Source organism: Dendrobium catenatum, unplaced genomic scaffold, assembly GCF_001605985.2.
Source record: "Dendrobium catenatum unplaced genomic scaffold, ASM160598v2 fragScaff_scaffold_621, whole genome shotgun sequence".
NCBI classification, from domain to species: Eukaryota; Viridiplantae; Streptophyta; class Magnoliopsida; order Asparagales; family Orchidaceae; genus Dendrobium; species Dendrobium catenatum.
Genome location: NW_021319083.1, coordinates 23,297,834 through 23,369,922, shown reverse-complemented (window position 1 = coordinate 23,369,922; position 72,089 = coordinate 23,297,834). Strand labels below are relative to the sequence as shown.

The 72,089-nt window shown below is 36.2% G+C and overlaps 1 protein-coding gene across 1 annotated transcript; it reads left to right on the top strand.

The window, feature by feature from the left end:
- The first annotated feature begins 27,307 nt into the window (after nt 1-27,307).
- Nucleotides 27,308-66,777, top strand: LOC110112357 (probable glutamate carboxypeptidase LAMP1). The gene is made up of 8 exons (XM_020844552.2): nt 27,308-28,313; nt 28,434-28,501; nt 33,672-33,753; nt 65,191-65,283; nt 65,380-65,532; nt 65,693-65,758; nt 65,945-66,032; nt 66,650-66,777. The coding sequence occupies exons 1-8, from the start codon at nt 27,342-27,344 to the stop codon at nt 66,760-66,762; spliced, it is 1,635 nt and encodes a 544-aa protein (XP_020700211.1). The 5' UTR covers nt 27,308-27,341; the 3' UTR covers nt 66,763-66,777.
- The last annotated feature ends 5,312 nt before the right edge of the window (nt 66,778-72,089 follow it).

Below are 72,089 nucleotides of genomic sequence, written 5' to 3'. Positions count from 1 at the left end.
TGCTAGAATAGCATCTGATCATTGCCCGGTTATCCTAAAAATATTTGAGCCAGTTGAGAAGAAAAAGAAGATTTTAAAGTTTGAGAATGTATGGTGTACTTTCATGCTTCTTCAAGTATTATTTAAAAAGTTTAAAGAAAATCCTTTATGGGAGATGAAATGCAAATTTTAAATATTAAATGCAAAAGAACCTTGAAGGAGTTGTTCTTTTGGAGCAAAGCTAAAATGAAATATTTCTTACTTCTTAAGGAAGTGTTGAAAAAAGAGATTTTGAATATTCAAGAAGAGGAGGCGGTAGAAGGTGGGTTAAGTGAAGAAAAGTTGGAATCATTGATAAGAAAGGTGGGAGAACTTAATGTTCATCTTGGTAGATTAAATAATTGGTGGAGGAAAAGAGCCAAGGTAAAGTGGATAGAAGAAGGGGATTCAAATTCTAAATAATTTCATGCATTTCCAAATGCAAGGAGAAACAGCAATTGGATCAACCATGATAAAGAAGCTAATGGGATCTTGGTGGATGACCCGAAGGAGATTGAAGACATTTTTCTGAAATTTTTCAAATCAAAATGGAGGAGTAGGGAATGTTCCCTACTGAGTTGGCCGGCTGATGCTAGTGTGTTGGATGATGATGATAAAACATCTCTGAATGCAGATTTTAACAATTTAGAAATTCTGAATGTAATAAAAAATTTGGGAGAGAATGTAGCACTAGGTTATGATGGTATAACCTTTTCTTTCTTCAAATTTTATTGGAATATAGTGGGAGAAGATGTATGCAAGGCAATAAATAAATTCCTTTCTTCGGGCAAGCTCTGTGAAGAATGGAAAGCGACATTGGTTGTGCTGATTCCAAAGGTCAAAAATCTAGTATCTCCTTCAGGATATAGACCAATAAGCCTTTGCAACTCCATTTACAAAATTGCAACTAAAGTACTATTGAATAGGATGCTGTTCATAATTCATAAAGTGATTTCAGAAGAACAAGTTTCATTTGTCAAAGGGAGAACAATTTTAGACCATTTACTCTTGGCTCAAGAAGTTTGTAACAAAATCAGGTGGTCTAAAGCTAGAGAAGGTTATTTGGCCATCAAGATAGACATGGAACAAGCATATGACATCATGTGTTGGGAGACTTTGAAGCAAATGTTGATTATATTGGGTTTTCCAAATAAATTCTCAGATTTATTGATGGAATGTGTGAAGAACCCGGTGTTCTCTATAATGATCAATGGGAGCATCTCTACTTGGATAACGAGAAAATCTGGATTTTGGCAAGGATGCCCTCTATCTCCCTTATTATTTATTATTTGTTCACAATTATTATCTAACTCTTTCTTGGATAGAAGCTTGGATATTTGTGTTAAAGTATCACAAAATGCAAGGAAGATTTCTTACCTATTATATGCAGACGACATTCTTCTCTTCTCGGATGCAAAAATGAAGAACATCAATGTATTAAAGAGGTTGATTCATAACTATTGGTATTGGACCGGTCAGAAGGTAAATCTCCAAAAATCCTCTATTTTAATGCGGAAGAATATAGGGAGAAGAAAGAAGAAACGGATTGCTAAAATACTCAACATGAAAGTACATGATGAAATGGAGAATTTGGGTATTAAATTAGCTTTGAGGAGATTGATAAAAATAGATTTTCAAAATCTATTGGATAAAGCTTCTAAAAAACTCTATGTTTGGGGTAATAGATTTATCTCAATGGCGGGAAGAATAACATTATTAAAGAATGTTTTTCTTACTCTTCCCTTATTTTCTTCTTCTCACACCATTGTTCCTTTGAGCATTTTAAAAGAGTTTGACAAGGCAAGTAGAAATTATTTGTGGAATAAACATGATGGGTCACATGGATTTCATTATATGGCATGGGATACTTTATGCAAACCTAAAGAATAAGGAGGCTTGGGTCTTTTTTCAGCCGTCTCTAGAGTGGGTTCTCTTAGAGCAAGATTTGCTTGGAACCTACTTGATAGTCCAAACTCTTTGCTCAATAGAAATATCAGGGATAAGTATGGTTCCTGCTGGTGGATGAATGAGGGGAGAAAATGTTCTTCAAATACGTGGAAAATTTTGATGAATGGATGGAGTTCTCCTAAGGGGATCTTAAGATGGAACATAGCCAATGGATCATTGATTGATATTCAAAAGGATGTATAGATACTTGATAAAAGCCTTGATAGATGGCCGACATTTGTAACCAATTGGGAAGAGGATAATATAAATCTCAACTCTTTTATAGTTAATGGAACTTGGGATGTGCCAAAAATTTCCCATTTTTTTGGGGAAGAACTCATAAATCTGATCACTAAAGTTGATATTCTACAGAATTTGGAGGAAGACATGTTGGATCTTAAACTCAAGTTATCTGGCAAAACGGTCTTTGGTCTTTCCTATGCAGCCAAATTTTCTGATATGATGCAAGTAGAAAGGTATCATTGGTTTTTCAAACTGAAGCTTAATCCGAGGGTTGAAATGTTTGTATGGAGATTATGTATGAATGCAATTCCAACTTCATATTTTCTATTTTCTAGAAGATTAGGTTATTCTAACCTTTGCCCAAGAGGTTGTATAGAAGTGGAGAATATTGATCATTGCATCGCAACTTGTCCGAAACTGCTAAAGGTTATTAGACTACTGAATTCATTGGGATTTCCTATTCCTTGCTTCAGATCTTTCCTGGAGTGCTGGAACAAACTAAAGGATAAAGCGGTAAGAGATACTTTCTTGCCTATAATTTACTTTATTTTGCTTTTTCATTCATGGCTGAATAGGAATAAAGAAAAACATGGAAATGTGGAAGAAAGTAATGTCACTATTGCCTCTAAAGTCATAAGTTTTATGGCTTCTTCTCATAAAGGCAATACCATATTGGGCAACTGGGGTACTAATCAGTTTTCTAGACTGATAAATTTTTGGTACCCTCCTCCACCCAATTGGTTGAAAATAAATATTGATGGATACTTACACAAGTCTAGCAAAGATAGAATTGGAGGAGTTATAAGATATTGCAAAGGCAGATTTCTGATGGCTTTTGGATGTGGATTTGTTCATTGGGACAGCGCTCAGGTTGAGCTATTGGCTTTTAAATCCTTGAGAAAATTTATTCAAAATGGATGCTTGAGGCAAATGGTATCATTATAGAGGGAGATAACTTAAATGTTATCAAATTTCTCCATAATTTGTACAGCTCACCGAAGAAGAGGAGAAATGATCAAATAAATGAAGACCTTCTTTTCATGAAGAATTTCAGCAATGTTATTTTTAGATTTGTGAATAGAAATTTTAATAAGTTAGATAATTATTGTGCTAACTTAGCTTGTGAATACAACTTCTTATGGGATGTAATTAGTGATAATAATATTCCTCCTTCATTTGTTCTTTTATTGAAGGAGGAATGTGATAGTTTGCTTTGATGTATTAGTTTCTTTCTAGGAATCTTAATGCAATTTTGCATTTCTTCAAAAAAAAAAAATAATGCATACATAAGTATCTAATAAGCCATCCAGCTCATCCCTATAACTGCTGATGCTACTTGCTGGAAACTACTTAACGAACTCATGGGTCCACCTACATAAGCATAGAAAAGAAAATTAATTTATGTTAACTAAGGCAAAATGAAATAAATTAAAAATTAATGCCTGATAAAATAGAATACATATATCCAACACTAAGGCCATCCAAGCTAACATGTTGCAGGACATGAAGTGTAGAATGTCTGACATTTAGTCGCTCCCAACACCAAATCTGAAGCAAATTAATACATCCTTCAATATTTTCCCTCTTTTCTTTGTTCCTTTAGCAAGTTCTCTATATAAGTGAGCTAGTATAATTTCCCCTGAAAATACGTGCTGAATAAATCCAAGTCTTCTAGTAATGGCAGGAGCCTCAAATAAATATCACAACTGAAAGTGTCTGGCAAAAGGTAAGATCCATCAAGAAGAGAATGTATGCTCAAATATGCAGCCAAAAATCAAGCTCAATCAAGGCTAGATATGAATCCTTGTAGAAGGTACAACATAGCCATTTCAATGGTAAGCATGTTTTAGCTTGTGTATGTTCCATCCTGAACTTTGAAGAGACCCATGGATTGAATGGATTATAATACACAACATCCTGCAGCGGGTGTTGGCCTGGTAGATCATCATAATAATCAGGCAAAGTCAGCTATATTCTTCCAGCACCTGTAACACTTTTGCCAACCAACGTTGGGCCATCTATATGAAGACACAATATTAGAGCAACATCCCATAATTTAATGCTCATCTCACCTATAGGAAAGTGAAATGAGTTTGTCTATGGGGACTAATGCTCCACCAAAGCTGGCAGTAGATTATGATCTTTCCTGATGTATTGTAGCTAACTCACATAATCCAATCCTAACATCTAAATTCCTTCCATAAATCTCAGATAATTTATTGGCCAGTCGTGTACCATAAGTAGTTATGAGGTAGCTTGTAAAACTATTCTCTGTATGTTTGAAAGATTGAAAGTAAAAAAAAAAAAAAAACACTACATGAATATAGGATGTACTTAATATTTTAAGATAGATCCCATACTTCATATGGATGGGCAACTCTAAGTGATCCATGTAGTGAGGCAATGGTGGGATGTAGGTCAACCAACAAAGCTTGCTGAGCTTCAACCCCCTGTGCCACTGCTTGTTTTATTATCCACTTATGTATAGTTCGTTGATATTCTACCATTAGAACTGCAAGTTGAATAAAAAAGGTTTGTTAGTTGCCAATGTATATGATAGAGGAAAAACATTAAAGATTGAAAATTTTAATTTGTGTAAGTCAAACAGATGGCAAAATGGAATACAAAGATTCATTTTCAACATAAATAAACCAATTATTCCCATATTGAAGTTTCAAAAATTCCAAAATATTCAAAATATAATACACAAATTTGTGTGTATATAATGTCTTACAATTTTACAAAATATTTTTTAAAAACTTACTTTATTCCTCATAAAATTACTAATAAAATTCTATAATTCAAGTGTTAAATAATTAAAAAAAACAACAATTGGAGAAGTACCACAATTAAATATATTGCAAATTATATATTTTTATGTTAACATAAAACCACATTTCAATCAATGAAGAGAAAATATTAATGCATCATATATGAAAAATAAATTGAGCATTTAACTTTATATGGAAAACTCTAATAACCACGACAAATTATTGCATTTACTTTGAGAAATGACGAATGCAAATATTTCAGAGACTAAAAAATTTAAAATAAATAAAATAATTTTTAAATTAATTTCTATCTAATCTGTGTAATGATAATTTAACATTTCTTTTCTAAGTTCTAATGTTCATGAATAGATAGAGTTATTATTTTCATTTTAAAAAAATAATAGTGAGTGATTGAATTCAAAAATTGAGTAATTATATTTATGAGTTTAATAAGCCAATTTTAAAGGATGATAATCAAATATACGATTATGTTTAATCAATAATAATCATATTCTTAAAAACTATGATTTCATCAATATTATAAAAATTTATTATTAGGTAATTAAACTTTGATTATGATATATTTCAAAATTCTTCTACATTTTATTTAAAAAAGAAATACATAAATATTAATTAATTATCATATTGCACTCATCTAGCAATAAATTTACACATTTAAACTTAATGAACAATCTAATTGAATAGTAGTAACACAATTAAATCAAACCAACTAAATAAAACGAATGAAGTCAACATAGAAATCTCAAATCACTTGAACAATACAATGAAGTTCAACATCCAACAAACTAGTGTGGACAATATATTACGAAACTCTAATAGTACAACCAAACTGTAGTGCACTTTTTCCCTAAATATATTTTACAACATGACTAAAACATGACATAACTAGACCTTCATGAGTACATCAACATAATTGCAACATAAGTACCTGGTCATTATTTTTATGAACAATTTGCACAGTGTGTAGGGCAAGTTGCTTTTGTTTACCCAATTATATGTTAGTAACTATAAAACCCTACTACTTTGCTACCTTGGTTCATTCATTGCGTTTATGTATCATGCCGACTTGGACTTGCCAAAACTCTTTCTAAAGATTGTTGGGCTTAAGGGGTACAAACCAATTGCAGGAACATGAATTGGCCAGTACTGCTTATCTGGTATTGTGTGAAATGCATCTGAATAATTCATATTAAAGTTATTCATCGTGTAGTGCTCAGAAACATAATCCATATGACTTAGCCTTACCGATGCAGTAGAGTTAATTACATAGGCAAATGGCATATGATATATAACACTCCTTATACAACTACACAGACTATTTGCACCTAGGGTAATGTCCACACGATAAGATCTAGATTACGTATTGAACACTTAAAACTCACGCATGTTAATCTATGTAGGTTCTAGAATTCTTCTAGCATCATTCTTAAGTTTTTGCAAGTTCGCCTGCACTTGTGGGAAGAAGATGTTGTTACTTTGGTGTTCTTCAATAGATATCATTTCTAGTTAAAATATCCGAACAACATTATAACAAATTATTATAATGAGATCCTGCACTAGTAACCCAAACTCACCCTTTAATATGCCACTAAATACTTCAACTGCATTAGTTTTCACAATTCTTAAGTTTTTGCAAGTTCTGGCTTTATTTTGATTATGCCTACCATGTTTTGATTGAATATTTCAGGATCATCAGTATTACCTACTGTATACATCTTCTAGCATAGAAACATGTCATCAGCAACTCCCATTTATCAGATAGATTTCTTAAAATTCTCACGCAGGTGTCTAAGATAGTGACAGTGTGCTGCACTTAGGAATATGTCCCTATAGCCACAGATCAAGCTAGCATGCTGATTAGATATGGCATAAAGATCACTTTAACTCCCAATAGATAAGACTAAATTATGAAGCACACTAAGAAATAAAATCTAAGACTAATTTCACTCTAACTCCATAATATTGAAAGCTAATGGGAAATGGTCATTATTTGCATCAAGGACAACAACAATGAGTAATGTTCTCCAATATTTACCTAGTAATAAAGTCCCATCAAGGTTTAGGATAGGACAGAAAAATCCCGAACCATTGATAGATGGGTGGAAAGCCCAAAATAACCTCTGGAATCTATGTGTAATGGAGGATTAGATTTTATAAATTGTTCATGGCATAGCTGCAATAATAGCTTTAATGGATAAATTCAATGATTGATAAGAGTCCTCCCAACTATCAAACATTGCCTTAATAGCCTTTTGACATGCATCCCATGCATTCATGCATAAAACTTTAATTTTGAACTTTTGCCTTGACTCTTCTAATTATCTCTCTCAGTTTTATATCCATTTCCTTCCTTATGGTAGTAATAATGAAAAAGTTAATGAATTGTAAGTTATATTGTCTATTACCCACTTAAACAATAGGATTCATACATCTATATTTCCCTTGGATGGTAGCTATTTTCCATACCCCACACAAAAGCTTGCTTAGGCTAGCATGCTTACCAATGACACTTAGCCGTCAAATTATCATGTTGTCTACATAAAATGGTGAATTTCTATCTCTTTGAGGAAACCACCAAAAATTGAACATTATTTCCTATGGACTAACCTTGTACGGAAAATTTTAGTTCTGATTTTTGTCGAAAGCATATATTCTCTACTAATTCATTTAGAATGATAAATTCATTATTCAGTATGCAAAAAAAGTATTACTGTCAGATGCAACCTCTGCATTCCACTGATGGGTACTCCAAGGAATCTCAGCATAGTCATTATTAGCTATCATGCCCTTCTCTCTATTTCTAGTCTTTACATAATAACCATGAATAATCTCATTATTAATAATTAGATCATGAACCATATCATCAAATTCTTCATCCACATCATCACTTGAACCACTACTCATTATCTCATACCCTTCACCAATTTTAAGAGTTGATGATCTCACATCACTGACTTTAAAAATATAAGAAGAATAGTAACGTGTTAAAGGACTAGGTAAATTAATTTTGTATGAGTTTTGGTTGGATCTATTTTGTACTTGCATAATATTAAATAATGAGTAATAATAAATTAGTACAAGTAACATAATTAACACTTTATTCAACTAGTAACATACTGAACGTTTACATTTGGCATTACCAAGGGCCTTTCCGTGAAATCTTGAATCTCTTCTCTATGGTCAAGTGCAAATGAATCTCAAATTTAAGATGAAAGATCTATGTCAAAATTACTATATACTAGAATTTTCTCAACCTCCTCAAATAGAATCAAAACATTAGCAACAACTAATGACGATGCAAATTTATAAGCTTCATCATCCTCATCCTTTTAGGCGATGAATTGGTTCCCCAATGGAAAATGACCCACAACGGTTGTAGTGAATTTTGATGGATCATACTTGAGTGCTCTAAGAACCCTATCCTTTAATTGCTTCAAAGTTGACTTCTATGGAACTTGTAAGGGGCGATAGTTATCACAAGTATATATAGGCAAAAAATTTCCATCTAAAGTTAACTTTCCTTTGTATAACAACATAAAAGATCAAGGTCAAGCACTCATTTTAAATATCTAAATTTACAAATGAATAATGGGAATGCTAAATTTGTTTTATCGGGACAAACATTAAATTAAATTCATCTCAAGAAGGTCAACTATTTTGTCACAAAATTAAGAATTTCATCATATAGTTATAACTTTTAAAAAATAGTTAAAAACTATAATTAATTTATGTTTTTTCAATAAAATATTATGGGCAAAAGGTTAGTAAAAACAACTCACATAATTTGGTTATATAACTACATAATTTTAAAAAATACTATTTGAAAACTAATTTTTAAGAAGTTTGCTATTTGTAAACAAAGTTATATAAATACATTATTTTAGACAATCGTTAAGATCATTTTACCTGCAATAAAACTCATATGTTTTTTACATTTTTATGATCATTATTACATGGGGAGTCTATTTTAATTTGTCTTTATTTGGAGAAATTATTTGGTGCAGAATCTAAACATAGCGCTACATCCGAACTCCAATTAAAATTAGACATATGTATTTTTTTATTTGTATATTATCTTTGCTTTATGTCTTGATTGCCCGACCAACCCGACTAACCCACTTTTTTTTTTACTTTTTAAACGTCGGGGTATAGGGTTTGCACCTCATTTTAAGAAAAAATATGTGAAAGCTCCCAAATCAAAATTTTTAGGACTTCTGATTCCTACTCAGAAAGAAAAAAACATATGAACTCTGCAATATTACCAGAGATTGAATGTTATGGAATAGCTGATGGTTTCAACTTATCGATAAATTCTAACCTCGTTGTCATAGGTTGTTCTAAAGGTTTCTAATGTTGTGTAGAAATAAGGACTTAAATACTAACTTTGGAAACTTTGCAATATGCTATTGTGCTTTTTCGATGAATTTGTTTATTTGTTCTTGTTTCACTTGCACTACATTCACTGAACTTTTATTATCCTGCTAATGTGTGCTTGATGCGCTTTTGCTAATAATGAACGATTGCTATGATATTGTTCTAATTTTTATGTTATCACTTCGCTTTTGAAATATGGTACTTTTGGTAAATTTTCACTTCGCTTTTTTCCTAATTTTACACTCCGTGTTTAATGTGATTATGTTGCACTTTTGATGTGCTTTCATTGTATTTTTATTGCACTTTGACTACCTTTTTTATATGTCTTCATTGTGCTTTTGTTACACTTTTGCTAAGTTTTTGATGAGCTTTTTTCTCTTTATAGGTTGCGTATAAAGATGAGAAAGAAGCATATGATGCTTACTGCACTTATGCCCATAATAGTGGCTTTAGGGTGTGTAAGGATCATCATATTTACTGGATAAATTCTAAAAAATTAAAATCCAAGGGCTTTTTTATATTCAAAATCTAGTTTAAAGAAGGGATTCGATCTAAATTTCCAAAATAAATATATAAAATAAGAGACCAAAATGGGTTGTCCATCTTTGGTCAGGTTTGTAGGTGATGAAGCTAAAAATTGGATTGTGAAAAAAATTATTGAATCCCACAATCATGAACTGGCTAGGACAGAAGACCAGCACATTTTGAAATCATGTAGGAATATTGATGATGAGAAAGCTTAGTTCTAAAATGAAAGACCGAAGCTGGGATTAGAACCGTTTATGCATTCTACTACCTCGTAGGAGAAGTTAGAGGTATCAAAAATGTTGGATTCTCTAAGAAGGATGGATACAACTTCATTAAAAAGGGAAAAGAGCAAAGATTAAATTTTGGGACACTAATTCTTGATTAAATTATTTCAAGATCATCAAGTTGATGACAACATGTTTGCATGAGACGTCCAAATTGATGAGTTTGATAGATTGTTAAATTTTTCTTAGGTTGATGGGATGGGTAGGTTTGATTATGTCTATTTTGGAGAAGTGATAATTTTTTATACTAGCTATAAGCAACATAAATATAATTTAGTTTATGCCCCTTTGTCAATGTAAATAATCATTGGCAGAATAATTTATTAGGGGTGGCCTTTTTGTCAAAACATGGTTATTTAGAACATATGTATGAATAATGGGCGAAAAACATCCAATAACAATATTTATTAATTAGGACTAGGAAATGGTTAGGGCCATTGAAGTTGCACTGCCCCATACTCGTTAGAGACTATGCCACTATTGGGTTTTTCAATAGCAACAACAAAGTCAGAGGAATCTTCTATAGATGTTTGATCAAGTGTGACTGTGGGGAGGAGTTTTAAAAAATATGGGCCAAAATGATCATAGAAGGGAACCTCCAACACTATGATTGGTTGGAAGATCTTTATCAGATAAGAAATAAGTGTTCAGCATCATTCAATAATGACTATTTTATCATTGGAATTTTATCAACGCAGCATAGAAAGTCTACTAATAATGTATGTCATGGCATTTCTAAGCCAACAAAGTCTATAACTAATTGTTTTCTTTGCTTAGAAAAGATGATGATGACTTGGCATCAGAATGTATAAACTGAGGACTACAAATGCAGCTAATCTAAAATAGTACCTATAATAAAAAGAAGCTCAATACTAAAGCAAGCTGCTTAATTTTACTCAAGAAAATTAAATTAATTTTTTTAGGAAGAATTTTTATAGTGTGTGGGTGGAATGAGTATAGACTTTTTCTTAAGTAATTCTTCAAAGTTTTTAGTTAAGTACATAGATAATAATAACCAATCTAGATATTAGGTTGTTCATTTTAATACAATGGAATGTAGCATTCAATGCACCTATAAGAAGTTTGAAATAATGGGGTTGTTGTGTTCTCACTGTATGAGGGTTTTAAGGCAGATTGATATTATGAAAATCCCTGAGAGGTACAAAATGCTGTGATGGTCATATAAGCAGCTTGATATATATATATATGTGTGTGTGTGTGTGTGTGTGTGTGTGTGTGTGTGTGTGTGTGTGTGTGTGTCACTTGGGCATACGTAAAGGAAAGAATACCTCTGAATCTAGTAGTGGATTCATATTTAGAAATCATGTTAGCAGATTTGACTATTAAATAAGCACAAGATCTCAAGGGAATGAGGAGGCTGAGCAGTACATGTTGGCAGCAATGAAAGTCATGGCTAAAAATATAAACTTTGTTCTTGATGGAAAGATAAAAAATCATAAGTTTGCTGGAAATATACAGGGTGATAGCAGTGCAAAATTGAAAGATCCACTAAAGTGTAGTCCTAAAGGCATCTCTAATATAAGATTGAAGGGCTACTATGAAAAGAAGAAGCCTAAGAGTAAGATTTAACATCCTCACTATTTTATTCAAATTAATTTTTTTTACTGTGCTTTTATTGTGCTTTTACTGCACTTTTACTATGCTTTTGTTGTTCTTTAATGCACTTTTGTTGCATCTTAAGCATCTAAAGTGCACCTTTTACTTCTTTTTACTTAATTTAGAAAATACTTTTCTTAGAAATTTTATTTTTATCTATTATTTAGCTGACCCTATTTTTTTGCAGCAGAGAAACCTGCATTGAATGAAAAAACAACAAAAATGAAAAATCTTTCTTCAATAGAGATTAACTTTCTAAGAATGCCTGAATGCTTCAGTGAGGAATTCATTATAGGGGTAGCAACCAGAGAGCCAGGGCCTGAGTACACAAGAATGATGATGGATTTCATCTCTTCATATTTGCAATTAATTTTTTATTTTAAATTAACTAATGATTTAGATGTTTTAAACTCAATGCTTATGCTTAATGATTATACCAAAAAATAGCTAAAGTGCTGCACTTTTGATTCATTTTTTATGCGCTTTGGCTGCACCATCACCGCCATTTAACTACACTTAAGTATTTTGTAACATTTTAAACTCTGTTTGTATTAACAAAAAAATGATATTATAATAAGGGCATTGTAAAAGTGCAGCACTTTAGGCCTCCTTTTCATGGTATTTTGTTACGCTATCACTACACTTTAGCTGTGCTTAAATTGTTAACTAAATTTAATATCTTATTTATTATGCACTATTATTATGCTTTTGTTGTGCTATCACCATATTTTTGCTACGCTTTTGCTGTACTTTACGGCATTTTTTGTTGCGCATGTATATACAAAATAAAATGATTGCAAAAAAATTCACCTATACATTATAATTAAAGAATATAAAATGTACATGATTAATCATTCAAGTACAATTAGATACAAAAATTAATATTTCTTTGTTGAAAGGAAGAGAGCGTATGCAAATTCAGCCATAAACATTGGCATTTCTTCTTGCCAATTTTTATATTTTGTTCAATTTACTTTCCTTTGGATAATTACATTTTTTCATATATTTATACACAAACATTCCACAATCAACATTTTTCTTCTAGGTTGGAAGTCTATGGACACATTCTAAATTCTATGTTGTTATATTACTTTCAAAGGATTCCTTCGTATCATCATGTCTCTTTTATTTGAAAAAAAAATAAAGAACAAATATTAATTCACTTGCTATATCAAGAGAAGAATTGACTAATTATTATGCTCTAATATATGGCTTGTTGACAAATTTGCTTATTTTGTAGATTGGGTAAGGAATCATAAAATTTCTAAAGTTTTTTCCTTAAGCCTGGCTATAAGAAGGTTCCAACGCTTATTGTAGATAATAGGTAAAATTAGAAGATTTCATTCCTTCGCTGAATTCTCATTGATTTCATGGATGAATAAGTTCACAGTCTATTTATAATCCTTGTATACCTGTAAGAAATAAATAAGGATAACACTAATGCTAAAGAAAAACATATAATGAAGAAATTATATATTACATTAATACTAACCATATGCATTGGAGAGATGTATAAGTAAGGTTGACACATATCATTATAAACTTATTCTTTTAAGATAACAACAATGCAAATGCTTCAACATAATCATTATATAAGTAATTATTAGTAACCAGATCATTAATAATAGCTATTGTCATCACAATATTACCATAAAAAAATATACCATCATCCCTGTTGTGAACTGTATTCAAGCACTGTAATTTTGATGATAACAAACATTATTATGTCTATTATTACTTTCTCTTATTTTTGTGATATTTTGTTTTGTGTTTTTGCATACTAACATTTTAAGAAATTATTTCACTGTTCACTTGAAATTCTGATCAGCCCAAGGCTAGGTAGACTATAGTTATAGTCAGTTTTCATTTTATTATACATTTTCTCTTTTCTTGAGTCATATCATTTAATTGGGTGGATGACTTGCTTAGTAACCTAGCACACACACAGTGGGAGATATAAAAATGTTTTTGAGAGAATTATTTTCTTAGGTAATTTGTATTATACGAAACTAGTTTTGTATTATATGAAGTATTTTGTATTGTACGATTTTAATTTGTACTGTACAAACTGTTGTGCTCTATCAAAACCTTATATTCCAAAGGTTAAGAAAGATACTATTTATGTATTGATTGTATAGTACGATTTCGATCGTACTGTATACCTTAATTAAAATCTTTCTTATTTAATCTCGCTATATCAGGTAATCAAATTATGGACAATTAATGTAATTGATCATACTATATGAAATAGTTCATACTGTATGATTAGTCGTGTACAAAATTAGTATCCCTTTGATTGTACTAGATGAAATCCATGATTTTTCTACTAATCGTACTGTACGATGTCCACAATGTTAGACGATCACCCATATATGAAGTTGGCCATCCCAAGGATCATCCCAAATGAACAGAAGGAATTTCTATATATTGTACCGTACGATGTTTGACCGTACTGTACGATGTATTGTGAAAATTGAAAATTTTTTCTAAACGATCTTGCTAGATGAGTTTGAATTAAATTGATCATATTGTATGATACATTTATCGTACTATGCAAACAGAAGTCAGATAGCTTGAAATTTAGGGTTTTTTCAAGCCCGCTATTTAAGTGTTTCAGATATTATTTTGATATATCTTTTGTTGCTTAGTCTCTTGAGAGAGAGCTTGAGGGTGAGAAGAAGAGGATCTTAAAGAGAGAAGAGAGGGAGATTTTGTGAGGGGGTTCACAAGGTTGCTCCAAACAAGAATCTTGAATAGTACCTACAAGTATCTGCCTTAAATCTCTATGGATCTAGAGAAGAAGTTCTTCAACAAAGATCATGGTTATCTAACCTTCACCTGGAGGGTGAAAAAATATGTTGTGGTTCTCTGACCATCACAAGAAGGATTAAAATAGAGTTGAGGTTCCTTGCCTGTAAAAGTGTCTTTGTTCTCCACCACATCGGGGAGGTGAAACAGCATTTGTTCAGGCTTCTCCACCCTATTGTGGGAGCAAAAGGAGAGTCACTTTTGTTTAATGAAATACTTGGAGAGGGAGTCTCAAAGAAGTGGATGTAAGTCATGTTGACCGAACCACTATAAATTTTGGTTTGTTCTTTATATATATATATATATATTGCATTATAATTTCTGCACTTTTTTGTGATTTGATCTGTGTTTGAAATATCTGATTTTTGTTATTAAAAAACTACTTCTAATTTTGCATCTATGGGTTTTAAATTATCATTTGTTCAATAACATTTTTAAATAACCAATTCAACCCCCTCTTGATTAGCCTTGGGACTAGTTCTTTAGGGTTTCAAAACCCTCACAAACATTCAAGTGGTATCAGAGCAGGATTCATAAATTAAGTTTTAGAAAACTTTTGAAAAAAAATAAATGGCTAACTTTAAAAATAGAAACACTAGGGAAAGATGCTCAATTACTAGACCACCTCTTTTTGATAATATTCTTTTTTATTTTTTTGGAAAACTCACATGTCCACCTTTTACAATCAATTGATTATCACATGTAAATGCTTGTTCATGATAGTTATTCTACACCTTTTCATTTAGTAAATAATTTTAAAACTGAATTTTTTTTTCTGAATGGATAGTGATGATAAAAATTTAGCCCAATTGAATGCTAAATGTTTAAACTATTTTTTTCTGTGCTTTAAAATTTGATGATTACATGTGTGTATGTACTTGCACAACTGAAAAAAAAAATTGGGATAGACTTTGCATAACCTACAAAGGAACAACTGAAGTGAAGTAATCTAGGTTAAATATTCTGCTCCATGATTATGAACTCTTTCAAATGAAACATAGTGAAATTATATCCAAAATGTATACTAGGTTCACACAAATTTTGACATCCTTGCATACTTTAGGTAGAGAATTATCAAATTATGAAAAAGACAATAAGATCTTATGATGTCTACCTAGTTCATATGATGCCAAAATAACTGCTACTTTAGAATGTAAGGATTTTAATGTTTATTCTATTGACAACTTACTTAGATTTATAGTTTCTTATGAATAAAGCATAATCCAAAGGCAATTTGATGCAGGAGAAAGAAAGAAAGAGAAAACGATTATCTTAAAGGCTAATGATCCAGACAATTCCTTCGATAGAGGAGATAAGAAATTGAATTGATGACTTGAGAGTTCAGAAGCTTTCTAAGGAGAAAGCAAAAGAATCATCAGCAATGGAGCAAAGGTAAGAATTATAGAAATTCTAAAGCTTCTAATGATATTGTCTATTACAAATGCAGGAAGCCAAGGCAAGTTAAAATTTATTGCCCAAATCTCAAAGGTCACCAAAGCAAGGAGAAAGTTAAAGAAAAAGCAAAGTACTATAAAGGTAAGCAAAGACCTTAGAAAGCCTTTTGAGCTAACTACACTTCAAATTCATCTAAAATAGAAGCAGAAGAGGTAGTGAAAAATTAGTGCTTAATGGCAAACATCTATCTTGATTAGTCTGATAAAGATAAGGTACATCAACTTTTATATGATGAATTACTTGTTATTTTAGAAGAGATTCATGATTCTTACATGAAACTTAAAAAGCACTCTAGCTTGAAAACTAAATGCTCAATTCTACAAAAAAAAAAGTAAAATGTTTAGAAAAGATGGTTCAGATGTTGATAAGAATCATATGGCTTTGTTTGACGAGTTTGATGAATTAAATAAGAAATATTCTACTTTATTTGAAACACATAAGTCTTTGAAAGCATTTCATCTTGATTCAAAAAAGTCATTTAAAGAGTTAGAAGTGTTGAATCTTAATTAGGTTGTTAAAACTAAGCTAATGTCCCAAGGCTAACCAAGAGGGGGGGGGGGGTTGAATTGGTAGTTCTAAAAATTACTCTTGGATTTTAAATTTAAAAACCTTTTAATATTCCTAGCAAGTTAAATAAAGTTAGAAAATAACTTTTCAACCACAGAATAAAAACTTGCAGTAAAGAAAATGCAGAAATTTAATTGACACAATGATTTATAGTGGTTCAGTCTAACACGACCTATATCCACTCCTTGAAGACTCCCTCTTCAGGTATTATACTATTACCAAAAGTGTCTCTCCTTTTACCCCCACAGCAAGGCAGAGAAGCCTTTACAAAACTCTCTTCAATCAATCCATGATGCAGTTGAGAACCGTCGTTATTTTATACTCTCCAAGTGTCGATAGAGAACCGTTGCCTATTCACTCTCCAAGTGTCAGCAGAGAACCATCGTCTATTCACACTCTCCAAGTGTTGGCAGATAACCGGATCTTCTTCAAAGATCTTCTCAAGAGCAATCTAGAAAGACAAGAGGAAGAGTGAAAAACACAAATCATACTAAGATCCTTACCTTTGTGTAACCTTGTGAATCCTTCACACACCACTTGCAAGAAATCTCTCTCAAACACTCTCTCACAGTCTCTCTTCCTATTTCCCTTGAAAAATCATGAAGACGATTCTTTTTCACGTCATATTTAGTGGACTTTTTATACTCAAGACACGAAAAACTATCCAAAAAACTAAGAATTTCAATTTTGAGTGTACACAATCGTATAGTACAATCATATTTCGTATGTACGAAAAGTTCAAAAAATGTTGTGTACGAACCTATTGTGAATCGGTACGAAATTAATTCATACCCGATCATCATCCGGTACAAACCAACTTCATCTTGGATGAACAGTATAAAAATTTTCAAATTTTGTCTGAACGAAACATCATGACGAAATGGGACCTCACATTTTTGTACTCTGGAAGGCATGTATGAACTGGGTTCGTACAGTATGATCCATACTTAGAAAAAATCTTTTTGAGCGAGAACAGACCCGAGACATTCATACTCGTGAAAGCATGTAATAATTAGGATCATCCCATACGATCCATAGTTAGAAAAAAAAAAATATTTTTGTGTGAGAATGGACCCGAGACATTCGTACTCATGAAAGCATGTACGAACTGTGATCGTCTCGTATGATCCATACATAGAAAAAATATTTTTGTATGAGAACGGACCTGAGATGTTAATACTCGTGAAAGTATGTATGAACTGTGATCATACAGTACGATTTATACTTAGAAAAACTTTCATTTCTTTTTTTTTTTTGACTGCTTGTCGTGGAAAATAATTGAACAAATCGTCCCATACGAAGTGAAATCGTACAGTACAATTAGTTTTAAGAAATTAAGTTTTAATCTCTCCCCCTGTGTGTGTGTACAGTTACTCAATTACAATCACACTCCCTTAGACTCAAGAAAATGAGAAATACATACTCCATATACGATAAACTTTTAAACTGATCTGATTTGAAGTCTTCAACAATCTTTGTACGATTTCCCTGAAACATTAGTACACAAAAATAGTAAAGCAGTGCATCCAAAATATGTTAGGTGAAATAATAATTAGAACAATAGTATTTGGAATCATCAAAAAATAAATATGTTGCAAGAATATCAACAATAAAGAACTAAGTTGTAACAATCTCAATAAGAAGCATGTGTTAACATTTTATATCTTGGTGAGCACTCTTTAAAAATTGAAATACCTGCTCTTGAAAGTTCTAATGAAATATTGTTAGAAAAATTAAAGGCTTTTCAAAATAAAACTATTTATAAGCACTCACGATGTCATGCATCTCATAAACCTAGGAATAGAATCATAATTATCATAAGTTTTTTTTTTTTTTTGAAAGAAATGTTAAATGTATTAATGAATAAAAAAAGCTATTACAAACTACTAAGAGATAGAAAAGCTATCACACTCCTCCTTTAATAAAATAATAAATAAAGGAGGAACCTTATTGCTACTAAGATCTTTCCAAAGAAAATCACCATTTAATGCAAAAGTAGCACAAAAATGGGCTAACTTATTACAATTTCTATTAACCAAATGGAATAAAATGTTACTGAAACCATCCAAGAATGAGAGATCTTCAAGTTCTTCATTATGTACAATCTGGCTTCCTTTATTCACAGATTTTTGCAAATACTTGATGATGTTGATATTATCTCCTTCAATAATAATCCCCTTTGCATCCAACATCCATTCAAAGAAGATTTTCCTCAATGAACGAGAAGCAATTAGCTCCAATAAACCACTATCCCAATGAATGCAATTGATTCCAAAGGCAAGTAAGAATCTCCCTTTTGAATATCTAAAAACTCCACTATTCCCACCATTATTGGATCTTATTAAAGCAGCATCAAGATTAACCTTAATCCATTCTGGTGGAGGAGGATGCCAATGAGAAAACAGCCTATTCGGCTGGTTAGCGCCCCAGTGATCCACAAACATATTAGAATTTTAAATTGATGCAAAGTTAATAGCATTAGAGGCTATATAGATTAAACTCAGCTCTTGCTTTCTATATTTAATCAAATTTCTACTTTTTCATGAGAAATATACTAACGAGCAATATAAATTTGCAATGAGTTTATTGACCACAACTAGCCATCCCAATTGATTTTTACAATCATTGGATGAGGAGAAAATAAGAACTGAAAATCCCCACTCCTTTAGAACGTCTATAACTTGATGCAACTTTAAGTAATGAACCATAACATGATCAGAATTTTCCAGTTCATTACAACCTCTAGGACATAAACAATGGCCCAGCAATCTTTGGTACATCAAAAATCCATTTATAGGGATTGTATCATTGAAGAGATGCCACCAAAACATTCAACTCTAGGATTCAGTTGAAGTTTTTTCAGCCAGTTTCCATAATCCACTAACATGATCTCCATATCATACGAAAGAGAAGCTAATGCAGTTATGCTCTTACCCTAGAATTTATGCTTCAACACCAAGCTATCCTCGTTTTGATTAGGAAAAATATCAATTTGTAGAATAAGATCCACTAGTTCCTCCCCAAAGAAGATATTTAGAAGATCCTTCTTCCAAATACCATCTATTATAAAGTTACCAAGAGACGGAAAATCAAAGTTTCCTACTGGAATAAAAGTAGACCATCTCTCTAGACATCTATCTAGAATCCAAACTTCTTTGAGAATGTCTATCGATTTACCTGATGCAATCTTCCATTTATTGATCAAAAGAAGAGAATTAGCTCCATTAGCAATGATCTTCCAAGTAGTAGACTTATTGCCTTTGCATTTGTCTTCCCAAAACTTAGTATCATACTTTTCCAACAAAGCCTTATTAAGCAAAGAATATTCTTTCTTTAAGAAATTCCAGGCAAATTTTTCTCTAAGAGGTCCTGTCATAGATACCACCGAATGTATGCCTTGTCTTCCATTCTTCCAGTTTTTGCAAATGTTCTCCCAAGAAATATAGTGTAAGCCATAAAGTCCTCCTTATCTATCCCAAATAAAGCTCCTAGAAGCTTTGTCCAGTTCTTTAAGAATACTAGTTGGAACAATTGAATGAGTAGTCACAAAAACCGGTAATGAAGACATGACTGATTTAACTAATACAATTATTCCATCTAAAGAAATCATCTGATTGCCCCAAACATTAAGTTTCGAAGCAGCCTTCTCAAGGATATAATTGAAGTCTGAATCAACCAATCTTCTCAATGCCATCATAATGCCATTATAAGTCATTTCATTCATAGTTTTGAAGCCCCATAGCTTTGAAATAGCTTTCTTCCTCTTCCTTTTAATAGATTTCCCAAAAGGAATTATAGATTTCTGTTCATTAATTGACTGTCTAGTTCGGCTGCAAAAAGTTGAAACAATTCTTCTGAATTTCCTCATACAGCTCATTCTAGGATGGGAGAACAAAGGATATCGTCTGCATACAAAAGATGAGATACTCTAGGAGCATTTGCAGAAATTTTAATCCCCAAATTCCTTCCTCTATGCCATAAGTCATTTGTCAAAATTTGAGAACAAAGAATAAACAAATAGGGAGAAAGTGGACGACCTTGTCTAAATCCACTATTTTCTCTAATCCCCTTCGAATATTAACCATTAATCATGATAAAAAGTTTTGGATACTCCACACATTCCATAATTAGATTAGAAAATCTTATAGGAAATCCCATGCTTTTCAACAACAATCTCAAGGTTTCCCAAACCATACTATCATAGGCTTGCTCCATATCAAGCTTGATAACCACCCATCCTTTCTTAGATTTAGAAAATATGAGCTTATTAAACAATTCATGAGCTAAAAGTATATGATTAGATAGGGATCTACCTCTTAAAAAAGCAGTTTGGACCTCATAAATTAGCCCACCAACAACCTTCAACAGTCTATTCAATAGCATTTTGGCAATAATTTTATTCAGAGTACCACAAATACTGATAGGACGGAAACCTGATGGAGTAATTGGATTCAACAACTTAGGAATGAGAACCACCAGAGACTCTTTCCACTTAGAACAAAGCTGCCCTGTCACAAAGAAATGATGACATCATGCCAAACGTCATTCCCTGTTATGTACCAATAGTTTTTTAAAAATTAATATGTAATACCATCTAGACCGGGGGAGATGTTTGTCCCACTGTAATAACATATTCCAATTCAAAATATGAGAACTCGTCTCTTAATAGTTTACAATCCAGTCTAGAGAGAGTCTTCAATACAGGAGGCCAACCATTCAAGTTACAGCACCTACTCTTCCATTTATTGCTAAAGAAATTCATCAAGATTTCTCCAATTTCAGCCTACTTCTCTACCAAAATCCCATCTTCATTCTTCAGTTGATAAATAGAGTTTCCCAATCTTCTACTGTTAGCAAAAGAATGAAAAAACTTAGAATTCATATCATTCTTCTGGATCTACTTCAACTTTGATCTTTGTTTCCACCATGTGCTTAAACGAGTCAAATTCACATTGAATTCATGAATTTTAGTTCTTAACAGCAGCAGTTTTTCATAGGAAAGACCATGCCCATAGGATTCTTCCAGCTACAGATTTGCAATCTCCTTCTTTAAATTATCTTGGATTTCCTGGAAAATCTTCAGTTTTGCTTTGCTACAATAATGAAGAGCTCTCAAAGCCCTCTTACATTTAAAATTTATGCCATTCATTGCATTCCCATTAACAAGTTTGTTCTAAGCCTTTAGAACGATTGCTTTTGACGCCAGGAAAGAAGCCCAAACATCTTCATACTTAAGAAATTTATTTTGTTGCAATTTATCATTGAAAATTCTAAGAATTAAGGGACAGTGATCGGATGCAATCCTGACCAAATGTCTTACCACATCAGTTTGAACTTCATTCACTGCTTTATTGTTCAAAAGACACCTATCTAGCCTTTCAAGGATACGAGCATTCCCACTTTTGTTGTTGCACCATGTAAACTTTGGTCCCACCATTCCAACATCATGAAGATAATTTCTAGATATAAAGGCAGAAATTCCTTGCGGGCCTTGAGAAAATGAAAACTTCTTTCCACCCCTCTTCTCTTCTTGTGAAAGTACACAATTGAAGTCCCCTCCCACAACCAGAGGGATCTCTTTGTCACAATTTATTTCTAATATTTCCCACAACCTCCTTCTTAAATGTGGGTTCTTATTGTTATAAACTGTAAACACAGTCCACTTGCCTTTATTATGAATACTTAACTCCCCAATTACACATTAAGGTGAAGCATCTAGTAAAGAAAACTTTGCCATATTAGCTTTCCATAATACAATAATACCTCCAGAAGCACCCTCTGAAGGATATAGGAAAAAATCTCATTCATCACCCAACAACTTATTAACTTCATATCTCTCAAAGGAAGAGATCTTGGTTTCAACCACCCCAACAAAAAATACATCCCAATCTTTCACAAATTCCTTTAAATAAAGGGAGGGTTCCCTCTTGTTAGCCCCCCTATAATTCCAGAAAGCTAAAGAAGTCATTTGGATAAAGGGGGGGCGAAGGGACCCCCACTTTTACCTTTAATATTACCCTCATATTTTTTGGATCTGGAAGAATTGGTCCAAGGCCCCAAGTGCTTAAGTTCTTTTAGTAGCTTTGGTTTTTGAGATCCAGGAATAATATAACCCAAGCCTGAACTACCCACTTCTTTTGGAATAACATCACTTTTGCAAACCCCCTCTTCCCCATTGGAACATATCACCATCAATTAACAAAGGAGACCCTATTAATGAATCAATCCTTGCAACATTAATTTCATCCCAACAAAATAGTGGATGATTTGGCAATCTTACCCACACAGAAGATGTTAAACCCTTTAGGGAAGTTGTAGAAAATTTAGGACTCCACTTGTCTAGCCCAATAATATGACCATTTACGAACCATGGTCCTCCTGAAATGACTTTCTCCATAGACTCTTGTGAAAAAAGGACCATAGCATCCACCCTGAGCCAAGAATTGTTACATGGAATTTCTAGAATTGAGACCATTGACATCTCAATTCTGCCGCTATAATTTGTACTGAAATAGCTAACCTAAAAACTTTAACCACAATGGATTTTTGAAGCTTCTCAAAATTCTCCAACATCTTTGGTTGAAATAATTTGACAACCTTTCCATCATGAGACAAGAAAGATTCTCCCATTGACATATTCACCGTGATATGAGAACGTTTAATCCAAGGATTTTATACGTTCTTAATAGGAAATTAATTTAACCCTTCAGACTCCGTTTGAACATTCTCTCGAACATCTGAAGTGCTTTCTCCCATCATCTGAACAGAAGGGTCTCCCTTTGTTAAATTCCACTATTTCCAAACCGGTTCAAAAAGATGTTCATACCAGAAGATGAAGATTCAAAGTCTTTTGAAATAACATTCAAATTTGATGAAGGGGTTACCACATTTGAGTCCAGAACCACATGCTTTCCCTTACCGATATCTGGTGAAGAAATTTTGATACGTTCAGTGCAGTTTTCTCTGATCACCAACAGACCATTGAAAGGTCTTGAATTGAATCCAAACTCCGATTTAGAAGATTTTTTATTCAACAATGATCTATCCATATTCAGGTTTGCTGACGTCCGGCCACCTAAAGAGGTCGCCGCCTGGCTAACCATCATCGCCGACGTTGCATCCAACGCAACAAAAATTCAAAATTTTGAATTTTCTCTTTCTAGAAAATGAGTCTCTCTCTCTCTCTCTCTCTAAAAAATTATATAACTATCATAAGTTAGTTAAACCTTTCCCTGATGTTAGCTTTTATTCATGTGGCATGTTAGGACACATTAGCCACATTGCACCATTCATCGTAGAATGCACTTAGTGTGGAGAACAAAGCTATATCAAACATAGTATGACATGCATTATAATGATTTATCAAAATTTAAGAAGGGACCCAAACTTAATTGGGCTCCTAAATATGTTCTTCCATGAACTTTGGATTTGAGGACTCTAAAAAAAAAAAACCCAGTGGGAGCATGTGGTTTTTGAGCTTGATATTGTTGCCCTATCACTTGAAATCAGCCATTCATGATCTTCTCAATATATGCATTTTTGTCTTATGATTTTTCATAATTTTAATTTTATTTTATATTCTTGTTCTTTTGGTTTTGTTGTTTATTCTTTATGATTATGTCGTGATCATGACACAAACCATATTACTGAACCTCACTGTCTGTTTTGCAAAACAAAATTTTTTTAATCCTCAATTGTATTGTACGAACCACATTTGTATTGTACAAAATGAACAACATTGCTTTAATTACAACCCTTGCCTTGATGAATGATCTAGATTGCTTATATCATTGACCATCATATTGTATGAACAAGTCTTCATACAATACACTCCATATGTCAACTCCATTTGGGATGAATTGAATTCAATTTGGTATGACATTTTTTTATCGATCGTACCATACAAACACCAATTCATACTGTACGAACCTTATGGTCAAAAGTCAAACAGCTTGACTCCTCAGGATAAGATCCATGTCACTAATCACCCCATACAAAATTTTGATTGTACTATACAATTAGACATAACTTTTTGATGGATCGTATGGAAAAAATAATTGTATACGATCATCCAATACGATCCCATAATCATATGATATGATATGTTAAAATTCTATTTAAACAACCAACCACATTCAAATTTTTCACACCACTCTTCAAATCCTCTCTTATTGTATTCAAATCTTTGCAATGGCCAGCATAAAATGTAGTCGATAAACCCACGGGGCTTCCACATCTCAGAACCCTACAGACGATTATTTTCTTGATAGCTTCTAATGAACTTTCCAACATAAGTTACAAGGAAGCAAATATCATGCCTTCCAGACTTCTGAATCAGCAAGCTCTTAACTTCTCAACAATGAACCTCTCCAACTCTACTGCACTTCAATTTCTTATAACTTTTGCCCATCCCTTCCATTCTGAAATACTTTATGAATTTCTAGCAAACCTTGGGATTAGTGGAGATGCTACGATTATAACTTATTTAGTGTGTTATCAGAATGTTGAAATTACTAAGGAGAATATAGGAATTCACCTTCAACTAAACACCAAGGAAAATTGACCCCTTGCCATAGCCTTCAGATCTGATTTTGATTGGAGTGTTGTAAACTTGTTGCTTAGAAATGCTACTCTAAACTTCCATTAACCCTTAGTATAAAGTCTAAATAAAAATGACAGGGTTATCTAACATGTTCTCATAACATATATTATCCTTAAAACTGGAGACTGGATAAATATGACTCCCCAACTATCAATTGTTACCTACTTCATCATGTCAAACATTCAAATGGATGAAGCTAAAATGCTAATTGACTACATCCAAAACCTCACTTCCATTCGACTTCCAGCCACTAGGAGAAAGCAAAACATTGCCTTAGGAGAAAGCAAAACATTGCCTTAGGACATGTGATTGGATATATTATTTATAGATAGTAAAATATGAGAATTCTTCTATATTACTAGCTATAGAAATGAGTCTTCTTGGGGTTTTAAGGTTGTTGTGAGAAAAAAATAAATTAGAGACAAAAAATATTATAAAAAGTTTATAACATAGCTTTTTGATCAATTGATCTGTTTAGTTCTGTCATCTCAATTTTAATTTCAGTTGATAAAACTCCAATAAGTGCCTCGTTCTGCCACATGATCTCAACATCTCTGTTTGGAAAACCTATGAACAGTATATGGTTTTAAAATCAAATCTATAAAAATGTAGATGGATACATTGAAGAATGTAGAAAATTTGTTTTTAAAATCAAATCTGTAAGCAGAGCCATCTCATCAATAGTGAATTTAAGCAAATGACCTTTGATGATGAAGCCTTGTTTAGAAATATTCTCGTATTTTATTAGCTAATATAAGAGAGATATATTTTGCTAGAATTATGGGAACATCAATAACTGATAGATGTTAAGTGTCCTCAAAGTGTCCTCAACATCTTTGTGAATTATTTTACAAAATGTGTTGCAAATATTTCTGAAGGTTGAAAAGTAGCAACGAGAAGTAACTGAACGACAATAAAGAGGCATCTGCAAAAAAAAAAAAATAAAACAGTGAATAAGATGGAAACTAAAAGAAAAGGTAAGCGTATTAAAAGCACAATTAAAGCTCATCGACAGCATAGGGATAGTGCAGAAGAAAGTGAAAGATGAAAATAACTATTTACATAATCAATATAGTAAATGATGTCATAAATGCAAAAACACAGTAAAACTACACATAAAACGCAAGAAAAATAAGGAAAAAAATAACAAAAAAGTATTAATATACAGTAAAATCACAACAAAGGTGCAATATTTTTTACTTGTTTTTAAAAGCAAAGTAGACGAACTTCTGCTACGCCCGATTGGTTCTTGAGAATGAAAATGCCGAAGGTTTGAAAAAAACAACTTCTCGAGTACCGAACGAGAGGAGAGAGAGAGTGAAACATTAAAAATGTTGGGTGAAAAGTTAAAAACCCCATTTCACGTCTTTTGAACTCCTGCATTCAAATTTTTAGGGTCGATCGGGCTGACAAGACATTAAGAAAATGTAATACACAAAAAAATACACGTGGAGGACCCACTTGTCTAATTTTAATTGGTGTCCGGACGTAATGCAACGTCCGGTCTCCGCACCAAATAATATCTCCCTCACTTGTGATATCATATTCACTCATTTCATTTTTCAAATTAAAAAAAATATTTCTCACTTTTACCATATTCATTTCAACTTTCCTCACAAAATGCAAATATAGAACATAACAACACTATTTCATTCTACAATAATACATTGTGCATTTCTTTTTTCATTTCAAATCTAAACTTCCATTATGAAAATTAATGAATGAATAAAAAAAAACATATAAACTTACCTTCACGCAACGAGAGGCGAAGCCGGTCAGTCGGGATCGGGAGATACGAACGCATGAATGAAAAAAAATCGGGCATCATATAGGCTTTTTTTAAAAAATTCGAGATAGTATCTTATCGCTGGTTCATCGATATTCACCTGATTTTCACCTGCATAGCTAATTGCCCATTAAACGGACGATTATGCCTAATTTTAATTTTTTAAAACTGTGCATAATCACCTAATTATATTACTAATCACGCTTACTCAAAAAATTTTCCCTGTTTCAAATTAGTTGATCTGAGCTCGAACGAACCCGGATAGCCGCGTCATAAATAACTCGAACTCTTCCTCGACCTGACCAGACCAGACCAGACCGATGAAGAACCAAAGCCAACCGCGTCTCTTTTACAGAATCGCCCCGGTACCTGCCGGCGGCGCCATCATCGTCACCTTCCTCCTCCTATTCACTATCTATCCACGCTCCACATCCACGTACCACTCTCTCTTCCTCTCCCTCTCTTCCAACGAGACTGCCGCGCGCCACCTCTTCGCCCTCACCCGCCGCCCCCACGTCGCCGGATCCGACGCCAACTCCGTAGCCGCCGCCTACGTCCTCAACACCCTCTCTTCCGCTTCCATTCCTTCTCACATCACCTCCTATAACGTCCTCCTCTCTTACCCCATCCATCGCTCACTTTCCCTTTCCACAAATTCCTCCGCCCCCGCCATTCCCTTCGATCTCATCCAGGAAATCTACCCTGACGATCCCTACGCCGCTGTGGCTGCCGATATCCTCCCGACCTTCCACGCCTACGCCCACTCGGGCACCGCCGCAGGGCTCGTGGTCTACGCCAACTACGGCCGAGTCGAAGACTTTGCTGCTCTGAAAGAATCCGCGGTTAATGTATCCGGAAACGTTGTAATCGCCCGCTACGGAGAGATTTATAGAGGGGATATCGTGAGGAATGCGCAGCTCGCGGGGGCGATAGCTGCAATTGTGTATAGTGATGCTAAAGACTATGGCGGGGGCATTGGCGGGAAGTGGTTTCCAAATGATCGGTGGATGCCGCCCAGTGGGGTGCAAGTGGGAAGTACATATCGAGGGCTTGGGGATCCGACAACGCCGGGGTGGGCCAGCGTCGGCGATTGTGAGAGGATAGGGATTGAAGAAGTGGTGGCGACCGGATTGATGCCGGGGATCCCATCCTTGCCGTTATCTTCGAGGGATGGTGAGGCTATATTGAGGACGATTAGAGGAAAGGTGGCGGCGGATGATTGGCAAGGTGGAGAAGGAGCGCCGGTGTATCGGCTGGGGCCGGGACCAGGTTTTGTGCATCTTACATACTTGGTGAGCATTGAAGTTAATTAAGGTTTTTATTTATTTATTTATTTTTGGTTCATTTTTTCTCTGTTATACATATCGCGAATTGAGGATTTCTGATATCTCCTTGTGCTATTATTGCTTCTGGGGAATGAAACTTTAATGATGATCCAGAATGTTATAGGTGTGATAGAAGGGAGGGAAGAGCCAGACCGGTAAGTTTATTCACTTGTTGTCTTATGTAATGTTCGTTCTGTTATTATCAAGGGTGAAGTCTTGTGCTTAAAATAGCATTTGAAGAAGTTGAATGCTATGCAGTGTGGCAAGAAATAGTGAGAAAACGGGAAGGGGAGGAGGTAGAAAATTTTCATTAGAGAAGCTGGAGTTACATTCTTCATACACTCTACTGATATAGCACTTCGGTTTATACTAGGAGTATATGGGTTTGTTACAAGGTGCGAGTGATTATGATCTAGTGACCCAAGTTGTTTATGGTAGTTTGACGTGAATGCTCCTGATATATGCAGAGAGGGTGAAGAGGGGGAGTCTCTGCTATATTATAGAGTTAATGGAAGGTAGAATTGTTGCTGGTTGTGTTTTCTTATCAGCATCTCGCTTGCTGGTTGTGTTTTGTTATCAGCATCTCGCAAATTGATGGGTAATAAATGGAGTGTTAGTTTGTCTCGCAAAGTGAAGTCCTTCGAATTTGATTGTGCTTTGTTGTAAATATCATCTTCTTGATCTTGTGTTGATATGTGATGCACTATGATAGCCTTGGATTTGATGTAATATCTACTGAAGTGACATTCAATTTTTATATGCTTGGTGCGAGTGCGAATAATCAAGTTGTTGGCTAATGCTAGAGCTAAGACATTGTCACATAATAGAGGGGTGGGTAAGCTAGTCTAAATGTCAAAGTGATGTAGGCGGGGGGGGGGGGGCGACTATGATGAGCTGCAGTTTTCTTCTTCTAAATCCAACTCATTAGTTGTATTATCCAATTTGTTAATTCCCTTCTTCCCTCCCCTCTCTACTGGCCTTTCAGTTCCTCCGCCTGACTCCCCTTCCTGTGGCTGCCTTTCCTCTCCTCTGTGGCTGCCTGTTCCGGTTCCCTGTGGGCCCTTTAGGTGCTGCTCCTGGACCGCCTACTGGCCTTCTATTTTACACCTCTTGGATGGTTCAGCTGGAGTATTTTTGGGCTGTTTGGCTGCCTCTTTTCAGCTATAAATATGTGATGTTTTATTTAAAAAAAAAAGAGAGTTTTTGAAATAATTTTTGGAGCCAAAACCTGTGGGTTTTCTTCTTGGGAAAGCTTGCTAGCTTGTTCCATTTTTCTCTTCCTCTCTTCGATTTCGTCTTGGGCTTCTTATCTCTTTTTTCTCTCCACAAGTTCCATTCCACTTGTATCTTTCTTCTTGAGCTATTGGAGGTGTTGGTTGGCCGTTTTGGTAGCATTTGCTGAAGGAGTTTTGGTGGACGTTGGCCCAAGTAGCTGTGGTGGACCCTTGGGTTGCATGCCCATAAGCACTCTTTTATATTGCCTACTATTTTCGTTGCATGTGAGGTGACCGCTAGTAGGTTATTCTGAGGGTAGTTGTTTTTATTTTTAATTTAGTTTTCATTTTTTTGGCTTTCGTTTGTTTGATGTTGTCATTCTAAGTTTTGAATCGAGAAAGGTTCTACTTGTCCTGGTGTTCTCCCCTTGTGGCTTTTTCTATCTAGTTGTCTGCATCAAGTTTTGTATCAGAGCCTAGGTTAGGATATTCCTAGTTGTTTGTATCTTTTTAAGTATTTAGGAAAATGGAAAAACGTAATGAAATTGATCCTGAGGTTGGAGAAGTAAGCCATTGCTCTTGAAGAAGATATTCCTATGGACAGATGGATTCCGTCGCAAAGAAGTTCAATCGATCCAATTCAAAACGAATTATACAAACTTCAGATGAAGATGCATGTGTGTATGGAAAAATACGTGAAGAAAAAGAGACTTTTGCAAGACCAATCCAAGCAAGAAAGAGAAATGATCATGAAAAAATATGTGCCCTTAATTCAAGACTTAGATGCGGATCCTTCGTCTCGTCGGGGAAAATCTAAAGCATCCTCATCAAGAGATGAGCACTTTCAACCTGGGAAGAATCTGATGTAAGCAAAGGAGGGGGGGGGGGGCATTTAATGAGTTGCAGTTTTCTTCTTCTAAAATCAGCTCATTAGTGTGTATTTAATGCCAAATTTGATTCATTCCCCTCTTCTTCCCACCCCTCTCTGCTAGCCTTTCAGTTCCTCCGCCTGGCTGCCTTTCCTCTCCATGTGGCTGCCTGTTCCGGTTCCCTGTGGGCGCCTGTTCCTGTCTCTCGTGGTTGCCTGTTTCGATTCCCTATGGGCCCTTCGGGTGTTGCTCCTGGACCACCTGCTGGCCTTCTGTTTTCCCTTTCCTGGATGGTTCGGATGAAGTATTTTTGGGCTGTTTGAGAGCCTCTTTTCAGGTCTAAATATGTGATTTTTTATTTAAAAAAAAAGAGAGTTTATGAAATAATTTTTGGAGCCAAAACCTTTGGGTTTTCTTCTTGGGAAAGCTTGCAAGCTTGTCCATTTCTCTCTTCCTCTCTTCAATTTCGTCTTGGTCTTCTTATCTCTTTCTTCTCTCCACAAGTTTCACTCCACTTGTATCTTTCTTCTTGAGCTATTGGAGGTGTTGGTTGGCCGATTTGGTAGCATTTTTCGGAGGAGTTTTGGTGGACGTTGGCTCAAGTAGCTATGGTGGACCCTTGGTTTGCATGCTCTTAAGCACATCTTTTATATTGTCTACTATTTTCGTTGCATGTGAGGTGACCACTAGTTAGTTGTTCTGCAGGTAGCTATTCTTATTTTCAATTTAGTTTTCGCTAGTTTGGCTTTCGTTTGTTTTGAAGTTTGTTTGATGTTGGCATTCTATGTTTTGAATCGAGAAAGGTTCTACTTGTCCTGGTGTTCTCCCTTATGACTTTTTCTATCTAGTTGTCTGCATCACGAAGACTTGAATTAGCTGTTGGAGCCTGATGATGTATGTAGTTTTAGTGACTTAACCACAATATTTTACCTCGGTGGAGGAGCGAGTCTATATGGATAGTTTCTTTTTGCACCAGGGTATGACAATAGGTTCAAGGAATCCGTAATATCCAGTAGTTGATTTGTGATTGGCAATATCTGCAACCCAATTGGAGTTTGAGAATGCCTATAACTATATTTCATTGGTTCGAATAGGTAGCCAAACATGAAGAGTCTGTTTGATGTACTTAAGTATTCTTCTAAACAATGTTTAAAATTATGTAATCGGGTATTGAGGAATTTTTCGTTCGTGTGGCGAGGCGTAAGCCTCAAGGCGTTTTGAGGTGTAAGCCTCAAAATCAAAAGATTGTGTAAATATAAAATGATAAATTTTGTATATACTAATGAGTAAATAATATATAAAACATAAAAATGCACAAGATATGAAGTGAAATCAAAATATCCCAATAATAAGATAATATGAAATATAGTTCAACTCAAACTCTAACTTTTCCAAATCACAGTATTCTTTTCATTAACTTATAATTTCAAAAATAAATAGCAATGACATATCACATAAGAACTCATATGTCATCAGCACTGTCATCATTAAGGGGGTCTTCATTTGAATCATCATTATGATGAATTGCTCTCTCCCCTTCCTCCTCTAGAGTCCAATGTCTCCCAATCAGGTCCTTCCTCAATATCAATTATCTTCCCGTTCCCTTAATATTTTTGAACAATCTCAAAATGAATAATAGTGTAATACATTAATAAAAATTTATGAAAAATATATTATTCATATACCTTTTTTGATTTGTTCTGGAGTTGTGGTGGATGTAGATGCGTTAAGACCATCAAAGAATTTAAATCTTCATCTTCTAATTCAGACGGTATCATTTCAACTTCATCATCTACAAACCATTCATCATCAGATGTCACATCCTCACAAAGCAAAGGATCTTCATCGTCCATTAATCCTTTTTTTTTCTTCAATTTCCTATCTCTGAGTCTCCTATTGTACATAATGTACACTAGTGAATTCATCCTCAATTTCGACAAGCAATTTCTCCTCTTTGTATGTACTTGGTTGTAGGTACTCCAATTTCTTTCATAGCTACATGAAGAATATGTCAAGCCCAAAACTTACACAGCAAAACGGTGTAATTATGGAGTCCCATCGATAAATTGAATCCAACACTCAACTAATATTTATATAAGAGAGTTTAATTAGTGCGAAAAAAATAACTTTTAAATAAATGTTTAAAACATTAAATAAAATTACCTGGAGATCGTTTGACAATTGTATCATTTGCTTGTTATAATCCAAAAAGGCCTTCTTTATTCCTAAAAGGTACTAATTGTATGTCAGCATTTGATCTTTCAGTTGCATCACTTATTAGCCGATCCATGCAATGATACAATCCCAACTTTATTTCAGGGTTTGTAAACTTGTTCTCTGCATATTGATACTGAGGGTAGGTAATAGCCTGTATGCAAGTACCGGTGAATCTGTAGCTCCCATCTATCATCAATAATATTTCAAATTTCCCTAAAGCTATCATCTCTGCCTCCTAATTTGGAGCCAATCATTTTTTTGACTTCATCTATGACATTGTAGATGAAACCCATTGCAGGCTTCTTCTCACCATCCACCATCTTTAAAACTTGAACCAAATGTCTAGTAGTTGTAATGGTATATAAGATACTTTGCCAAAATCTATCATTCAAAACAATCTTTCTAATCTCTTTTCCCTCAGTCTTCTTCGCCTAAGCAAAACTCAACCACTGTATAGATGTGAACATAGCCTCCAAAGGTTGTCTTACTTCCAGCATGCTCTCTAAGGTCAAGTAAGCAGTGGAAAACTATAACACACCTTTATTGATTATGGATGAAAAAAAAAAAACTCCTAAAACTTAAGAGAGAAAACCAAGATAAAAATAAGATCTCGGTAAAAAAAGTAATAACATATAGCTTAGTACTTAAGTTAAGCTTAATTGGATATCATGTATCAATCAAGAAAAGAAAGAAACAAGAAGAAAGGTAGAAAGAAAGAAATAACTAAATGATTTTAATTAACTGATTTGAATTAGAAAGTTTTTGCATGAGGAACTCACCACCTAAGCATTGTCATTTTTATGGAATTTTCAAGCACCTTATTAACATAAATTACCCTAGGAAGACTTTCCATCCATTTACGTAATAAATTCTTAGTCATTAGATATAGATGGTTATGCATAATGATTAAGAATTAATTCATTTTATATTAATGATATATTTTTTATCACTTGTTTTTTGAAATTGCACAAAAATTCTTTTTACAATAATAATTATATAGTGGAATGCTTATATTTTTATTATAGGTATGTAGTTCTTGGAAATCATCGAGATGCATGGACATTTGGGGCAGTCGACCCAAATAGTGGAACAAGTGCTTTGCTGGAGGTAATATGACATCCTCATGTAGGATACTTCATTTATGATTAACTCATTGACCTGATTAAATAATATTATCAAGTGCTATAGTATATAGCTTTGAATTACTTTTTTTAAAGAAAATTATATGTAGGTCTATTAGGTTTACAAAATTATTTATAATATATCAGATGAATTCATTATTATCGTTTTTCCTTCGAATAAAAATTATCAAAAGCACTCTTCTTTTTCTTCTTCTTCATCACTGTGCTTTATTGCTTTGTGTGGCAAATGTCACCGTCCTTAAAGCATTTGAGTGTAAGAGCTTGGTGCATGTTGAACATCATCATAGACCATGAACTTAACATGACCTATATGCTGCCAAACTAAATACAAATAAAGAAGCTTTTCGTTGACTGATATTCAGGGTAGCATCTAGGTTGTGTTTTGAGCCTTGAACTAAGGCACAATGAGACCTTGACCCAACAATATAAGAGTTGAGCTATGTAAAGTGATGTCCATAAGGAGATTATTATGGTTGCATTGTTTGGTGAAAGAAAATTGAGAGTTGCTCAATGTGGTGCTCTCAATGAGATAGTATTGTAGGTGCTAACATTGTTGGAGCAAGAGTTAAGCCAAAACATTTCTTCAATCAAGGGTAAATCATGGTAGCTCTTCTCAGCTACTCAACCATCTTCAATGTGTCGGAAATAAAGAATTATCATTGGCAAGGAAATAAAGAATTATGTGAGATATGAGGGCTAGGTGGGGTTAAAAGGAAAATAGACTAACGAAAATGATTAAACCATCACGCTTCGTCACCAATTGAGAACCTTTGGAAGGAACATTAAATTGCATCTAAGAAATTTCTCCCAAGTAAAATGTGGATTCAAACATGATTTACTTTAATCATGGGGTCGAGTTTTTATAGGGGAAGGCGCTTATGATTAATTAATTGAATCCCATTTATGATGCTACAATAAAATTATAGATCCAGAGTTAAGTTATTTGGTAAAACCTCTAGAGAGAGATGCCATGCTCAGACCAAACTCAAGACCATAATGGTCTTGCCATAAACACCTTAGGGAAACTTGTACTCCACAGCCTCTTGCGATATTTACATTGGAATCATAGAACTATTAAGGATACCTTCCTTGAGATAATGGGAATAAAGAAGCTGAGATAGGAATCATACTACCATTAAGAATAGCTTCCCTTAGATATTGGGGACACACGAGCTAAGTTATTTGGGTCTTAAACTCCACAACCTCTGATCAGAAATATGCCCATACTAAACGCATGATACTGATAGGAAACACTTGAGTTCCCAAGTGTTTCTTACCAAAATTGAAGTTGATCCGATGGAAACTGCTGTCCACAGCAGAAATACCGCAGAAATCTGCTGTTTACAGCAGAAAAACAACAAAACGACAAGGAAATCTGATAGAAAACTCAAAGAAAAGCTTGTATTCCACTAGTCGATGAATAAAATAGCAAGATACAATTGATCCTTAATTCGAGAGGAGGATCGATCTCTCCCAAATCTCTAGACGCCGCTAGAGCTCAAAGAAGCCTAAATCTAAGAGATCTCAAATTTCAGCCAAATTCAAGATGCCCAAACCCTAGGAAAACTAACTATTTAATGCATACAAATCAAAAGGAAATCCCTAAACAGTCCCTACATTCAAATTTCCCTCTTAAAACCCTCAAAAAAGCTTCCTAAAAAGCTCCCGTGGATCATGCGTGCGTGCGGCGCTTCCGCCCAGGCGAAACCAGTCGCCTGTTTTGCGACTCGGCCGGTCCCGTGCGGACCGGCTGGACCGGTCCACTGGACCGGTCTAACAATACTCCCCTCCCAAAGATCCACCTTGTCCGCAAGGTGGAAAGACGACACCCTCCATTCATTCTTCATCACAAACAGTAAGAACTTGAAGAGTTCGGTCCTTACACCTGTGCCCCGGCGTATACCTCTCGTCACATCTGAAACAAAGCCCTTTTGCCCTCTTCTCCTGTAATTCTGTCTCAGTGAGATTCTTGAGGTTATCCCCACTCCCCCCTCCTATTGGCTTCTCCCTGGTGATCTCATTATTGTTGACTGATGCAGGCCCCTTTTGTGCTAAAAGAGTGGTCGTAGTCTTGTAAGAGCCTCCTGAGCTGCTGCTCCTAGCTCCCTTCTCCAGATTATTCTGATTTTCTACCAGCTGTGCCAACTTCATTGCCTCCTCCAAGTCACTAGGCATCAGAACTTTAACTGCCACTCGGATCTCTGCCTTCAACCCCTTCATGAAGTTCCCCTCCAATACGCTATCTGATAATCGCTCCACCCTACTAGCCAGGTGCTCGAACCGATCACGGTAGTCTTCTACTGATCCCTCCTGCACCAGAGCAAAGAACTGCTCATAGAAATCTCCTCCCCGGTTGGTTTGGAAACGTTCTATTATGCAGTTTTTGAATTCCCTCCAGTTCCTGATAGGCTCCCTCCTGTCACGCCACTGATACCATGCCAGAGCCTTTCCTTCCAGACACAATCCTGCCGCCGTCAGCTTCTCATCCTCTGTCAACCCATTGACCGCAAAGTAACGCTCCACCTTGTAGATCCAGCCATGGCCGTCTTCCCCCTCGAAAACGGGCATCTTCAATTTCCTCACCTTGGGATCTCCCCGGTATCCTCCATAGCCTCCCATTCCCCTCAGAGGAGGCGTTCCCCAATTGTCCCGATCGTCCCTCCGACGAATATACTCTAACCCCTCTTCATACTCACCTCTCCTCCCTTCAACCTCATCACCTCGACGCTGAATACCTTCAAATTCAGCACCTCGACGATGACGTTCCTCCCTTCTTCCTTCAAAATCCCCCCTCGACGCTGAATTCTTTCGAATTCAGCACCTTGGCGATGAGATCCCTCTCTCCTCCCACCAAAATCACCCTCCCTTCTGTCATATCCCATACTCATCTCTTCCCTCGAAAGAGGCTCTAGAGGAGGCCTGTCGTTCTCTTCCTTTAGGATCTCCACCTCCAAATTTCTCCCCCCTGCGAGGGGTTCGGATTTCCTCCCATGCCATGACCGTCGGCGGTCTCTCTTACTTCCGATGTCGCCGGATTGGTTTTCATCTCAAGTAGTTTCTTCAACATTTCCTCCATTGCGGTGAACTTCCCCTCCAACCTTTCATTGTTGGAGGTGATTTGATTTTGAAGGTTGAAGAATCTTTCCTCCAAATCGGCTTTCAATTGGCCGACTTCGCCTTCCAAGATGTCAACCTTCTTTCCGGCCATCTTTCTTCCCAATGGATCTAAAAAATATCACTTCCGGAAGCCAAAAGCTCGCTGAAAAATCAGGATTTCAGCCGCCTAAGGTCCCAAAAACGATGCTCTGATACCAATTTGATAGGAAACACTTGAGTTCCCAAGTGTTTCTCACCAAAACTGATGTTGATCCGATGAAAACTGCTGTCCAGAGCAGAAATACAGCAGAAATCTGCTGTTTACAGCAGAAAAACAGCAAAATGACAAGGAAATCTGAGAGAAAACTCAAAGAAAAGCTTGTATTCCACTAGTCGATGAATAAAATAGCAAGATACAATTGATCCTCAATTCGAGAGGAGGATTGATCTCTCCCAAATCTCTAGACGCCGCTAGAGCCCAAAGAAGCCTAAATCTAAGAGATCTCAAATTTTTTCAGCCAAATTCAAGATGCCCAAACCCTAGAAAAACAAACTATTTAATGCATACAAATCAAAAGGAAATCCCTAAACAGTCCCTACATTCAAATTTCCCTCTTAAAACCCTCAAAAAAGCTTCCTAAAAAGCTCCCGTGGATCATGCGTGCGTGCGGCACTTCCGCCCAGGCGAAACCAGTCGCCTGTTTTGCGACTCGGCCGGTCCCGTGCGGACCGGCTGGACCGGTCCACTGGACCAGTCTAACAGATACTTAAAGGGTATTTGCCTTAACATATAACAAACACCTTAGAGGAACATATACTCCATTACTACTAGAGCGAGCTAGCTAAATTTGACTCATGGTACTTGGGAAAGTTTATGAGCCTTGAACTCATAATGAATCTTAGACTTTACGTGGTTTATGTAGGGATATTCTTCCACCTATTAGGAAATATGCTTACCACAAGCTCATTTTCCTTGGGATAATAGCTGGTAGAGTTGTGTCAATCAATATGATGGAATTGGATAAATCTTCTTTTTTTTTGTGCTTTTAAAAGTTTGTGCTATTGCCTGATTTATTTATTTTCATTTTAAGCCTAGAATAGTAAGCTCCACATCCTTCTTTGTGTAGTTCACCTATAACCTTGTGGGCTTCCTCCTTTTCAACATAGTGTAACTATATTTGATTGAACGAGTGTCAATTCAAAGTATAATTCACATATATAAATGTGAGAGTTTTCCTTCTAATTTGGGAGGTAAATGAATAGTTATCTAGGGGTTTTCCATATATATGTAATATATAAGAGTTGTCTCCAATCAACCTCTTTATTAGCCATCTTTGTTGATAATGCATTTTTGACCCTGGAAATTCATTTATGAGAATGATTGAGATGTAATAGTGAAAGATCTTTCAATTTTGAATTATAACTATCACGAGCTTTTTGAGATTTGTTAACGCTTTTGCAAATTTTGATAATGCATCTGCTTTGTTATTTCCATAGTAAGTTATTCTGATGATAATAACGTTTCAAATGCACTGAAGCAAATTCATAATTTTGTTGATGGTAGGATCGTAGGAGAGAATGTCTGACTTGAGGACTACTTAAGTGCCCTCTAGTGGGTTAATAAAGAGCTGCAAATCTCTTGGAGCTCTGATTCACTTAATTATCATATTCATGAGCAATAATCAAAGAATCATACTCTTTTTTTAGTATTTTTCTTCATAGTTTGTATGAGTAGTGTAATATACCTAAGAGATATAGATATAAGCCTGCCCCTAGCATTAAGAAGCTGAAAATTTTCAGGGTGTGTACCTAAATATCACGAAGACATGGTTCATTAAGAACCTGAAAATTTTCATAGTATATACCTAAATATCACATGCTCAGAAAAGAAAAATCTAAATCCTAGCATGCATAGGGGCTGTGCACCTAAGTGTATGATGGTTGCGTGGTATGTCACACTGCAAGTGATGTTTTATTTTATTGTGGAATTAAGATGTTTAATTTTAATCCCAGGGTGGTTCCACTTCAAGTTGTTTCTGACTTAAAATTTTTATTTTATTTTTAAGGTTTCATATTTAGGAGAGTTATGAAGAACCTATAGAGCAACCATTACTTGCTTTGAGCCAAACTTGTTACTCATAGAATCTTAAGATCCAATGATATAGACGTTTCATCTTTTGGGGCAGAATGATTTACCACTGCATCAAAAGAAACCTAAGTATTTTGTTTAAGTATTTTTTTGAGTTCTCTTTGTATTTGGATAAGAGAAAAATATTTATCTAAAAGACTAAGGTAAATATACCTATGGATTTGGCTTAAGACTGAAATTCACCGAATTAGGTAAAATGAATTTCAATAGAAAGAGGCTCCTAAAGAGAAATCTAGAAGCTTGCATTTCAATAATCATGAAAAGATGATAATTTGAAACTCAATGTTTAGGTCTAAGTAGAGTCATCATCAACTTGATTAGGGATCAAATAGATGAAGATGATGAAATACTTGAGCTTTCGAGATAAAGCTAGAAGGGATCCTATAACTTTTAGGCTAAGGGTTGAATGAGAATCCCTACAACTTTGTGGTTGAGGGAGGATATGATAAAACCTATAGTATTTAGGCTAAGGATTGGAGGGTTCTCTTCAACTTTTGGGTGGTCAAATGAGAAATGAGCTAATACTTATTCATTGGACTAAGCTTAGGAGTTTCTATAACTTTTGAAGTTAAGGAAGGAAAGGAAGATATTCAACCTATAGCTTTTGTAATAAAGGTTGGAAAGTTCCCTTTAGCTTTAGAGCTAAGGAAGAACAAATAAAACTCATAGCTTCTAGTATAATGAATTGGAGGATTCCTATAGTTTGTGAGCTAAAGGAGGAATGAGAAATCTCTCTAACTTTTAGATGCATATAGATTGGATGATTTATGATATTTGGGACTACAAATCATAAAGGAGTCGTTGAAATTTTGTGTTCAATGAGGGGTGTTTGGTTTACTTAATGTGAATAAAACAAACACATTTGGCAAAAACGAGGATGATGTATAGTTTTGGACTACAAATCATAAGAAGCTATTTAGATTTTTGAGTGTCTGAAGGGAGGTTTTCATTCACCCAACTTCGGTTAGGAGAATGAAAGGAGCTCGGATTTTGATTTCTATGAGGTGAGATTATTTGTTGATTTTGACTCAACAAGTAAATTAGTTGGATGTAGTTTGGATCCCTAAGGTTAGCTAAACTCTTTAAAAATCATGTGATAACCTCTATGTGAGTTTAGGAAAGCACTACACAAGGGATTAGAAAACTTCCTATGACTTTTAGGGTAAGGAAAGTTGAGATTTTTCTATTACTTTTAGATCATAGAAAAGAGAGGCAATATGCAACTTAGGGGTTATAAATCAAGAATGGATCATTGAATTTTGCCTTCAAGGATATGGATTTAGTTTAATTAACATGGGTTAAGTAGATGTGGGTATTTTTACAATTTTTAGGTTCGTAAAAAGTAGGAGGAAAAATTCAAATTAGGGGTTGCAAATCAATGAAAGTTTCTTTGAACTTTTGACAGTCAAAGAAAGATGCTTGTTCACCTAATTTGTGTCGGGAGAATGAAAGAACTAGTATTTGAGTCCTAGGTCAAAGGAGTCATTTGTTGATTTTGGTTTCAACAAATGGATTACTCAAGATTTGATCCTAAGATTCATGCAATGATATTTTTGAAGTCTTCAAAAGCTTTAAAACATCATGCTTGAGGGTTTACGATACTTGAAAAGGAGCTCCTAATTTTATTTTAAGTGTTTTAAACTATGTTGAATTGGAGAGATTCATTCCTATAACGTCTAAGAGATTTTAAATTCAATTTGATGTGATCAAATAATCTTAGAAGTGCATGTAGGTGATTTGCATTTTAGAGGATCACTCATTATAGGGGTGTCAATTCGGGTCAACGGGTCGGGTTCGGGTTGAACCTTGAACTGACCCGACACTATTTGGGTCAACCCGAACCCGACCCTCTATTAAAAACGGGTCAGGTTTCTAGACCTGAACCCGACCCGATTCGGGTTCGGGTCAACCTGACCCGACATGAATGACCCGGTGTTGACCCAAAATTGCTAGTTTTCGGGTCAAAATCAAATCAATTTTCGATTTTCGGGTCAAAAACGTGTAAAAAATGAGTCAATCTCGGGTTTTCGGGTAAAATATAAGTTTTCGTGTCACTTTCGGGTCAATTTCGGGTTGATGGATCAACCCGAACCTGACCCAATTTTAAAACAGGTTGATTTGTTGAACCTGAACCCGACCCGTTTTGGGTTCGGGTTGACCCAAACCCGGAATTTTCCGTGTCGGGTTCGGGTCGTGTTTCTGGTCGTGTCAAAAATTGACACCCCTAACTCATTATCATCCTTAATCATTTAAATTTATAGATACAAAGCATAGTTAAATAATTTGAAAACATGTAATGTTGATTTGTGGGTCCTTAAAGACCTACATCTTTGCCAAATTTGCTTCACAAATTAAATGAGCATAATTTATAATCTTTCAAGAATTTTTGAAATGTGAGAATCCTAAAGAAATTGGACTACAACATATTTTTTTAGATTAATTTTGACATAATCTAAACCCTAACCATCATGCAATTTTGTTTAGTCAATTATGTAGCCACCAAATTAAATGCAATGACTATAAAGTGTAGGTTTTGTTGTAGTTGATAGGTAGGGAAGCAAAATGAGTGCCAATACATACATTTGGTGGTTGTTGAACACAAGTCTAACAACCGTATGCTCATCAGACCCTCACATGAGAGAAAACAAGTGGAAATCATTGGATTTCTACTTTTTTGCATATAGGATAACTGGTATAGAATTATTTTGGCCTTAGAAAAATGAAAAGTGGAGGTTTTCTAAGGACCTAATGGCTCAAGAGTGAAACAACATTCATAAGGCTTGAAGACCTAAGGATTTTCTAAGTTTAGGGGTATTACCTCGTCGAAGCAAGTGTTCGATGCTAGTAGACGTTCCCTCGCCTTGAAAAGACGAGATAACTGAAGGATGAGGAGCGATCTTGCTATCCAAATCGTCTCAGATGTTGCCTACGCTGTCACGAGCTTGTTGAAATTGATGTAGAAGGAAGGATGAGGAACTTCATTGTACTTAAAACTTCTTTGCTTTGTTTTTGAACCACGACAGGAAAGAAAACAACCCTATATTGAGAAGGATCGGGCTAATAAATGTCTTCAACTCCAAGAAATGGAGTCTACTGTAGCTTCCTCTTATCCTATCACATGCAAAAACCCAAGACTCGACCCATATCATGCAAGCGGAAAGCTCCAGCTGCTCGCTTCCATCTAGACTAGATGCACGTGTGAGATACCTTCTATACTCAAATGTCTGGTTAGTTTCGGTTGCAAGCACAGAAAACCCTAATCGCATGCCTCCCTCGCCCAATTCTCTCTTTCGCTCTATCAATCTCCCTAAACGTGGGAACCAGAGGCTCCCAACAAACTCTCCTAAACTTTATTCAGTTCATTGGTCGGCACGCATGAAGAGGTTGGAACTCTCTCTCGCACTCGGCTCTTCCGGACAAACAAAAAACCCTTAGATGAAGAATCCCTGTCACTCTTTGCCTTTGTCCTGCACGCAAGGAAGAAGAAAAATTAAACCAAGGCTCTGCCGCTTGATCCCTACTGTAGCCACTCATATCCACTTCAAATCGAGGAGGCTGTGCAATTGGAAAAGAAGGCCAATGACGCATATTTTGAATTTTAAGGCAATCTTAGCTGTTTAATTCAATAGCTTATTTTGAAAAGTCAAATTGATAAATTGAGAGATTGAGCTGAATTTGAGTTCGATTTGGATCAATTTGAGTAGATCTGGGTCAATTTGATTTAACTTGGGTTTAATTGGACTCAATTTAGATCCGATTTGAGTCGATTTAGGTTCGACGAGGCTTAGTTGAATTGATCTACTTTAATCAAACCCAATCGGGTCCAATTTGACTCGATCTGAGTTGAGTAGACACAAAAATTATGTCAACAGAGGGGTAATTAATTATAAGGGTTTGCGCATATGAGAAACTATAACTTAGATCTTTAAGTTCTCCTATTATAAAGCTGAAATCTCTAAGTAGTTTTCTTTAAACTAATCTTCCTTCTAAAAATTTATCTTGAAACTGAATTTTGTAAAGCTTTTCTCAAATCATGCTGGGAGGTTGGGGTGCCAAATTTTTAGATTTGACATTCTAACTAAGTCATTGTGATAGATTTAATAGACTTGTAATAGGTAGGTGTCAAGGCTTAATGATTTTATGTTTAATCCTAATTAAATTAGCTAATAGATCATATAATTAAGTTATATTTAATTTCGAAGCGACCAAAGAAAAGCTAAGGACAACAAAATTTAGAAATTTAAATTAAATATCCAAACCTTGAATAATCAATCATATGCTATAGTTTATACATTTTAAAAATAAATATTATTTTTTTATATTGAATATAATATAATGAAATGCATGGTAGTCTATGAAATATCATATTTATCATATGAGAAAATGTATCATAGTTTCTTAGATATTATTTTTTAAATGATATTTTAAAATTTATCTAAATAATATATGCTAAAATGTATGCAATGCAAGCTAGAGACTATTTATAATTAAAATTGAATTATTAAGACATTAGGATTAGTATTAAAAATTAGGCTTAAAACCCTTTTAATATTGAATCAAATTAATTTATCTCTATTTATTAAATATAATACATATATATATATATATATATATATTGCAATCTAGGATTCCTAGTCTGTTATTTTGATGATGACGAACATTATTGATTGAACTGTTATTTTTCTCATTGAATATTTTAGATATTTCTTCTGTCTGTGAGTACTAAGATTGCAGGTAAGACATACACTGCTCAAGGCTACTAAAAGCTCACGAATTGGTGTAATAGGAATGTCAAGTAAATAAAATCTGTAATTTTATTTTTCTTTATTTTCTATTTCTTGAGTCTGGCCGCATAAGAGTGTATACAATTGAGTGATTATACACATACAGGGGAAGAGATAAATTTTAAAAGTTAAAATTTTTGTACTAATCATACTGTGCGAGTTGCAATCGTACTATATGATTAGTATAGAAAGAATGGGCTTAACGACTACTTGAACAATTAGTTTATGTGAACTAATCGTACTGTATGATCTGAATCGTACTATACGATTCGTTACAATTGAAAACCCTAGCCGCCTGATGAATTAAGATATCACATTTTGATTTTTGAACTTATCGTACTGTAAGAATATTTAAAATCTTACTTAAATTAACCCCCGTAATTAGTCAATCAAATCATGGTTTAATTAATGATAGCATATCGTACTGTACGATATCCAGAGACAAAATTTGATCATCCAAAAGATCATATCAAACAAAACAACGATTTTTGAACTAATCATACTGTACGATATTCGTATCGTACTGTACAATATTTATATCGGTCTAGATGACCTACTTGAAATCAACTAACCGTACTATACGATGATTACAATACGGGACGACTTATAGAGATGATTTCTAATCGTTTTGTACGAATAAGAGAGAAAAACTTACATATCGTACTGGACGATCTTTGGATCATATTGTACAATGTGTTCGAAAAGTGGAATAGTTCGTCTGAACAACTGTTTATATTGTACTGGACGGGCCTAGTTTTGAATTAATCGTACTATACGAACTAAAATTGTGCTGTAAGAACAGTGATGACTAACTTGAATTTTTAGGGTTTTTTGAAGCCTAATACTTAAAGAAAGCTTAAAGATTCTCTTTGTAATGGTGAGAGGATTGTGTGACTGCTGAAGGGACTCCGAGATAGAAGCTTTTGAGAAATCTAGGGTTTGAGAGGAAGGAGAAGGTGAAGTTGGGCGTGAGGGAGGAGTGTGATGGGATCCAATGGGGTGTAGGGTCAATGTTTAGATTGAACTTGCTTGTTCTAGGTTTGAGACTTTAGCCAATTGGTCTAAGTTTGACCAGGGCCAATTAACTAAAGTTTGGGCTTAGCATCAGCCAATTGAACTAACCTAAATTGATCGAGAGAGTCCATTAAGATTTAAAGAAATAGGAAGATTTAGCAAGATCTAAAGAGAAGCATAATATTAAATTAAGTGTTCCTGAGATGAGGATGCTCAGGTGGACGAGTGGATTTACTCTTAGAGACATGATACGAAACAAACATATTCGTGAAATGGTTGGAGTAGCTCTAGTGAAAGATAAGATTAGAGAGAGTCACCTTAGATGGTTTGGTCATATAAAATGGTGCCTTCCGATGACCTTGTTAGGAGAGTAGATGTATTAGATATGGTCTATGTTTAGAAAGGCTAAGGTAGACTTAAAAAGACCTTACTAGAAATTATTAGAAATGACCTTTCTTCATTAGATTTAAATGAGAATTTGACTCTTAACTTGGCACAATTGAGAAAAAGGATTCATGTAGCCGATCCCACGTAGTGGATAAAGGCTTGATTTTGTTGTTGTTGTTGTATGGTTCACTTATAGCCTTATGGTCTAGCTTAAAATTCATTAATAAGTTAGGTTGAGCTGCTTTGACCCTCTTATACCCAAGTTTAACTAGATGGTTTCTAAGTAAATTTAATTGGATTTAGGGTGATGAATAAAAATTCTACAATAACCTTAAAATGTTTTGGTCAAGTCAATCTAAACCCAATGTTATCAAAACAATGAAAAGATGTGTGCCACTAGGTCAATTATGATTTTTATTTAACCATCTTGACCTATAAGGCTAAACACCGGACAAGGTCATGCCTATTTAAGTATTCTCTAGACTATCCTATTAATGCCAAATTCATTATATGATTGTCTAAATATTGGATTATGAAATAGCTAACTATAGGTTTTTGGTTGAACTAGGTTAGGTTGGGCCTAAATTTAAACTTTGTTTGATAAGGTAGGTCTTCATTGATACTTTTAGTGTCAGCTAATCATGGTCAGGGCTTTTTTTCTTCTGTCAGTCCTTTGAGGGCTCTTGGCGCATTGAGATTAACCAAGTACATGAGTTAGTTGAGCCTTGAGTGTATTTTGCCAAAGTAAGTGTATTTGGTACGTGGCCAAATTAAGCCAAGATAGTGTTTATTTTACCTAGGTTTAAGATAGTGTTTATGTTACCTAGGTTTATATATGCTACTTCGGTGAACAAATCTATACAAGCATTTGTTGGGTGTTAGTTGAATTTAAAAGTAATTCCAGTAACCGTTTAAAGGATCCAAAGGTTGTGCGACTCAGGGGGAGTTGGTCTTGCATTAATAGGGGGGGTTTTCTCTTCATATTAACTTTAGCCATTTATTAATTTTTTTTTTCATTGAGATAATATAGACCCGATATCTAAGTGGCGGTGGCTGATGCAAATATCTATCATTTGTAAGGACCGGTAAATGGGATCTACAGAGGCACAACATGTGATTACATGTATAATCATAATATAGTTGTGCAGTCTTTACCTATGGGGAAAGATAATTGTATCATGATTTATGGACTTGTGGGTTTAATTGAATCATGATTTATGGACTTGTTGGCTTGGTGCCTATTCTTATATGGGAGAAAACCACTTGTGCAACTTGATTTGGCTGAAGTGTATGTATCTAGCAGACTTGCTGGCTTAACATCTTTATCACCAACCGTAGTGACGAATATAATCATTTTCAACAGATGTCTGTAGTGATGTATATAATCCTTTTCAATAGATGTGATAAAAAGGACCATCCTAGCCCTCAATTATATTATAAAAATATGTTAACCAAACCACTATTGTATTCGTTATAACCTTCCAAATCTCAATACATATATTATTTTGACAAAAAGTTTTATTTTATGCATCTTCTTCAAAGCTAAACTCTACATTAGTTTTTTAATATGCATTATATATCACTATTTTGTTTAGTTGACTTCTCCACGTATGCCAAAAATCCCAGCACAAATTAAAAAAAAAATGAAAAAAAATTGTTGCATACCTTGTATCTGTTGAGATCCCAGATATCTGGTTGAACGTTCTGCGATTGCTTCGATCAAGTCCTTGAAACCTCGATGTAAATCCCGTGCCAGGTCTCGATTGTCATCGCGGCTCTCTTCTCATGCTCCTTCCCATTAAAACACGAAGAGAGCGATGCTCTTCTATTCCGTCTCCCATTCACGCAACCTCACGACCTCCGACCTGCTCTAGCCCTAACCTCATTTGATTGGAACCATACTCGACGTCCAAATCTGCTACACAAAAGCTGCCGCAAAAACCCTCTTTCCTCTGTCCACAAACTCCTCTCTCCAGCCGACGTCTAGCCCTCCTCTCACTACAGAGCATCGAATACCCTATACAGCTGCAAGCCAATCCAAATCGCCCCTTAGCCTTCCCAAACCCGTCCGCAAATCCTCCAGCCCGTCTACAACTTCCAATCCACTCTCCAACTAAAGACCTCCGACACCAGGCCAACCTAGCCTCAACTCCCCTATCTCGATCCCGTCATCTTCCATAGCTGACCGATCCGATCTTACTCCCCTTTCTTCTCGCGTGATTCCCCACACGACCGTCTACATTCGTCTGATCTCTACAGCTGCCCTCTCTATCAGATTCCCAACAACCTTCCTCTTAAAGCTCCAATCTATTGGCCCATATCTACACTCACAACCCAAAGCCCACTTTACTAAAGCCAACACACCTTAAAACAAGCCTTACAACCCAAATAGCCCAACACTCCAATAGGCCTCAACCCAAAAATCCGAAGGGTGAGTTTTGATCATTAATATTGGTTATTGTTGTCTTTTAATGCAATTGATGTCATTATTATTATTGTTAAATAAAAAAGAAAAGAGAATTCATAAAAGAGAAAATAAAAAAAAAAGAGAGAAAAGAAAGGAGAGATATTTGCACATCATTGTCGTCGCCTCGCCTCCGGCATCACTGGTCCATGCGCAGGTATAGGTATAACTTCCCTAAAACCCAAAAATCAAGCTCTCAACGTTTGTGGCGAGCCGGCGGACCACCCTACGTGTTCTTGTAGCACGATGGGAGGGAACCCGGTGTGACGCTTGTGATGAGGCGAATAAGCATCGAAGCATTCACGTAACGTGACGAGGACGAAATTAAGTACCCTTAAGCTTTCTCGTAGCGTGGCGAGAGAAAGAAAATTGCTCACTTTCAAACAGGTACCCCGTACCCCGAAGACCCTTAAGTGTTATCGTAGTGTGACGGAGATTTAAGACATACGACAGCTTGCCAGTCAACAATACATGGAGAAGGCCCGACTCTCGAATTTCTCCTAAACGGGGGAGATGTCAGAAGGCTACCGAAATTTGAATCGAACATGGGACTTAATTGAAGGATGAACTGAACATTGAATTTGATTTGGACCACATGGAACTGAATATCTAAACCGGACCACATGGGACTTGAACTTTATTGAACAACATGAAACTAGATCTAAATTAAAGTGCAAGGAACCAAATTTTATTCAAATAACAGAGCATTGGACTCCAATTTGATAAATGCATAATAGAAATGTGAACACCAAATGCTAAACAAGAATTTAAAATATTCAAATAAGCGTCAACCAACAAATAGGGAACTCGTGGCATACGAAGAACAATATGCATACATGGAAATGCAATCGCCTGCACACTATCATAACACGAACATGACGCTTGCATAAGTACAACAGTTCATTTGCACAAGCAGGAAGACTTGTGAGGACATAACACCTTTTGTAGACAATGAAGGGAGACAAAATTATTGCAATAAATCTTATAGTATGTTCTTGAATAAGAACACCGAAGATCATACACAACGGATATAACTTAAGTGTAAACAAATACACTAAACCCCCGTAAATGACGACAATCAACACGTATGAAGAGATGGATGATGAGGAATATAGCTTAATCAACAATCAATAACAACATGCAAAGGAATGCATCGATCTAAATGCAAATGATGACAGAGAATATGCTGCAGTCACTTACGAACTATCGCAGAAGGTCTATAACATTCACAATGAATATGTCATATCCAGAAGTGTAAAATAAATATAGCATGTCCATAAAAGAAAAGCAAGATGGCTATAAAGGATATAATCTCCTATCTACCAATATCAGTCAACTTGCAAATGGACATATAGTAACTTGCCTACGAGCAGATGTGGAAGAGTTACAACAAATACTATTTCTTGCAAACAACATTAGAAGGTCTACATCCTCTGTGACTTGCCTGTATATGATAGCAAAAGGCCCATAATATGCACAACACATCTTCTACAAGCAATAATAACATATTTGCAATACATACGAGTTCCTACGAGTTACTGTAGGAAACTTCTTATTCACATAGTAATCTACCTACGAGCAATAGTTGGATCCTCAATAAGTATCACATATCACCTACAAATGATGTTACTTAATTCATTATGTCTGTACTTGAAGGAAAGGCATGATAGTTGCAATAAGCATAATCCTGTTCATGAATGAGGTATGGGTATTGTGCAGTAAATACAGTAACGTCCCTACAAGTGGCGCAGATCAAAACAAATCTAATAGCTCTCAATGAATCCTAAAAAGCACTATACAAGCAAATACAATAGCTTGTCAGTCAACAATACATGGAGAAATTGACGATAAATGTAATTCAACTTGCATTCAATATCAATATATGAACATGCCTGTTAAACCCTGCAATCAATATAGATAGAAGGCGACCTAGCATATTGCTAAACAATGCCAGATCACCGGATCCGCAACACTCACACAAGCAAATAGAAAGTGTGTACAAGCTCTCAAACAGAGCGCCGCGTACATTTGATCATCAGCTGCCCGCACAACTGGTCAATATAAAATATTTCAAAAATGCCTTTGCACATACGCCACAATATGTATATAACACAAATACAGAAGTGCACATGCAAGCACATAAGTTGTACACATACAATAGTATACACCCGTATGGGCTTGATGAGCGTGTTATGGGAACACACGTAATGTCTGAGGCTATAATGCGCCGACACTTCTCCTCAAAGAGGCGTGCAGTGTCCGACACCGTGTCCGACACTCCTCCGACACGTGTCGGACACTCTGAAAACGTGTCCGATTAAAAAATATTAAATGCAAATTGGATACGCGTATCTTCAATATTTTATGAATTCTTTTAAACATAATTTCTTGTATTTTGTGGGATTTAAACTAAATTTCTTATTTCCTATCAACAACACCAAATCAACGTCCGCACTTAATTCCCAATCATCGAATATTCTCATTTTCATTTTTTTTTGGCATTGAAGATATTTTCATCTCCTATCTCGGTGACTGATAAATGACATCGACGCCTGACTCTCGACGTTTGAAAAATTAATTGTTGTTTTTTGAAACTTACCAAAAAAAGCTAATATACATGCTCGGTACCGCTCGGTATCGCTAGGTACATGCTTGGTACTGCTAGGTACCGCTCAACATTGTTTAAAATTGCGTATTCAGATATTGAGGCGTTTATCATTTGTTAGGCGAGGCGTAAGCCTCAAAATCAAAAGATTGCGTAAACATAAAATGATAAATTTTTTATAAACTAATAAGTGAATAATATAAAATATAAAAAAGCATAAGATATGAAGTGAAATCAAAATATCTCAATAATAAGACAACATGAAATATAGTTCAACTCAAAATTCTATCTTTCCTAAATCCCAATATTCTTTTCATTAACATATAATTCCAATTTTCAAAAATAAATAGCAATGACATATCACATAAGAACTCATAAGTCATCAACACTGTCATCACTAAGGGGTTCTTCATTTGAATCATCATTATGATGAACTACTCTCTTCCCTTCCTCCTCTCCTATAAAATCCAATGTCGAGTATTTACTTCAAGATTTATGTAAGTTTTAATATATATAGCGTGAGGCGTAAGCCTTATGCCAGTGAGGCGAGGCAGGTCTCAACCAAGTTGAGGCGCAAGCCTCATAAAAAATACTCAAGGCGTAAGCATTGAGGCATTTTTTTACTGGAATTGCACAAAGATGGGCCTTAAGGCGAGCCTCATATTGCGCAATTTTAAGCCATGCCGCTCAATACAAGCTCGGTACTGCTAGGTACATCGATACCTCTAGGTACATGCTCAGTACCGCTAGGTACATGCTCGGTACCGCTCGGTATCTTTCCATATAAATAACTTATGAACCTTAAAAATAAGCAGAACTTCAAGTATCATCCTCTTCATATTGTGAGAGAAATTGGAGCGCATACTCATTTATTCAATCAATGAAGAGGAATACAATAACTTCACAACGAGCTGAAGATTTAGTTTATGTGCATACAAATCTTCGTCTTCTATCAAAGAAAACCCCACTTTATATGACATGTGATAACAAGATGTGGGATGTTGGTGGAGATGGGTTTGACTGCCCTGATGATATGAGATTATTGGAGGTTGCAAATCTTTCTCTAGATGAACCAGAGGTGGAAACAATGATATTCAATTATGATGATATTGAAGGCCAAAGATCAACCTCTGAATCTAATTCTATCATTCCCTCTATTGAGTAGTTGGACCTTCATGTTGTACTAAATGATTTTTTGCTTATATTTTTATAGTTGTACTAAACATTTTGTACTAAACATCTTTATGTTATAAGCTAAACAAGTTATCATGAAATTGATTTATTATTGCTTGTCATTTTTTTCATATAATATCACTTATAATTTCTATATATATATATTTAAAATTTATTATGTCGTGTCCACGCCGCACCCGTGTCCTATATTTTAAAAAAATATCTGTCCCGTGTCTGTGCCGTGTCGACGTGTCCGTGTCGGTGCATCATAGGTCTGAGGATACTTCGTGGGTGTAGAAATGAACTTACATATGAGTCCGATCTTTGTATGTGAATGGATAGTAGTATTCACGGCTCGAACCGTAAAAAATATACAGTTGTGATATAAACCGGTATAATATATATATATATATAATATATATATATATATATATATATATATATATATTTATATATATTACTAGGTTATACACATAGTATATATAGCGCGGTATGTCTTGGTACTAGTTGGTTCATATTAGGCCTTCAACATCTATCAAACAAATGGTCACTTCTAAAGAAATAAAACCTACATTAAACCCAATCTTTTGTTTGCGGGCGAAAAAAGTTTTCATCGCTAAAATGACAAATATACGAATTATTTAAAACCCTGATGATGACCGTATTTAAAGAATATCTCAACTAGAGCGATTAATTTCAAATTTTCAAAATACCACCCAATGGCCTATGAAAATAAAAAATTAAAAAAAAAAAAAATCAAAATCCAGAGAATTTAAAATTGAAATAAACCATCAAAATGCTTTAAAAAACACATCCATCATCTACAATAGTTTGCTGGATGGACAAATTCAAATATCACTTCAGCTTACAAAGAACTATTATCTAGTCGAGAATATAACTATGATTCATTCTCAAACAATTTCTTGCTAGTAAGAACGTGACATGTGTCCTTTACCCGGCAACTTTGCGGCCAACTGGCACTGTAGGTAAACAGTTATGACTGGGGCCCTTTGAACCTGTTGGTTTACCGTCAAGTGACACCACTAAATTATGGTCATAGCCAGAGCCCATAAACTCTCCACTAATATTAAATTTTTGTGATATGAATCAATATGATATAATCGATAGAGCACAAAATCATTTGTCAGCTAAGGTTGATTCAGCATTGTCCCCTTAGACAAATATTATGTTACGCCGGTTCAGGCTGAATCGGCCCAGCCGGCCAATGGGCCGGCTCAGCACGTGTACAAGAGGCGGAAGTAGTCCGCCTCCCCCTTTGTTTTTCTGCACCTTGGGTGGATCCCACCCAGCCAAGGAATTTCAAAGTGGAAAAGGGTTGGGCGGCTAAGGCTTTGGGAGAGAAAATTGATTAGGAAACCTTTTGTATTAAAGTGCATGAGAGGATTAAGGAGAGATTGGTTTTGATTGATTGGAAATTAGGATTCTTGGTGTTGGGCTTTAGACATCTCTTGTCTAGAGATTTGGGAGAGACGATTCTCCTCTCGAATTGAGGATCTTTTCTATCTTGCTTTATGTTTGTTTTCGTTTGCTTTCTATAAGACCTACCGTGTGATTGTTCTTTCACGACGTTTTCTACGTTTTTTTCGCTGTTTTACCGAATTTTGGTTAGGTTTGCTTGCAAACTCAAGTAGATCTGATAGGATTACTTGCAAGCTCAAGTATTTCCTATCAAATTGGTATCATAGCAAGTCGTGCGACCGCTGGAGGGCTGATTTCGGTAAATTTCAGCGGTGATTCTTTGCCTGGAAGGAAGGAAGATTGCTGTTTTTGGAGCTCCAATTCCATTTTTTGTGATTTTACAAACTCCGGATTGTGGCGGCGGCCAAAAAAGTGGATCTCTGGAGGAAATGCTTGAAGGAGAGATGAATCAAATCAAAACGACGGTGGAGGAAATGATTTCCTCCATGGAAGGACAAGTCGCCGATCTCCAGGACATGATGAAGAAGATGCTAGAAATTCAAAACCAAATGGCGACTTCCGTGGCAAAGGAGGGGAAGGAAACAAGTACGAATTCTGAAATTCGTAGGGAGGAAAATGAGGTGGAAATCATGGAAGGAGAAAGAAGAAGACCCCATATGGAGCCTGTCCAGAGGGAAGAAAGAGGGGGTGGATATGGGGAACGCCAGGAGGGATACTATGGTCGATGAGGTGCTGATTTTGAAGACAAAAGGGGGGATTTCGAAGGGGGTTTGGGCTATATGGCAGAGCAAGGGAAGACCAGGAAACATGGGGTGGACCTAGCACTTTGGAGAGGGGAAACTATGGAAACATCATGGGGAATGGTGGCGACCAGAAGATGAGAAAGTTGAAAATGCCCATATTCGAAAAAGAAGATGCGTATGGGTGGATTTACAAAGTGCAGCGATACTTCGCCGTCAATGGGATGACGGAGGAGAAGCTGACAACAACGGAAGTGTGCTTGTAAGGAAAAGCCCTGTCGTGGTATCAGTGAAGAGACCAGAGGAGGCCTATTAGGAACTAGACGGAATTCAAGGACTACTTAATATAACGTTTCAAAACTGACCGGAGAGGAGATTTCTATGAGCAGTTCTTTGCTCTGACGTAGGAGGGATTAGTAGCAGACTATCGAGAGCGATTTGAGCACCTTGCTAGCAGGGTGGAGTGACTCTCAGATACAGTATTAAAAATTTTATGAAGGGGTTGAAGGCGGAGATCCGAGCAGTAGTGAAGGTTCTGATGCCCCGTGACTTGGGGGAGGCCATGAAGTTGGCCTAACTGGTGGAAAATCAGAGGAATCTGGAGAGAGGAGCCAGGAGTAACAACACATGGGGGACTTACAGGATGACGACCACCCATCTAACACCTAAAGGTCCTACAATAGGAGTGTCGAGAGGCCACCAAGGAGAAGACAATGGCTGATGGAGAAAAAAGATGGAGGAGAAGAGGGCTAAGGGATTGTGCTTCAGGTGCGATGAAAAGTATACGCCAGGGCATCAGTGTAAGGACCGAACTCTTCAGGTTCTCACCATCTGTGGTGATGAGGAAACTGAGGAAGGTGAGGAGGAGATGGAGGAGAAGCTACATTTGGATCTGGCTGAGGTTTCCTTGAACTCAGTGGTAGGTTTCACTACGAATGATACCATGAAGGCGAAAGGGTAGAAAGTGGTCCGGGAGGTGGTGGTGTTGACAGATAGTGAGGCTACTCACAATTTTGATTTCCACACAGGTCGTCGACCAATTGTGAGTGAGATTGGTGGATACCGACTGTTACGGGGTGATGATGGGTACTTGGAAGATGGAGAAAGGACAAGGGATGCAGAGGATTGCGACTAACGATCTAGGGAATTCAGGTGAAGGAGGATTTTCTTCTACTAGAGCTTGGGAGTATAGATGTCATCCTAGGGATGAAATGACTGCAAACTTTGGGAGACACCAAAGTAAAATAAGAGCAATCACGTTGGAGTTGATGATAGAATGAAGGAAGGTGGTGATTAAGTGAGATGCGGAGCTTTCCAAATCCCTGATTTCCCTTAAAACGATGGTGATGGATATTCAATTGGATGGCAGAGGGTATTTGGTGGAGTTGCACAGTTTGGATGGAGCGAGATAGGAGGAGGGAGGGGACATACCCCTCTCCATTCAGCCTTTGATTCAGTAGTTCCAAGAGGTGTTTCAGCCACATCAAGGATTGCCGCTGCAGAGGGAGCAGGAGCATGCCATCGTATTGAGGGAGGGAGTGTCACACATCAGTGTATGACCTTATCGCTACCCTCAGTTCCAGAAGGATGAAATTGAAAAGTTGATTAGAGAAATGCTAGAGGAAGAAATCATCAGTCCCTTCTCTAGTTCAATTCTATTAGTGTAAAAGAAGGATAACAGCTGACGTTTTTGTGTGGACTACAGAGCACTTAACAATTAGACTGTACCTGAAAAGTTTCCTTACTTATCATTGATGAGTTGCTAGATGAATTGAGTGGAAAAGCGATCTTCAACAAGATAAACTTGAAATTAGGTAACCATCCCATCCGGATGAAGGAGGATGTACCTATGACGGCCTTTAGAACTCATGAGAGACATTATGAGTTCTTGGTGATGCCTTTTGCCCTCACTAATGCTCCCGCTACTTTCCAGGCCCTTATGAATAAGGTTTTCAAATCTTATCTCAGACGGTTTATATTGGTATTCTTTGACAACATCCTAGTCTACAGCAGGACAGAGGAGGAGCACTGGGAGCATTTGAAAAGCATGTTAGAGGTACTGCATAAACACAAGCTGAGGGCCAACTTGAAGAAATGCTGCTTCGCACAAGTCAGTGTCGAGTATTTGGGCCATGTTGTATCAAAAGAAGGGGTGGCAGCAAATTAGTCCAAAATTGAGGTAATGCTAAAGTGGCCAGTGCCGAAGAATCTGAAGGAGCTGAGGGAATTTCGAAGGCTGATAGGATACTACAAAAGGTTTGTAAATGGGTACAATGCCATTAGATGGCCACTCACTAAGTAGTTGAAGAAGGACGGGTTCTTATTGGGGGAGGCGGCCACGTTAGCATTTGAGAGCCTAAAGAAGGTGAAGACTACGGTGCCGGTCCTAGCTTTGCCAGATTTCACTCAGACTTTCATTGTGGAGACAGATGCGTCTGGGTATGAGCTGGGTGCAGTTCTTATGCAGATTCGTAGCCCATTGCCTATTTCAACCAAGTATTGATTGCTAGAGCCAGACTGAAGTTAGTTTATGAGAGGAAATTGATAGCCATCATTTAGGCCATCCAAAAGTGGCGACTCTACCTACTTGGGAGACATTTCATTGTCAGGACAGATCAGCGGAGCTTGAAATAACTTTTGGAACAGTGGATGGTGATAGAGGAGCATCAATGGTGGCTGTCTAAGTTGCTTGGGTATAATTTTGAGATTCCGTACAGGCCAGGGGTGGAGAACAAGGCGGCAGATGTCTTATCTAGATGTATGGGGGAGCTGCAGACGGTGACACTATATGTTCCTTTGATGCTGGATTGGGAGGCCATCATAGAGGAAAGTGCTAGAGATGAAGGTTTGGGGAAGATCAGGTTAGATTTACTGAATGAAGAGGGTATCCATCCAGGGTACTCATTGGAGGAAGACAAATTGCTATATCAGGCGAGATTTATGATGCCCCAGACCTCGATCCACATCTCCAACTTACTCTAGGAGTTTCATGAAAGTGCTGTGGGGGATCATTTAGGCGTACAGAAGACATACGGGAGGCTAGCAGCGGAGCAGTACTGGAAGGGGATGCATAAATATGTAGAGGAGATAGTAGCCAGATGTGAGATCTGCCAAAGGAATAAGTACCTGGCCATGTCACCAGGAGGATTACTACAGTCGTTAGCTCTACCTGGAAGAGTGTGGGAGGAGATATCTATGGATTTCATATATGGGTTGCCACGCTCAGAGGAGTTCACAATGATCTTAGTGGTGGTGGACAGGCTTAGAAAGTATGCACATTTTATTCCCTCCGATACCCCTACACTGTAGTGACAATAGCATCAGCTTTCATCAGGGAGGTGGTCAGATTGCACGGAGTACTAGAGGCGATCGTATCAGATAGGGATAAGGTGTTCCTCAGCCATTTTTGGAGGGAGTTGTTCAGATTACTTGGGACAATCCTCAAGAGGAGCACAGCTTACGACCCACAGATTGATGGCCAGACGGAAGTAGTCAATAGGAGCTTGGAGACGTACTTGAGATACTTTGTGTCAGAGACACCCAAGCTATGGGATAAATGACTATCATGGGCTGAGTACTGGTACAACACATATTTTCATTCAGCTTCACAGATGACCCTATTCAAGGTGTTGTACGGACGGGATCCCCCACACTTGGTGCACTTTGGGAGTAGCAGTACTCTGGTTTCTTCAGTAGAGGAGTACTTGGAGGAGAGGGACCGAGTGCTGGAGGAGTTGAAGAGGCATCTACTGAGAGCTCAGTAATTTATGAAGAAACAAGCGGATGGGCAGATGAATGACATCTAGTTCGAAGTGGGGGAGAGGGTGTTCTTGAAGCTCCGACTGTATAGATAGAAGATAGTCGCCAACAGGTGGAATGAAAAGATGGCTCTAAGGTACTTTGAGCCTTATGAAGTGCTAGAGAAGATTAGGGCAGTAGCATACCGACTGAAATTACCACAATCGGCGACCATACATCCGGTTTTTCATGTCTCGCAGTTGAGAAAGGTCTTTTGTGACTAAGCAACCAACCCTGAGTTACCGGGGACACTTACAGATGATTTAGAAATGGTTATGGAACCCTTAGAGCTGATGGGGGTTTGCTAGAAAGAAGATGGAATTAAGGAAGTGTTGATCCAGTGGAAGGACCAACCTGACTACGAGGCCACCTGAGAGCCATACAAGAGGACGAAATAGCAGTTTCCGGATTTTCACCTTGAGGACAAGGTGGTTCTTTAGGAGGACGGTATTGTTATGCCGGTTCAGACTGAACCGGCCAAGCCGACCAATGGGCCGGTTTAGCACGTATACAAGAGGCGGAAGTAGTCCGCCTCCCCCTTTGTTTTTTCGCCCCTTGGGTGGGTCCCACCCAGCCAAGCAATTTCAAAGTGGAAAAGGTTTGGGCGGCTAAGGCTTTGGGAGGGAAAATTGATTAGGAAACCTTTTGTATCAAAGTGCATGAGAGGATTAGGAAGAGATTGGTTTTTATTGATTGGAAATTAGGGTTCTTCGTGTTGGGCTCTAGACATCTCTTGTCTAGATATTTGGGAGAGACGATCCTCCTCTCAAATTGAGGATCTCTTATATCTTGCTTTATGTTTGTTTCCTTTTGCTTTCTATAAGATATTGCTAACATGTGATTGTTCTTCCACGACGTTTGCTACGTTTTTCTCGCTGTTCTACCAAATTTTGGTTAGGTTTGCTTGCGAACTCAAGTAGATACGATAGGATTACTTGTGAACTCAAGTATTTCCTATCATATTCACCCCATGTCTACAAGGTACCCTTGAACAATGCAACCTATGGCTGCCGACAAGGTACCCTTGAACAATGGAACCTATGGCTGCCGACAAGGATCTTCCTATCAGGTTCGGTCGACTACCTCCTCTGACTAAGTAGACCAGGGACCATGATGGCTAGGGACGACGGAACCATGAGATCTTGATTGGGTCCATCCATTCCCCCACCATCTGCTTTAAGTGCAAGATGGTGAAATTTTAAATTTTAAATATCAAATTTCCTAATACTAACCAATGCTGCTACTATAGGCCAAATAACATGTTTCTCTACTAATCTGATTGACGACTAGCCTTAATCGAAAGTTCTCTCTCATTATCGGGAGCTGAGAGGGGTAGTTAACTATAGCACGTTTTGCTTTCCTTTAATAACCTTTTATATTTACTTAACCGTGGAATCTCCTTAATCCAGCTGATGAATTTAATCCTTGTTCGGGAAAAGCTCCTTCTCCGATTCATCGTATCAATGAAACTGTAATATCGTCTTCCTCTGGTATGAAACTATTTGTGAGCAGGTTTAGCAGCAATTCATCTAAACCTCTGTTCCTTGAAGAAGGGATTTCATTTGCTCAAAAGTTGATGGATAATACTCAAGATGTTTGTAATAATGTCTATGAGGATCGTAATGCAGCTCCTTCTCACAACAAAATTGGGAATTCATCCAATAATTTGGTCACGAAACCAAATATCAAAATTAACTTCACAAGAGATGACTCTTTAATAGCAGAAGATGGAAAGACTATCAAGATGAATGAATCCAGTATGAAGATCAATGTGGAAAAACTACAATCTTCTATTGTAGTTAAAGTTTTTGGAGACAATGCTCCAGTTTATGTTATCGCAAGAGAACTCCGTCGCCAATGGAATTTATTTGGTAAATTTCATATCACCTCCCTGGGTCTCGGTTGGATCCTTTGCTCCTTCTTTGAAATGGATGTTGTTGAAAAAGTATTAGGAGGACCTTGGTATGTCAATGGTCATATCGTGGGGATAGATAGATGGTCTCCTTTATTCACACCTTCATCCTTAAAAGGTCTTTCTTCTCCGATTTCGGTAAGGCTTCCTCACCTTCCTTTGATTTGCTGGGATGAAGAGAATGTGGCCAGAATTGCTTCTATGATTGGGCAGCCACTATGGATAGATGGAAATATGTTCCAGTGGAGTAAGAGAGAATATGCAAGAGTTTGTATTAGAATGGCTCTTGATCAACAATTCCCAACCGGTGTTTGGGTGGAAGGATCTTGCGGACGTTTCTTTTAAAAAGTTAAATATGAGAAGGTTTCCACATTCTATTTTAAATGTGGAAAGGTGGGACATTTGATTGACAAATGTTTGGAAGGGAATCCGGGAAATCTTGAAGGTAACAGTTCTAAATTGAGTTCTCACAGGGAATTTCAAATTCCTCTTGAACCGGACAAGGAGTATGGTCCCTGGGTGCTTGTTAAAAACTTAAAAAGAAGGAGAAAGTTTATTTCAAACTCAAGCAAGGAGATCCAGAAAACAGTTAATTCTAAATCTGTCAAACAAATCTATGTTCAAAAAGCTCCCATTAATGCTGATCCAGTAAGTGATCCAAATCCAACAGAAGCAGTTATAGGAGGTAAAGAAGGATGTGCATTGCAGGAAAAGGTTGCTGAATTCTCTAAATCTTTTATGGAGGTGGCTACAAAATGTATCAACACGACTGATTCAATTCCGATCTCTTCTGGAACTGATTTGAAGATTTCTGATTTTGTTACAGACATAATTGGTCTTAACTTAGCTAGTGAAGGAGACTTTAGCTTGGACACAGAGAAAGGTGAAATAGAAGAAGGAGAAATTCCTGATTTAAAGCTGGAAAGTTTTGTTGCTGAAGTACCATTGGAGTTGAATGATTCTTCTAAATCCAAAGGAAAACTGATCAAAGAGCTCAATTCTTTGGGTAAGGATAATATTCTCTCTCAAAAAAGGAAAGGTGAAAATGCTAAAAAGGTTAAAAGTGGAATTAATTCCACTTTTAAAAACAAATGACGTCCCTAGCTTTCTGGAATTGTAGGGGGGCCAGAAAGTCGGAAGCCTCCCGGTATTTAAAGGAATTTGTTAAAGATTATAATTCCTTTTTTGTGGGACTTGTAGAAACGAAGGTTGTTTCTTTTGATAGACAAGATGTCAATAAACTCATTGGTGATAGTTGGGATTTTTTCTTCGTCCCAGCTGATGGCCTGCCAGGCGGTATTCTCATTACTTGGAGAAGGAACTTTTGTTCCTTCAATGTTTTGTATTCTTTTACACAAGCTGTAATTGGAGTTATTAATATTCCTAACAAAGGAGATTGGATGATAGCAACAGTATATGGCAGCAGAGATACTTATGAGAGAAGGCAACTATGGGAAAAATTAGAAGATCACTCAAACACTCACCTTCCTTTTATCTTAGGAGGTGATTTTAATTGTATATTGTCTCAAGAGGAAAAATGGGGAGGCAAGAGGTTCTCATTCTCTCAAGGACCTCAAGACTTGATTGCTTTCATGAATAACTATGATTTTCATGACATGGGGATCATTGGACCCAGATTTTCATGGTGCAATAATAAACAAGGAGGAGCTCGAATCTTAGAAAGGTTGGATCGCTGTCTTCTCAACTCAGCCGCATTGAATTTAATACAACCAGCTGTTGTTCGACATCTTGGGAGAATAGCTTCAGATCATTGCCCTTTAGTGCTGAATATTTTCAATTCTGAATTTAAAAATACAAAAAAGTTGCAGTTTGAAGACATTTGGACCTCATTTCCTGCTTCCAAAGACATTGTTGCAAAATCCTGGGAAAATCTGTTAAAGGTGATGATGTTCATGCTTTGAACACTAAATTTAGAAGAGTTTTAAAGGCTCTATTAATTAGAGTAGAGCTAAACATTCTAATCTCAACTCCCTTAAAGAAGAATTGAAGAAAGACATTATTGAGATACAAGAAGAAGAAGCAAATTCAGGAGGTTTATCAGATGACAAAATCTGTTTGCTGAAATTCAAAGTAAAGGTGCTCAACTCTACCTTAGGAAGACTGTCCTCCTGGTGGAAACAGAGATCTAAAATAAAATGGATCAAGGAAAGTGACTAATTCTGAGTTTTTTCACTCGGTGGTCTCGGCAAGAAGGAACTTGAACTTCATCAAACAAATTAAAGACTCCAATGGGAACATTTGTGAGGATCCTAATGAAATTGAAGATACTTTATTTAGGTACTTCAAGGAGAAATGGAGATTGAGGAAATGTAAACTATCAGGTTGGCCGAAACCAAGCAAAGTACTTGAAGAAGCTGACAGAGGATTACTGATGGCTGATTTCTCTATTTCAGAATTGGAAGCAGTTGTTCAACATCTTGAAGGTAACATTTCTCCTGGTATTGATGGAATTACTTATTCCTTTATTAAATTTTATTGGAATATCATTAAAGCTGACATATGGAAGGCGGTTTTTCAATTTTTACAAACCGGTATTATGTGTAACCAATGGAAAGAAACTTATGTTATTCTCATTCCCAAGCTCAAAAATCCTATTAATCCTTCTAATTACAGACCTATTAGTCTCTGTAATTCCATCTATAAAATTTCAGCTAGAATCTTGTTGAATAGATTAGTTGGCTGCATTCCTAAAATCATTTCAGAAAATCAAGTTGCCTTCATCAAGGGTAGGTCTATATCGGACAATATCCTTCTTACTCAAGAGATCATCAACAAATTTAGATTTTCTAAATCTAAAAAAGGCTTGATGGCTATCAAAGTGGATATGAAACAAGCCTATGATAGTATGGGTTGGCAAACCTTGGAACAAGTATTGTACATCTATGGGTTCCTGGATAAGTTTTCAAAGCTTCTTCTTCAATGTGTAGTAGTTACCAAATACATCATTATTATCAGTGGGATGAATACTGAATGGATAAGAGCTAATTGTGGTTTCAGGCAAGGATGCACTTTATCGCCATTTTTGTTTATCTTATGTTCTCAATTGTTAACAGAAGAATTCTTTCAAAGAGGACCGAAATTGGAGTCAAGGTGTCTCCAAATGCAGAAATAGTGTCTCATCTTCAATATGCTGACGACATTATTGTTTTTTCTATAGCTTATTGTAGGAATGCTAAGAAAATCAAAAAAATCTTGAAGAATTATTGTAGATGTACTGGACAAAGGATTAATGTGTCCAAATCATCTTTATTCCTTGGCAAATCTGTGAGGAGGCACAACGGGAAGATATTATCAAAAATTCTGGGCATCAGAATTGTAAATGAGCTGAACTACCTTGGTGTTAATATGACGTTAAGGAGACTCAACGGATCAGATTATCATGGTTTGCTGGAGAAAGCCTATGACAAGCTCAATCTTTGGGGTAATCAATTTCTTAATCTTTCTGGTAAATTACTTCTTATCAAAACTGCTTTCTTGTCTATGCCAACCTTCCTTGCAACTCACTCTTTGATTCCTTTGAGAGTGCTTAATGAATTAGACAAGTTGAGTAGAGATTTTTTGTGGAGAAAACAAGATAAGAGTAAGGGAATTCACTATGTTGATTGAGAAGCACTGTGTAAAAGCAAAAAATATGGAGGCCAAGGTGTTATTTCGGCTGTTGATAAAATAGACAATTGGAGAGCTAAATTTGCTTGGAAGCTCATTTCAAATCCTACATCTCTTTTAAACAGAGTTTTAATTGCCAAATACGGTTCAGATATCATGAATTATAAAAATAATATGGAGAGTCTTCTACTTGGAAGATTATTAAAAAGGGAGAAAGCTCTTAAAAAAATTCTGAGATGGAAGGTGAAGGATGGGAAATTCATCAATACCACCAAGGATGTGTGGATCCTTGACAAAAGTATTGATAGGTGGCCAACTTTTGTAGCAAATCTGCAGGAAGAACAAGAAAGTTTACAGAATTTTATTCAAGATGGAACCTGGGATGTAACTAAGCTTCAGCAAGCTTTCGGTCCAGAATTGGTGAAGCTGATATGCTTTGTTCCGATCCAGAACAGAATTATTGAAGATGAAGTAGAGATTGCTTTTAAACTTTCTGGGAAATCCTTATCAGCTTTGATTTCTGAACAAAAAGTCATCAATGAAGATGAGAATGCCAATTGGAGATGGTTGAAGAAGTTAAAATTAAGACCAAGGATTGAACTTTTTTGGTGGAGATTGTTGAACAAAGCAATTCCTTGTAATGAGTTTTTAATGTATAGAAGACTCATTAACCACAATGGCTGTCCAAGAGGTTGCAAACAAATTGAAGATGATAATCATATAGCAGTTAATTGCTATTTTATTCTTGAAGTTCTGAAGGTTTTGAATAGCTGGGGACTTAAGATCCCAATTTTCAATAATCTTAATTGCTGTATTAGAGAATTGAAGGATATTTCAAATTCTAACATTTTCCTGGGTAATCTTTACTGCTCGGCTATCTTTCATTCATGGAAAAGCAGAAATAAGCTAGTCCATTGTGACAAAGAGGACAGCTACAATATTGTTGCAGCTAATGCTTTATCATTCACTTCCCCATCAATCAATTATGATCTTATTTCGGTCAACTGGGATTCTAATCAGCTTAGGCTGTTTTCTTCTATTTGGAATCCCCCTCCAACCGAATGGATCAAATTAAATGTGGATGCATCTCTTGGAGACAATTATGCAGCAGGTATTGGAGGAGTTCTAAGAGATAACAAAGGTAGATTCCTATTTGCCTTTGGATTCAAACGAATGCACTGGGATAGTTCTTATCTAGAACTAGAAGCAGTTCTAGCCTTCAAAAACGTTCTTCAAGAGTGGATGTTTGATGCTAAAGAAATCATTATAGAAGGAGACAATTATAATGTTTTAAAATTCATTCAAAAGTCCATCAAAGAGGGAATACAAGAAGGTAATAACACTAGCATTGATGATTTCTTTTTTCTTAGGAATTTTAATCAAGTTATCATTCAATTTATGAATAGAGATTGTAATAAGTTAGCTGATTGTTGTGCTAACTATGCTAGAAATAACGACTTTATTTGGGAAAGTTTGGATATTAATCATATTCCTCCTATTTTCTTTAATATATTAAAGGAGGAATGTGATATATCGAAATCACTTAGGATTTTTTTCTTTGTTTTCTTTCAATAAAATTTGCTTTATGCAGTTTCTCAAAAAAAAAAAAAAAAAACCGTGGAATCTCCTTATGAGTATCAATATAAATTTAGGTTCTTCTAAAACTTCTATAATAGTACCTTTAATGAAACTAGTCATCCTACCTGATATGAAGTTTGCTCAATTAAAGAATATTAATTTACTTATCCTAGCTACCTATCTTGAAAGATTAACAAGTGATCACTTTTCAAATTCTACTACGTTATCTTAGAGAAATTATTTCTTTTTTATCATTGTCTTTATACCATTAAGATATGAATTCTTAAGTTTTTTTCTATGTTGTGTGCTCGAAGAACCCTTGGAAAAGAAAAACTTTCAATATTGTAAAATCCTTATGTTAACACATCTTATAGTTATATACTTGGAATCCCTGAACCCTAGGAAATCCTATATCAAATGACTGTAAGCCCACTCATGTTTGCTGTGTCCTAAAAGTGACATCTTGGGCAATGTAGTTAAAGAGTTTTGTTGAGTAAGGATAGAACAAATTGGAAGACACCTCTCAAACCAAGCATATCAAATCACATGGATACTTGCAAATGCTCTTCATTGCCCATGTTTTTAAGCACTTTATATTCTTTTAATCACATAGTTTTGGTTATGGCCCATTTTAGGTTGCGGAAAGGTTGAACAAGTTGCAAAAGAGAGGATGGAAACCACGAAGATCCATTATTTTGTGTAATTGGGATGCTGAAGAGTATGGTTTGGTCAATGACACCTCCCTTCCTCCACATAACACTTTCATCTCTAAATTATTCTTGTTTTCTTACACCTTCATTTTAAAATTTGCATCATTGCTGCAGCTTGGTTCAACAGAGTGGGTTGAAGATAACATGGAGGTTTTAGCCTCCAGAGCTGTAGCATATTTAAATGTTGACTCAGCAGTATCTGGTCCTGGGTTCCATGCAATGGCAACCCCACAACTTGATGAACTTCTCAAAGAGGCAGCCAAAAAGGTCCTTTTATGTTTTGTTCCTTTTTCAACATTTTCCATCAGTTGGACATGTCATCCATGGGCACAAAAACGTCTGAATACTTGGCTAGCTGTCCAACAAAAACAAGTTATGCTGCAATTTATTAGTTTTTGTGACCTTTATTTTAACTTTTTTTGTGCAGGTTCAAGATCCTGATAATCCATCACAAACTCTCTATGAGTCATGGGTTATGTCCGATTATCCTCTGGTGAGCGCATTAGACTTTTTGCAGTTCATGCAACCGTTAAATTGTTTTGCAACATGATTAGAATGGATTATTGCCTTTGGATTTTCCTCAATTGTTTGATTTCTTGATAATGGGAAGATGCATCTTATGAGCTTGTAGAAATCATTAATCATGCAATTGAACTGAAGATAAAATATCCTCTTTAAGATAGGGAGGTTGGGTGGAGGTGGAACTGATTTTGCAGCTTTTGTTCAACATGTTGGCGTCCCCTCAGTTGAAATGTCGTTTGGAAAAGGTATCCATTCTTTTATCTTTGTAAATGCACAATTGCCCTTTGGTTTAAATTTGTTGAACTGAATTTTCTTACCTTGATTTCTGATTTATCTGCATTTTAGTTCTTAGAAGTCTGCCTTGTCCTAATAACTAATAATCTCAGTTCTCTTTTGAAGTTTGATAATTATATCTCATGTGTATGAATGAGAATATGGTACATTCATAGACTTTGTTTGGATTTGATGGAAGTGAAGTGAAATTCAAACAATTTGTGGCTTTATTAGATATCCGCATCCATTAATTTTGGATTTTTATCCTTTTTTTCGTTTCCTTTTACTCAAATTCCTAACTTCCAATATGCATCTTTATGGACATATGGTTCTCCATTACTAGAATTTCTATGTTTGATGCTGTAGGCTTGGTAAGGTTTGGTTCGGAATTGCAAAATGTCACGCATGGTTATGTTCATGGCATAGCTATCTTCATGTCTCTTTCAATCATTCCTCTCAAATTTTCTTTTTTTAAATATTTTGATCCTCTAAAGGAATCTGGCACTATCTGAGGAACTGTTGATTAATACTGTTATGAAACCTAGAAGATGGTGGAGAGTCTAATCCTAATGCATAAATGATGTTGCAGATTACCCTGTTTACCATTCCATGTATGACGACTTTATATGGATGCAAAAATATGGGGACCCACTATTTCGTAGGCATGTTGCAGGTAGTTTCTATGTTTCATCTCATTCTTAACATATATTTAGCTCCAGTATGCGTATTTCTTTATAGTCAGAGTTACTTAAATATCATGCTTGCATCTATCTTGCTAGTTATTGTCTCAATTCGGGAGTCTGACATTGTATTTTGATGATTATAAATATTATTGAATGTTTATTTTATTTTTCCTGCACTTTATGTTGGATATATGTTTTTGTTTAGATCACTAACCTTTCAGGTATAGCTACACCAAACAGGAGTTAAGGATAAAAGCTCAAGACACCGTGCGTTCTTGTATAAGTCAGTCAATGTTTGAAAGAATTGATATTTTTTATTTTTCTTGACTGTATATTTATAATAGGTGTATGTTGGCTTAGCAACCATGTAGAAGCACACAGGGGAGTGAAATCATACTGTATGATCTGCTCAAACAGAAATTAATTAAAATATTTAATTAAATGAGCTAAATTTTTTATCGACTATAACTAATTGTATTGTACGACCACAACATTGTATAGGACGATAAGCTACATTAAGTAACCCCGCCATGGTATCTTGGTTACTAAATTTAGGCACATTTGAGTTTTGAAATTTAAACTAATTGTATTGTACGAATTGGCTTTTAGCGTACGGTATTTAATTAAGTTTCCTAATTTAATCTCGATGATTAATGAATTGTATCAGATATACTCTTCATTTAGGATCGTACTGGATGATTATCGATCATACTGGATGATTAGCAAAGGCCTCTCTAGGACGAACTTGGATTCGTGGGCTCCCAAAATTCGCGCCCCAGCTTCTCTGTGACCCCTTTCTTTTTTCGCATCATGGGCGTGAAGTGTTTTAATGTTTAAGTTCCAAGGTAAATCTTCAGAAAGCATATTGGGTTTTAGATAAGATAATACCTAGAGATTTCACCCTTATTTTTAGAGGACTTTATAATCTGAGTTCATGTTTCTTATAAGCGCAAACCCCTATAGTTAATTATCCATTCCAATAACTAGACAACTTTTTATTAAGGCTAGTCGTCGAACTGATATATAGTATCCGGCGTATAGTAGCATCAAAATTTGATATTAATAATTAAAATTTATATTTCCATGCACTTAAAGTGAATGGTGGGGGGAATGATAATGAACTCGATCAAGATCCCATGATTCCGTCATTCAAAGTTATCGTGGTCCCTAGTCTACTTGTTAAAGGAGATAGTCGACCCAACCTGATCGAAGGATTCTTTCCGGCATCCATGGGTTGCTTCGTCCAAAGCTACCATGTAGAATTGAGATGAATGTTTGTCTAAGGAGACATATTTGAGATCACCTTTACTAACAGAGGATTTTTTTGCCCTATCAATCATATCCTATTGATTCATTACTTAATGATTTAGAGCCATTAGGGAATATACGGGCTTTGATCATGACTATAATTTAGTGATACCATATAGAGGCAAATCATCTAGTTATAGAGGGTCCCTGCACCACCAATTAGAGGACACGTGCTACATCCTTACTGACAAGAGATGATTTGAGAATAAATGCTAGTGATATTCTTGACTAGATATTCGCTCTTTGTGAGCTCAAGTGATTTTCAAACTTGTTCACCTCGACAAACTGTTGAGGAGGTCGGATGAGTATTTTGTTTTAGTTTTTTAATGATTAATTTCTTTTTTTTTTTAATATTTGTAGAGTTTTGAAGTAATTTGTGGAATTTAGAGGTTAAACCCTCCGATTGATATTAACTTTCAATGCGGCTATCATCATGGTAACTTTATTGTCCCTTTAAATGTTTTTGTTTTATGGAAATTTGAGAGACATTTTAAATGTTTGGGGTCCCCTCTAACCATCGTCGAGGATTTTTAAATAGATCATGTATTTTTCATTTGAACCGTGTCAAGTCTGTCCGCTTGTTGAAAGGGAATTGGGTTCAATTATTGATGTTGTGAGTTATCATACAAATATTGAGAATCAAGTGTATGCTTTTAACAATGAACCTTTAGTGTAATAAACTTTGAAGGCCTAATATGAACGTATAAAATCAAATACTTCGGTCGGCACTATGATTGTGTATTTATTCAGTAGCTCAAGTCGTATCAACTCTGGTCTATTCAAAGAGGTTCGGACTTAAACTGAGGTTCACTTTTGACCCGCGCAACATTCTTAAAACTTAGGTTCACGTGTGTGCCTAAGTCACACTCATCGGGCCCATGCAGATATATGCTTTGGAATGTCTTTTGCATGTTGTATTTATATGGTAGCTATTTATATGCAGTGCAAAAGGTGTATATGACACATATGCTTGTTCACATACACACTCATAAATGCATATGCATGCTAACATGCTATCATATGCATTTGTACATTTACATGTATGTAAGTATGTTGGCATATATATTTGCGCAATGTTTAATCGTGCTTGCATTGTGTGTTAATATACAACATAGTGGCCTATTGCATTAACATAGTGTATGGTATATTTGCATGATATATGAATAATGCATCCATGCATTGCCTGATTATTTGCTTAATGCATTTGCATGATGATTCAATGCTCTTGTGTGGTGCATGATGTGTTTACATGTCAGGGTAGCGCACTGCTGTTATACAGTACATCTTCAATGTTGGATTATGTTTTTGCATAGTACACATTGCATGTTGGGCAGTGTGCTTGCATAGTGCATTTTTGTGCGCACTTTATATGCCTTTCAAAACATTCGCAAAATGCATATGCATATCCTGAATGCGTTAATGTGCACTTCAATGCATGAGGGGGTGTTCTTTGAAATATCCATATATGGTTGATTGTGCATGTGATGATCGTTTGAAAAATGTATAAGTTTCCATTTAAGGCTATATAAACGCCTTATGTCTGCTTATACGAGGGTTGCGGATCCGGTGGCGTGGAGGCGAATTAGGCTTGAGTTGTTGTATATAAGAGGTGTTTTTTAGTTCATTTTGCCTTATCTAAGTTATCACATCATTCAAGTTAGCTCGTAGGGGATGTCTGTTTGGTGAACAATAGGAGAATGCGCCCTTGCTTGTAAGTGAGCTACATAATTCACCATGAATCTCTCATTATCACTCGTACGTAAACTAATTCATTTGATATGATAACTTGACACTATGAATTCCCCGTTCTTCTCACAAGTGAATTGTAGTGTTTGTGCTACAAGTCTTTTGTTGTTTTATTTATGTGGACTATTGTGCAGGGCAAACTTTGTTAACGCCACTTGTGGTCAAACAATGGGCATTCAGAAGCCACCAACGGTTGTATATTAGTGAATTGTGCTCAGTGTAGCATCCTCTAACATTGCTTGTGAATGAATCTATTGTGTGCACTTCAAATCTTCTGATGTTACCTTTCCATCTTGTTGGCAAACTATCGCGTGCATCACACATCTTCTAGCGTTGCTCGTGTTGCACTCATTAAAAATGTATTGCCTTTGCCAGTTTGTGTGTTGCATTCGTTGCAACTCATTTATCAGTGATTGCAGGGAGTCCTTCAGACATTGCATATCGATCGCCGTCAAGTATAGGGATTTGGTGTGTTTGTTTGTAGTTAAGTGACATCGACTATGTGCAAGCTGCATTTGTTTCAATTACTTGCAGGGTTTAATATGCTTGATTGTATGTTGATATTGACTATAGGGTGTTGCATTTGTTGCTCTCCTTCTATATTCTATTCATGAACACACCATAACATTCATTTTAATAATCTTGCCTCCTATTGTCGCCTATAAGAGGGTTTGCGTGTTAATTACAAATCTCCCTCTTCCTCCAACAAATGAACTATTGTATTTGCACAAGTATTATATTCATGCTCATAGTCATGAGCGGGCTGTTGTATTTCTTTGTGTTTTTTGTTTTTCGCACGCCATGAGTCCCTTGCTCATGCTCGTAGGTGGTCTACAATGTTCGTTACTGGCTTTGTTCTGGCAATACCATGGTCGTGATCTTCTATCCCACCACGCTAAGAAAGGTTTGCATGGGTTGCAATGGTACTTGTGTGAAAATTTGTAGATTTTCCCCGTTAGGTTGAAATCACGTATGGTACTTAAATTTTATCCCGATATGCTAAGAAAATTGTGTAGAAGGCTCACCCACCTCGCTGTGTTGCACTGAGCTCCCTCCCACCATGCTAAAAAAAGCATGCATGGTTGGTCTGCTCATTGCGCCGCAAACACTGAAAATAGAATTTTTGGGGTTTTGTACCAGAGAGTTTATACCTTGTGCGAGGAAGGCGACAACAATGTTGTTGAGGCTACGGTGATGGCGAAAACGTCCACAAATCTCTCCTTTTCTTTTTCTTCTTTTTTTTCTCTCTTTCTTTTTTTATCTTTTATTTTCTTTTTTTAGTAAATAATAATGGTAGTAATTAGAGTGGGGGATTATGGAGAGATTGGAGAGATTTTTCCTCTCTATTGAGGTGGTTTTTTGGTGTTGAACTATGTAAGGGTTATTTGAGTGAATAAAATAGAGGGAGGTCGCCTGCAACAGGTTAGGATGGAGAGCAATGCAGTTGGAAGAGGCAGGAAGAGGTCGATACAGTGAAGGGTGGCCAGATAGAGCAGGAAGTTTGTCCGGCTAAGGGTGTTTGAACAAGAGGAGGGCTTCGAGTTTAACTGTGAAGTGAAGAGGTGGGATCGGGCCATTCGGTCAAGTGAGGTGCGGTCGGCTGTAACAGGGATCGAGAGTAGGAGTTTGTGGATTTGGGTCGGTCTGGTTTAGCTGGGAGGTTCGGGTGGCGTCGACATGATTGAGCTAGTGGATTTGATCGGGTGCAGTTGTGGATGCCAGATGGAACAGCTGGGTCGAAGGTCGGGGTTGATATAGTGGATAGTTTTGGCTAGATGGGTCTTCAAATGGGGAGGGTCACATAGGTGGTTCGGTCGACATTTTTTGCGGTTTGAGGAGGATACGGGAGAGAGGAGATGTTCGAACGGGTTGGCTATGTGAAGTCAGGCTAGCAGTGAGCTTGGAGGAATCAAATCAGAGGTAACGACTGTGAGGGAGGATCGTGTGAGGGATCTCAGCTTGAGGTGTCAAGCAGTGTAGGTTGTGGGTTCTACCGCTCGATGGTTCAGGTGTGGAAGGAGATCTGGTCGGGTGTGACTGTGAAGTGGGGTGTTCGGCCGAAGAAGGTCGAACAGGCTATGGACTTTAGCAAGTTTGGCTGGATGAGGGAGATCAAGTAGGCGACGAGGTTGAATAATGGAAATTCTATCAAGCTATTTGTGTGAGATTGAACAATGGAAGACAGAGTATTTTATCGTTGTTGTCTTAATAGATAGAGAAGGAAAATGATTGGAGGATTCAAGCAAAAATCTCACAACGTAAGTGGCATTAGCATCAAACAGTAGGTACGGG

Coding starts and splice junctions, on each gene's coding strand:
- LOC110112357 (XM_020844552.2), top strand. CDS start 27,342: ATGAAGAACCAAAGCCAACCGCGTCTCTTTTACAGAATCGCCCCGGTA. Junction 33,754..65,190: donor GAACAAGTGCTTTGCTGGAG/GTAATATGACAT, acceptor GGCCCATTTTAG/GTTGCGGAAAGGTTGAACAA. Junction 65,284..65,379: donor ATGCTGAAGAGTATGGTTTG/GTCAATGACACC, acceptor TCATTGCTGCAG/CTTGGTTCAACAGAGTGGGT.